The sequence below is a fragment of the Dreissena polymorpha genome, chromosome 10 (assembly GCF_020536995.1).
Source record: "Dreissena polymorpha isolate Duluth1 chromosome 10, UMN_Dpol_1.0, whole genome shotgun sequence".
NCBI lineage: Eukaryota > Metazoa > Mollusca > Bivalvia > Myida > Dreissenidae > Dreissena > Dreissena polymorpha.
The window spans coordinates 83,875,693-83,947,781 of record NC_068364.1 but is presented as its reverse complement, the minus strand read 5'-3'; the positions used below and the strand labels follow the sequence as shown (position 1 = coordinate 83,947,781).

Sequence of the window (72,089 nt, the reverse complement as noted above, 5' to 3'; positions counted from 1 at the left end):
GTTGTCCATACCGGCTACAAATTGAGCACATTCTTCATACAGAACTGTTTGAGAATTGCAGAAACCAGTAAACATGATTCCGAATTACCTCCCTTGATTTACGAACAGTATTGGTCATACAATAGTGTTATGGGCAAACACTCTGTTAAAAAACAAAACCTTAGGAATATATAATTAAGCAAAAGCATGTTTCATGGGTGTTTGATCATTTTGGAAATTTGTCGTTTTACCTTAATTAAGGGCAAGCAAAGTCTTAGAACTGCAAAATATGGACTTGTTTTCTTGAAATTTGGACAAAAACAAGCAAATATAATACATTTTTGACCAAGTCTGAAGGCTTGTTTGTTATTTATAAAGCGTTTAATCCGACCCCTGTTTTCCCTTTTTTTTCTATGCCATTTTCAGGGTCATTGTAGAAGTCATGGTAGTGAAAAGCTACCTCACAGAAACATATTGCAACAATTAAATGAAGTCTTAATCACATTGAGATGACAAATGGTAGTGCAGGTGACTTGGTCAGCCTTTAAATCATAACTTTATCAAAGAAGCAACACAAAAACACGCAGTTTTGGGCCAATAAATACTTGGCATTGCTTAGATTTTACAGCTCTCACAACAAATGCACATGTTTTTGCTTAAAGTAATAAAAATATAAATAAATTGCATGCTTAGCATGATCTTGAAAGGCAAGTTAAGCATTTGTACCTTTAATCTGTTGTAAAAACACACCATTTAAGGCCCCTGTGAAGTAATCCCTTAAACAGGCCCATGCAAGGGAGACAACCCAATCATAGCATAAATAATTGGGGCTGACATATTGAGGAAATACCCCTGATATGACACTAATGATTGCCTAAAAATTGACATCTGAGATAAATATTAACCCATATTTCTTGGAAACAGAAAAAGTAAAACTTCTAGTAAGCTCAGATCATTGTTAAAAGGCATACAACAATGTGAGGCACTTGCAAGAGTCACTTCTTCACAATAACTTTTTATTTGCTTATATATATCATCAGTTGAATTGCGCACAATGGCGAAAAGTAAGTTGTGGCGCAGTTATAGATTAAACAAAGCACGCAGGACATTTCGGTATAGACCAGGAAACACATTCCGACAAACATGCCAACATTTACCTAGCCCACTGAAGATGTCGTTTTACCTTCAGTAACTGCAACGGAGTGTCTTTCCGCTGACAAGGCTGTTGACGTATTTTAGTTCTTCTCCAGGGACTATCTTGCCTTACAAGCAAACGACTAAAACCTGAAATAAATGACATTCCACACTGATTTCAATGCGAAAGCATGCACAATGTTAACATGGAAACAATGTTAACAAGATTGTTACCAGGCGATAGGTCCTTAACCGTACTAAATTCTGCCCAAACGGCCATTTTGAATCATTGCTTTGATTGGATTCTTATATTGTTTGCTATAATTTTTGACATTATATGAATATAAAGCCCTTCTTCACCACAGAGTAGTAAGTTGTCCATACCGGCTACAAATTGAGCACATTCTTCATACAGAACTGTTTGAGAATTGCAGAAACCAGTAAACATGATTCCGAATTACCTCCCTTGATTTACGAACAGTATTGGTCATACAATAGTGTTATGGGCAAACACTCTGTTAAAAAACAAAACCTTAGGAATATATAATTAAGCAAAAGCATGTTTCATGGGTGTTTGATCATTTTGGAAATTTGTCGTTTTACCTTAATTAAGGGCAAGCAAAGTCTTAGAACTGCAAAATATGGACTTGTTTTCTTGAAATTTGGACAAAAACAAGCAAATATAATACATTTTTGACCAAGTCTGAAGGCTTGTTTGTTATTTATAAAGCGTTTAATCCGACCCCTGTTTTCCCTTTTTTTTCTATGCCATTTTCAGGGTCATTGTAGAAGTCATGGTAGTGAAAAGCTACCTCACAGAAACATATTGCAACAATTAAATGAAGTCTTAATCACATTGAGATGACAAATGGTAGTGCAGGTGACTTGGTCAGCCTTTAAATCATAACTTTATCAAAGAAGCAACACAAAAACACGCAGTTTTGGGCCAATAAATACTTGGCATTGCTTAGATTTTTACAGCTCTCACAACAAATGCACATGTTTTTGCTTAAAGTAATAAAAATATAAATAAATTGCATGCTTAGCATGATCTTGAAAGGCAAGTTAAGCATTTGTACCTTTAATCTGTTGTAAAAACACACCATTTAAGGCCCCTGTGAAGTAATCCCTTAAACAGGCCCATGCAAGGGAGACAACCCAATCATAGCATAAATAATTGGGGCTGACATATTGAGGAAATACCCCTGATATGACACTAATGATTGCCTAAAAATTGACATCTGAGATAAATATTAACCCATATTTCTTGGAAACAGAAAAAGTAAAACTTCTAGTAAGCTCAGATCATTGTTAAAAGGCATACAACAATGTGAGGCACTTGCAAGAGTCACTTCTTCACAATAACTTTTTATTTGCTTATATATATCATCAGTTGAATTGCGCACAATGGCGAAAAGTAAGTTGTGGCGCAGTTATAGATTAAACAAAGCACGCAGGACATTTCGGTATAGACCAGGAAACACATTCCGACAAACATGCCAACATTTACCTAGCCCACTGAAGATGTCGTTTTACCTTCAGTAACTGCAACGGAGTGTCTTTCCGCTGACAAGGCTGTTGACGTATTTTAGTTCTTCTCCAGGGACTATCTTGCCTTACAAGCAAACGACTAAAACCTGAAATAAATGACATTCCACACTGATTTCAATGCGAAAGCATGCACAATGTTAACATGGAAACAATGTTAACAAGATTGTTACCAGGCGATAGGTCCTTAACCGTACTAAATTCTGCCCAAACGGCCATTTTGAATCATTGCTTTGATTGGATTCTTATATTGTTTGCTATAATTTTTGACATTATATGAATATAAAGCCCTTCTTCACCACAGAGTAGTAAGTTGTCCATACCGGCTACAAATTGAGCACATTCTTCATACAGAACTGTTTGAGAATTGCAGAAACCAGTAAACATGATTCCGAATTACCTCCCTTGATTTACGAACAGTATTGGTCATACAATAGTGTTATGGGCAAACACTCTGTTAAAAAACAAAACCTTAGGAATATATAATTAAGCAAAAGCATGTTCATGGGTGTTTGATCATTTTGGAAATTTGTCGTTTTACCTTAATTAAGACACTGTTTTTTTAAATCGCGTACACAAGCAGGAGCGAACCAATGTCTGGAAACTGGTCACCTCGCAAATCTGAAAATAAACCAAGCACATTGCCAGAATGGTTGAGGCTGTGCCTTCTGAAAAATCAGCAAAAGAGTTGGGGCAAAATGTTTTACAAATGTTATGTGTGTTTCAGCCTTTTAAGCCAGTTTCAACAACAAACTGCCACTTTCCTGCAGAAGCAAAAACCATGTTTTTACATTGGTAACTTACCAAGTACTAAACAGCAATGGAGAAAATTGCAAAGCAATGTCCGTACGCCCTTTCAAATTTCCACAGAAATCCTGTTTTCGAATTGCATTAATTCTGCAGCTATAGTTAAAATACCAATGTTTTGGTAACTTACAAACATCCAAGAAAAATCACCACAACTCAAACCTGACATTCATTATTATTAAGACAATCAAAATGGTGCTTACTTGAGCAATGTTCTCTTTATTTAGAAATTTGACGGGGCCAAAGGGCAAGCAAAGTCTTAGAACTGCAAAATATGGACTTGTTTTCTTGAAATTTGGACAAAAACAAGCAAATATAATACATTTTTGACCAAGTCTGAAGGCTTGTTTGTTATTTATAAAGCGTTTAATCCGACCCCTGTTTTCCCTTTTTTTTCTATGCCATTTTCAGGGTCATTGTAGAAGTCATGGTAGTGAAAAGCTACCTCACAGAAACATATTGCAACAATTAAATGAAGTCTTAATCACATTGAGATGACAAATGGTAGTGCAGGTGACTTGGTCAGCCTTTAAATCATAACTTTATCAAAGAAGCAACACAAAAACACGCAGTTTTGGGCCAATAAATACTTGGCATTGCTTAGATTTTTACAGCTCTCACAACAAATGCACATGTTTTTGCTTAAAGTAATAAAAATATAAATAAATTGCATGCTTAGCATGATCTTGAAAGGCAAGTTAAGCATTTGTACCTTTAATCTGTTGTAAAAACACACCATTTAAGGCCCCTGTGAAGTAATCCCTTAAACAGGCCCATGCAAGGGAGACAACCCAATCATAGCATAAATAATTGGGGCTGACATATTGAGGAAATACCCCTGATATGACACTAATGATTGCCTAAAAATTGACATCTGAGATAAATATTAACCCATATTTCTTGGAAACAGAAAAAGTAAAACTTCTAGTAAGCTCAGATCATTGTTAAAAGGCATACAACAATGTGAGGCACTTGCAAGAGTCACTTCTTCACAATAACTTTTTATTTGCTTATATATATCATCAGTTGAATTGCGCACAATGGCGAAAAGTAAGTTGTGGCGCAGTTATAGATTAAACAAAGCACGCAGGACATTTCGGTATAGACCAGGAAACACATTCCGACAAACATGCCAACATTTACCTAGCCCACTGAAGATGTCGTTTTACCTTCAGTAACTGCAACGGAGTGTCTTTCCGCTGACAAGGCTGTTGACGTATTTTAGTTCTTCTCCAGGGACTATCTTGCCTTACAAGCAAACGACTAAAACCTGAAATAAATGACATTCCACACTGATTTCAATGCGAAAGCATGCACAATGTTAACATGGAAACAATGTTAACAAGATTGTTACCAGGCGATAGGTCCTTAACCGTACTAAATTCTGCCCAAACGGCCATTTTGAATCATTGCTTTGATTGGATTCTTATATTGTTTGCTATAATTTTTGACATTATATGAATATAAAGCCCTTCTTCACCACAGAGTAGTAAGTTGTCCATACCGGCTACAAATTGAGCACATTCTTCATACAGAACTGTTTGAGAATTGCAGAAACCAGTAAACATGATTCCGAATTACCTCCCTTGATTTACGAACAGTATTGGTCATACAATAGTGTTATGGGCAAACACTCTGTTAAAAAACAAAACCTTAGGAATATATAATTAAGCAAAAGCATGTTTCATGGGTGTTTGATCATTTTGGAAATTTGTCGTTTTACCTTAATTAAGGGCAAGCAAAGTCTTAGAACTGCAAAATATGGACTTGTTTTCTTGAAATTTGGACAAAAACAAGCAAATATAATACATTTTTGACCAAGTCTGAAGGCTTGTTTGTTATTTATAAAGCGTTTAATCCGACCCCTGTTTTCCCTTTTTTTTCTATGCCATTTTCAGGGTCATTGTAGAAGTCATGGTAGTGAAAAGCTACCTCACAGAAACATATTGCAACAATTAAATGAAGTCTTAATCACATTGAGATGACAAATGGTAGTGCAGGTGACTTGGTCAGCCTTTAAATCATAACTTTATCAAAGAAGCAACACAAAAACACGCAGTTTTGGGCCAATAAATACTTGGCATTGCTTAGATTTTTACAGCTCTCACAACAAATGCACATGTTTTTGCTTAAAGTAATAAAAATATAAATAAATTGCATGCTTAGCATGATCTTGAAAGGCAAGTTAAGCATTTGTACCTTTAATCTGTTGTAAAAACACACCATTTAAGGCCCCTGTGAAGTAATCCCTTAAACAGGCCCATGCAAGGGAGACAACCCAATCATAGCATAAATAATTGGGGCTGACATATTGAGGAAATACCCCTGATATGACACTAATGATTGCCTAAAAATTGACATCTGAGATAAATATTAACCCATATTTCTTGGAAACAGAAAAAGTAAAACTTCTAGTAAGCTCAGATCATTGTTAAAAGGCATACAACAATGTGAGGCACTTGCAAGAGTCACTTCTTCACAATAACTTTTTATTTGCTTATATATATCATCAGTTGAATTGCGCACAATGGCGAAAAGTAAGTTGTGGCGCAGTTATAGATTAAACAAAGCACGCAGGACATTTCGGTATAGACCAGGAAACACATTCCGACAAACATGCCAACATTTACCTAGCCCACTGAAGATGTCGTTTTACCTTCAGTAACTGCAACGGAGTGTCTTTCCGCTGACAAGGCTGTTGACGTATTTTAGTTCTTCTCCAGGGACTATCTTGCCTTACAAGCAAACGACTAAAACCTGAAATAAATGACATTCCACACTGATTTCAATGCGAAAGCATGCACAATGTTAACATGGAAACAATGTTAACAAGATTGTTACCAGGCGATAGGTCCTTAACCGTACTAAATTCTGCCCAAACGGCCATTTTGAATCATTGCTTTGATTGGATTCTTATATTGTTTGCTATAATTTTTGACATTATATGAATATAAAGCCCTTCTTCACCACAGAGTAGTAAGTTGTCCATACCGGCTACAAATTGAGCACATTCTTCATACAGAACTGTTTGAGAATTGCAGAAACCAGTAAACATGATTCCGAATTACCTCCCTTGATTTACGAACAGTATTGGTCATACAATAGTGTTATGGGCAAACACTCTGTTAAAAAACAAAACCTTAGGAATATATAATTAAGCAAAAGCATGTTTCATGGGTGTTTGATCATTTTGGAAATTTGTCGTTTTACCTTAATTAAGGGCAAGCAAAGTCTTAGAACTGCAAAATATGGACTTGTTTTCTTGAAATTTGGACAAAAACAAGCAAATATAATACATTTTTGACCAAGTCTGAAGGCTTGTTTGTTATTTATAAAGCGTTTAATCCGACCCCTGTTTTCCCTTTTTTTTCTATGCCATTTTCAGGGTCATTGTAGAAGTCATGGTAGTGAAAAGCTACCTCACAGAAACATATTGCAACAATTAAATGAAGTCTTAATCACATTGAGATGACAAATGGTAGTGCAGGTGACTTGGTCAGCCTTTAAATCATAACTTTATCAAAGAAGCAACACAAAAACACGCAGTTTTGGGCCAATAAATACTTGGCATTGCTTAGATTTTTACAGCTCTCACAACAAATGCACATGTTTTTGCTTAAAGTAATAAAAATATAAATAAATTGCATGCTTAGCATGATCTTGAAAGGCAAGTTAAGCATTTGTACCTTTAATCTGTTGTAAAAACACACCATTTAAGGCCCCTGTGAAGTAATCCCTTAAACAGGCCCATGCAAGGGAGACAACCCAATCATAGCATAAATAATTGGGGCTGACATATTGAGGAAATACCCCTGATATGACACTAATGATTGCCTAAAAATTGACATCTGAGATAAATATTAACCCATATTTCTTGGAAACAGAAAAAGTAAAACTTCTAGTAAGCTCAGATCATTGTTAAAAGGCATACAACAATGTGAGGCACTTGCAAGAGTCACTTCTTCACAATAACTTTTTATTTGCTTATATATATCATCAGTTGAATTGCGCACAATGGCGAAAAGTAAGTTGTGGCGCAGTTATAGATTAAACAAAGCACGCAGGACATTTCGGTATAGACCAGGAAACACATTCCGACAAACATGCCAACATTTACCTAGCCCACTGAAGATGTCGTTTTACCTTCAGTAACTGCAACGGAGTGTCTTTCCGCTGACAAGGCTGTTGACGTATTTTAGTTCTTCTCCAGGGACTATCTTGCCTTACAAGCAAACGACTAAAACCTGAAATAAATGACATTCCACACTGATTTCAATGCGAAAGCATGCACAATGTTAACATGGAAACAATGTTAACAAGATTGTTACCAGGCGATAGGTCCTTAACCGTACTAAATTCTGCCCAAACGGCCATTTTGAATCATTGCTTTGATTGGATTCTTATATTGTTTGCTATAATTTTTGACATTATATGAATATAAAGCCCTTCTTCACCACAGAGTAGTAAGTTGTCCATACCGGCTACAAATTGAGCACATTCTTCATACAGAACTGTTTGAGAATTGCAGAAACCAGTAAACATGATTCCGAATTACCTCCCTTGATTTACGAACAGTATTGGTCATACAATAGTGTTATGGGCAAACACTCTGTTAAAAAACAAAACCTTAGGAATATATAATTAAGCAAAAGCATGTTTCATGGGTGTTTGATCATTTTGGAAATTTGTCGTTTTTACCTTAATTAAGGGCAAGCAAAGTCTTAGAACTGCAAAATATGGACTTGTTTTCTTGAAATTTGGACAAAAACAAGCAAATATAATACATTTTTGACCAAGTCTGAAGGCTTGTTTGTTATTTATAAAGCGTTTAATCCGACCCCTGTTTTCCCTTTTTTTTCTATGCCATTTTCAGGGTCATTGTAGAAGTCATGGTAGTGAAAAGCTACCTCACAGAAACATATTGCAACAATTAAATGAAGTCTTAATCACATTGAGATGACAAATGGTAGTGCAGGTGACTTGGTCAGCCTTTAAATCATAACTTTATCAAAGAAGCAACACAAAAACACGCAGTTTTGGGCCAATAAATACTTGGCATTGCTTAGATTTTTACAGCTCTCACAACAAATGCACATGTTTTTGCTTAAAGTAATAAAAATATAAATAAATTGCATGCTTAGCATGATCTTGAAAGGCAAGTTAAGCATTTGTACCTTTAATCTGTTGTAAAAACACACCATTTAAGGCCCCTGTGAAGTAATCCCTTAAACAGGCCCATGCAAGGGAGACAACCCAATCATAGCATAAATAATTGGGGCTGACATATTGAGGAAATACCCCTGATATGACACTAATGATTGCCTAAAAATTGACATCTGAGATAAATATTAACCCATATTTCTTGGAAACAGAAAAAGTAAAACTTCTAGTAAGCTCAGATCATTGTTAAAAGGCATACAACAATGTGAGGCACTTGCAAGAGTCACTTCTTCACAATAACTTTTTATTTGCTTATATATATCATCAGTTGAATTGCGCACAATGGCGAAAAGTAAGTTGTGGCGCAGTTATAGATTAAACAAAGCACGCAGGACATTTCGGTATAGACCAGGAAACACATTCCGACAAACATGCCAACATTTACCTAGCCCACTGAAGATGTCGTTTTACCTTCAGTAACTGCAACGGAGTGTCTTTCCGCTGACAAGGCTGTTGACGTATTTTAGTTCTTCTCCAGGGACTATCTTGCCTTACAAGCAAACGACTAAAACCTGAAATAAATGACATTCCACACTGATTTCAATGCGAAAGCATGCACAATGTTAACATGGAAACAATGTTAACAAGATTGTTACCAGGCGATAGGTCCTTAACCGTACTAAATTCTGCCCAAACGGCCATTTTGAATCATTGCTTTGATTGGATTCTTATATTGTTTGCTATAATTTTTGACATTATATGAATATAAAGCCCTTCTTCACCACAGAGTAGTAAGTTGTCCATACCGGCTACAAATTGAGCACATTCTTCATACAGAACTGTTTGAGAATTGCAGAAACCAGTAAACATGATTCCGAATTACCTCCCTTGATTTACGAACAGTATTGGTCATACAATAGTGTTATGGGCAAACACTCTGTTAAAAAACAAAACCTTAGGAATATATAATTAAGCAAAAGCATGTTTCATGGGTGTTTGATCATTTTGGAAATTTGTCGTTTTACCTTAATTAAGGGCAAGCAAAGTCTTAGAACTGCAAAATATGGACTTGTTTTCTTGAAATTTGGACAAAAACAAGCAAATATAATACATTTTTGACCAAGTCTGAAGGCTTGTTTGTTATTTATAAAGCGTTTAATCCGACCCCTGTTTTCCCTTTTTTTTCTATGCCATTTTCAGGGTCATTGTAGAAGTCATGGTAGTGAAAAGCTACCTCACAGAAACATATTGCAACAATTAAATGAAGTCTTAATCACATTGAGATGACAAATGGTAGTGCAGGTGACTTGGTCAGCCTTTAAATCATAACTTTATCAAAGAAGCAACACAAAAACACGCAGTTTTGGGCCAATAAATACTTGGCATTGCTTAGATTTTTACAGCTCTCACAACAAATGCACATGTTTTTGCTTAAAGTAATAAAAATATAAATAAATTGCATGCTTAGCATGATCTTGAAAGGCAAGTTAAGCATTTGTACCTTTAATCTGTTGTAAAAACACACCATTTAAGGCCCCTGTGAAGTAATCCCTTAAACAGGCCCATGCAAGGGAGACAACCCAATCATAGCATAAATAATTGGGGCTGACATATTGAGGAAATACCCCTGATATGACACTAATGATTGCCTAAAAATTGACATCTGAGATAAATATTAACCCATATTTCTTGGAAACAGAAAAAGTAAAACTTCTAGTAAGCTCAGATCATTGTTAAAAGGCATACAACAATGTGAGGCACTTGCAAGAGTCACTTCTTCACAATAACTTTTTATTTGCTTATATATATCATCAGTTGAATTGCGCACAATGGCGAAAAGTAAGTTGTGGCGCAGTTATAGATTAAACAAAGCACGCAGGACATTTCGGTATAGACCAGGAAACACATTCCGACAAACATGCCAACATTTACCTAGCCCACTGAAGATGTCGTTTTACCTTCAGTAACTGCAACGGAGTGTCTTTCCGCTGACAAGGCTGTTGACGTATTTTAGTTCTTCTCCAGGGACTATCTTGCCTTACAAGCAAACGACTAAAACCTGAAATAAATGACATTCCACACTGATTTCAATGCGAAAGCATGCACAATGTTAACATGGAAACAATGTTAACAAGATTGTTACCAGGCGATAGGTCCTTAACCGTACTAAATTCTGCCCAAACGGCCATTTTGAATCATTGCTTTGATTGGATTCTTATATTGTTTGCTATAATTTTTGACATTATATGAATATAAAGCCCTTCTTCACCACAGAGTAGTAAGTTGTCCATACCGGCTACAAATTGAGCACATTCTTCATACAGAACTGTTTGAGAATTGCAGAAACCAGTAAACATGATTCCGAATTACCTCCCTTGATTTACGAACAGTATTGGTCATACAATAGTGTTATGGGCAAACACTCTGTTAAAAAACAAAACCTTAGGAATATATAATTAAGCAAAAGCATGTTTCATGGGTGTTTGATCATTTTGGAAATTTGTCGTTTTACCTTAATTAAGGTGGCACACTACAGTTTTTTTAGTCTCGGCCAATCGCGTACACAAGCAGGAGCGAACCAATGTCTGGAAACTGGTCACCTCGCAAATCTGAAAATAAACCAAGCACATTGCCAGAATGGTTGAGGCTGTGCCTTCTGAAAAATCAGTAACATTCAAATCAAATGAGTTGGGGCAAAATGTTTTAGTATTGATTATTTCAAATCAAAACATCAGAATTATGTGTGTTTCCGAGCCTTTTTAAGCCAGTTTCAACAACAAACTGCCACTTTCCTGCAGAAGCAAGGTGCCTGGAAACCATGTTTTTACATTGGTAACTTACCAAGTACTAAACAGCAATGGAGAAAATTGGGGGTCAAAGGATTAGATTTTTTGTAATAGTTCAATGTCCGTACGCCCTTTCAAATTTCCAACAGAAATACTGACCGGAGCCAGCATTACACCTGTTTTCGAATTGCATTAATTCTACTTCCTGTATGCAGCTATAGTTAAAATACCAATGTTTTGGTAACTTACAAACATCCAAGAAAAATCACCACAACTCAAACCTGACATTCATTATTATTAAGACACTCAAAATGGTGCTTACTTGAGCAATGTTCTCTTTATTTAGAAATTTGACCGAGGCCAATTCGCATTGGTGGCTAAAAAGTGTGGTGTGCAGCCATAGCGGCGATCTTTTGTATTTACGGGTGCTAGCAACGCAATAGTAGAAGCTTAGTAGAAGGGTTAGCTTGTTTATATTCACAGTTCTCAATACATTGACAGTTGGATATGAGTTCATCAATTACTCAGGCATACTATAGGCAACCTCGAAAATGCTTTATAATCGCTAAAACCGAAAACAACTAAATATATTATATAAAATATATTTATAACAATACATGTCTTTTAAAAATGTAGTCGGCGTATACGCCGACTTTGAAATAAAGTTAGCAATTTACTTTTCTAAATAATTGAATACAATTAAACAAAAGTTAAACTATTGTGTTGTGTTTTTCACTTGTAAGCTGCATATTCACCGCATGAAATGTGTGTTAGCATTGTCAAACCACACATTAGTGTGAGTAAATAAAAAATATACTACGGGAGAGCACTTCATATGTGTCCTCATATGCCTTGTTATGAGTATCTTTCTTCATTATCGAAATATATCGTATATTTATATTTGATTTAAACGCAGTTTTCTTTCGTCACATTTAAATCACACGTCAATAGCGCCGTCATGCGAAAATGGGTCTTATGCGTTTCGGCAAGCGTTTGTTAAACCCAACAAGTGCTCTTGCGCAGTCAGGCCATAGGCGACGCTGTTCGCTTTAAAATCACTCAATATGTTATGTTTCTCCTTACCAGAAGGAGGGATAGCTGAGTGGGCTATTTATATGAAGGGCGCATATGGAATAAGACCCATTTTCGCATGACAAGGGTCATTACAAATCTCATTGCGAATTGAAAATCCCACATTTAAAAACAATGCTTTTTGATACAAAATTGAATTCAAAATAGCAAACTTGTTAATAATGGCAGCCTATCGACGCATTAAGGAATGATTTCCAGACGTGCTGACCAAGTACGGCAAACATTGTGGTATGATAATTAAACGATTTTCTCTTATCGTGACACTATACTATTTCGCTAATGATTGTTTTCTCATCTTGGAGGCGAAATTGAAATTCTGCGAGATGGATTGTAACGCGTAATTGTAACAGGGCCACAATTTGTGTCGTTTGAGCATACAGAGAGTAGTCCGGAATTTCTTACACTGAACAGTGCTACATCCTTTGAATTGAGCACATACGCAGTGATGTAGCAAAAATTCAGAGGTTGTATCTCGAATCAGCTTATTAAATATTAGAAAATATTCATGCGTGTCTGTTGGCGTTATGTTAAAGTCACTAAGATGAAAACTGAAACAGCTTCGCCTAAAAGCGCATTAGTGCTCTATACCTATGTTTATGTTAGCGTTGTTGACACCGTGTGAACTGCTCGGGTAACAAGTAAAGCATAAACAGCAATGTTTATATACTTTTATTCCTCCATATACAAGATACGAAGATTATTGTATATTTTGAATTTGTATATGGTGTCAAAAATAAAAAGTTTTGTACACGGAACTTTCATTATGAATTTATATTCTTGGTGAGATAGTCATTTGATATTAGAAAAAATATTCCTTTAATATGATGGTGACTGCAAATTTTCTTTATATTAAGTTCTCATTACCATTTTCATCATACTTTCTTTGCTTTCAGAACTTCCAAAAAAGCATGCTGTTTTTATTTTGTCTTAGTTATTTCTATGAAATAATAAGGATGATAAAAAGTGCACACAAAACTCGACCCGTGCGCTATGACACACACTTTTTTAAGTTGAATGGCGTGTGTTCATTTCAAACTTGCGATTGATTTTGAAAAATGAATTGCGTGTTAAATTATGCAATAGAGAACATCTTCAGTGCCTTCAGCGCTTTGATTTTACAAGCAAACAACCAACGGTACGTAATTACGAGCACCAACGAATACAACACTGTCGCTCTAACGTGTTGACTAGTTGGGATGTCGGCATCACGACACCACACAAAAACGATAAATATACCCGATAATACGACAAAGTATGGTTCTTTTGACGCCCTTGTATAGCCCTCTCGGGTATATTTGTCGTTTTCTCGTGTCGGCGGGTTGAAAAGTCGCTCACACGACAAAACGCCAGAACGACAAATATGCCCCCTACAACGACCAAACGGGCGACACGTGTAGTGATTGTTGTATTGGTCCCCTTTTTGCAGCTCTGTCGAGTATAATTCTTTTTGTACCGAGATGGAGACCATCTTCCGAACAGCCACGATGCCACAACGATATGGCATAAATCAGTCAAGATATATCTGCTACGGATGTTTTCTTCAAATACATATACATATTTGGCTTGATAGTTTCTGACTCGAAATCGTTCGGTTTCTTATATGCCCAAAGTCGCATCGTTGCAAGCTGTGCGCGTGTTCAAACACTCGAGAACTTGGATCGGCTGACCTCGACCGTGGGAAGCGCACTCAGCGGGGACAAACAATAGGTAAACTACTGATAAGCCGGGAATTTTAAGTGGCCCCGCGCTTTGCGAAATTAGTCACTTAATAGCCAGGTAGGGGCGATGATGGTGTTTAGGAAAGTTGTTGAAAGTTCAATATGATAATAACTGAAAAGAAGCGTCTTTCAGCTTAAATGGACTTGTTCGCAAATGTTTGTATTTCTGAAAAAGTAACCAAAACAATTTATTTACAAAACAATGATGTTTGAAATATTATACAGTCATAATAGTAGTATTAATACAATAAAATAATCGGATTGAGTTGATTGTCTTTACTTGAAAAATATTATAACCAAACACTATTAATTTGGACAGATAACGTGGATAATATAATTTCAACTACATCTATTTATTATAATTGCCAATACAATATAAACTGAGACAACCTAGAGTCCATTTTCAAAGTAGAACCAGTGCTGAAGTCATGAAAGTAAAAGAGGTAAAGAACAATTACGTCCGCACGAACAACAACATATAATGCTGACGTCTGTATGTGATGAGACCCCATTCATTCACAACATATAATGTTGACGACTGTATATGATGCGACCCCATTCATTGACAACATATAATGCTGACGACTGTATGCGATGAGACCCCATTCATTGACAACATATAATGCTGACGACTGTATGAGATGAGACCCCATTCATTCACAACATATAATGCTGACGACTGTATGTGATGAGACCCCATTCATTCACAACATATAATGCTGACGACTGTATGTGATGAGACCACATTCATTCACAACATATAATGCTGACGACTGTATGTGATGAGACCCCATTCATTCACAACATATAATGCTAACGTCTGTATGTGATGAGACCACATTCATTCACAACATATAATGCTAACGTCTGTATGTGATGAGACCACATTCATTCACAACATATAATGCTGACGACTGTATGTGATGAGACCCCATTCATTCACAACATATAATGCTGACAGATTTCAGATTCCAACAGATTTCAACCAGTTCGTTTTTTCGCGGACACGGATACACGGACACGGAACGCGGACGCGGAGACATGGAAACCCGGCCTAAAGCGCCGTCTGAATTAGAATATTCTAAATCAAAATGTATTCGCTTATATGTAATTGTTCATGACAATTCAGTAGTTTTAAAAATAATAATTAAACTAATAATTGATGTACTTTTTGAGGGATGTAAATCTCATCATAAATTTGTAACGCAACGTTGATGACTTACTTCGACAAAATATAGTTGACTTCATGCGGTCGAAATTTTATTTCATCAACAAACTATGTGCATCCTTTCATAACTTTATAATACATAATGTGTGGTATATATGTTAAGCGTATCTCTTATTATAAAACAACATGCTTCAACGTGTTCGGGCTGGAAAAACACGACTGCATCTTTCATAAATCAAGAGAAGACATAAACCATGCACATGCTTTTACATTAAGGTTGCTATTTATAAAGGTAATGTTTTCGTGTGCGAATTATGCGCGGTCTAGTTTTAATAATTCAATAAACGAACAGGCGACGCGCCCACTGCGCATGATGCTCAAAGAATGCCGGAAAGATTGTCTGTCTATCACATCTTTACCGCCATGCTAGTTAATTAGAGCTTCCGATGGTTTGACTCTTGATAGCTCTTCCATAGATGTATTGTGTAATTGGTTCCCGGTGATTCTCCGATTAACGCTGTCCTCCACGCCGCGCGTGATTATAGTCGGGGAACCAGTCGTACTGATCACCTGACCTAAAACCCCTCCCGCCCCTGCCCCACCCTCCCGCAACCGTCAGCGACCGGAACTACCGTCAACGGAACATTTCTTGTTCAGTAAAACATCGCACGTGGAACAATGTATAACGTGAAAATTTGCTAAGAATAATATTTAAAATATTTACAAAAGTTATATTTTAATATCTGTAGACATGACTCTGTATATAAGTAACCTCGATTTCCAATACATCATCTGTTCCCGCCAGGCGGGACGGGAACGCGATCATGAACGAGTAAAAAAACATAACGCCCCTTAAACGTCTCGACCAAACGGCGGCATTATCATTTAAAATCCAGTTAACAAACGGGTAAATCGCTTCACGCTGATAAATTTGACAATTTTGATAAAATATATTGGACAGTGGCTAAAGTTAACTTCGATAAAAAATAAATTACATAAATACGTATAATGACGAAAACGCTGTATAAGGCAACAAATTTATAACATCGACATTTGTTATGTTGTCTTGCAAGTAATTACTGTAATCACTAATCAGTCTGTATATGATTTGACTGAGCTTTAATTTCAAGTGCTTGCTGTCAAAACCACGATGTGTAATTTCCTTGTCAGGACCTTGAATTCAAGGCATTGACTGTATTTTAATATTGACATGACGGGCTACGTTTTACCCCAAATCCCAATGAAAAAGTCTTAAAACCATCGCTCTGATGGTCATAAATTGCCGCTGCAATCGATTCAAATATTCTAAATATATAGAGGTAAACCTTGTTGTGAGAAAACGGGGCTTAAGACATGTGTTCAAAGTGACGTCACCGATTAACTTCTGCAGTCCGCACAGGCAAATCAGGGAGAAAACTTTCCGCCTAAGCTAGACTGTCGCTAAGAAGAGACTTCGATTAAACGAAAAGTTACATAACAGTGGATAATCGCCCTGCATTACGCCCCATTTTCCCAGAGCGAGGCCCACGTGGACATTGGTCGCCGAGGGCATTATTCTATAATATAGCTTTACTCGCCCGTTTTTAAGCGGACTTAAAAAACTACACATCAAACATTAAACATTTAAATTAGCGACATAAAACGTGTATTAAAACTGATTAAAACTGATTAAAACTGATGTTATTTACAAGATATTTGATTAATAAAGCTTTCAAAACTATCCAAATGTATCATTTGAGTCATGAAATGATGTACACAAAACATCTAAAACGCTATAAGACCCGAAAACAGATTGCACAAAGCAGTATATTTAAAATCAAACGCCATCTGGTACTTAATTACGAGCACAACCAATACACCACTGTCGTGCTCATGTGCTGACGAGTTGGAATGGCGAAGTCACGACAACACGCAAGAACGATAAATATACCCGCTAATACGACAAAATACGACTGTCATAAGGTTCGTATGACGCCCTTTTGTCGCCCTCTCGGGTACATGTATCGTTCTCTTGTGTCAGCGGGTTGAAAAGTCGCTCACACGACAAAACGCCAGAACGAAAAATATGCCCTCTACAACAACAAAAAGGGCGACACGCGTAGTGATTGTTGTATTGGTTCACTTTTTGTCGTTCTGGTGGGTTTTTGCCGAGTTTGAGACCATCTTCCGAACCGCCACGATGTCACAACGATATGGCAGAAATCAGTCAGGATATATCTGCTATGGATGCTTTCTTGAAATACATACATAATTATTTGGCATTAAAATTTCTAACACGAAATCGTTCGGTTTCTTATCTGCCCAAAACTCGCTTCGTTTCAAGCTGTGCGCGTGTTCAAACACTCGAGAACTTGGATCGGCTGACCTCGACCGTGGGAAGCGCACTCAGCGGGGACATACAATAGGTAAACTACTGATAAGCCGGGAATTTTAAGTGGCCCCGCGCTTGACGAAATTAGTCACTTAATGGCCAGGTACGGGCGATGATGGTGTTTAGGAAAGCTGTTGAAAGTTCAATATGATAATATCTGAAAAGAAGCGTCTTTAACCTTAAATGGACTTGTTCGCAAATTTTTGTATTTTTGAAAAAGTAACCAAAACGATTTATTTACAATACCATGATGTTTGAAATATAATATACAATAAATTTAATTAATTTTACCGGAAATTGAATGCTGGACCTTAGTTATTCAAATGGTTTAGGATTCTTTAAATATATGACGTCTAAAAATGTTTAAAGGTAGTAACAAGAAATGTGCTTTAGTAAAACGTCAATCTATAAACCGATCCATTAAATTTTCCAAAATACTTCACGTGACAAACAAGGAAGAATCAACTAAGAAATAACATTTTATTCATTGTCATAGAAATAAATATATTAACATAGTTCATGATAACATTTACAACGTTCATATATAAAACACAACAAGTCAACAAATCGATTTTATCGAATCTGTACCACGCCCTGGCATATGACATGAATCAAACATCATTAAATACCCCACCCGCTCAAGTCTGTCTTATTTCGAAAGTGATTAAAAAAAAAATCATTTGCATAGCATTCATATTGCGTTGCATTCCATAAAAGTTTTGTACTAAATTAATATAATTAGAAATGTATTTACCCAAACAACTACTACAAGTAGGTAAATAATCTGATTGAGTTGATTGTCTTTACTTTGAAAATATTACAACCAAACACTATTAATTTGGACTGATAACGTCGTGAAGATAATTACAAGTTACAACTACATTTATTTATTATAATTGCCACTACAATATAAACTGAGACAACTTCGAGTCCATTTTCAGGGTAGAGCCAGTGCTGAGGTCATGAAAGTAAAACAGGAAAAGAACAATTAGAAAAAGAAACGAATTAATTGATTTATCAAAATAACAACTCTTCAATGAATTAAGGATTTGGGAAGGAAACACATAGCGACAAAAATATAAACCTGTCATTTTTAAATATAAATAGTAAATTTATAGTTCGCATTTTCACAACAAGTGTATGTCTTTTTACGCTATTAATTAGAGCAATGAGTCGAACATTGTTCCACCGTCTCGAGCAAGTATATGGAGTGGGACCGGGGTATGTAACACACGAGCATAAAGACTAGAAAGCAGAGACGTCCGTGCGCACGTCCGCACGAACAACAACAACATACATTTGTATAATGCTGACGACTGTATGTGATGAGAAATTGTGGTCAGTACATATCAAGGTTTGGATCAAGTATTTAAAAACATCTTAGCTATTGTTAGAAAAATGTTCAAGTCTCAAGTCATTTGTGTTAGTGACGAATTTTCTTGATGATTTAATAATAAGTCATGTTTATGAACATAAAATTACACTGAATAAACAATGAATAATAATGCATTGCCGTTTTCAAAATGAAATATTGAAAGTTTTGACAAAGACAATTCTATCTGATGTTTTTGAATATGGGTCCACGTTCCTATCTCAACTTCAGTTCTGCATAGTAAATATGCTAGTACCAACATCACAATTATATAATTACAAAATGTTCACAAAGATGACATATACATATGAGTCGCGCTCTGTGAAAAGGGGGTTTAACGCATGTCGTAATTTGTGGTCCCCGGGACGACACTTTCCGCCTAAACTGGATTTTTGTCAGAAGAGTCTTCATTTAAACAAAAATGACAATACACGCGGAAAGTGTCGTCCCTGATTAGCCAGTGCTTACTGCAAAGGTTTATCTGGGACGACACTTTACGCACGTGCATTAAACCCCATTTTCTCAGAGCGCATCTCATATAATAACACATCGTGAGATGAAGATAGAACAATCGTATACATGTGCTTTTGTTCACATAATGAAGGTATCAACACGATTCAACTCGAGTTTAAAAACGAACACATTTCAAACGACCACACTATGCCCGACTCGAATGTTCACATACTCAAAGTGTAACTGTTTTTAGAGTGGCGACAACCACTTGCGAAACAAAGAAATGTGCAAAGGATATTTTTGGGAATACAAGATTCTGTCCTCCCATCAGCAATAAATACGGCTGTCGACACTATCCAAATCACGTGTTTTCTTAGTATGCACCATTTCGATTGCGACCTTTAAAGTTTCCACATGAACACAACTATCTTAATTTCGAGCACCCTACTCCACCCATGTCCGCTTCGTTTGACTTGCCGAACATTATCACGGAAGAATACGGAGAAGTCCGAATATCTCCGGAGTTTTGTTCGCACGGACTCGTGTCGATACTGGGCGACACAATCTGTTCATACGTATGCCCGTCTTTAAGCGTTGTTTAAGCTGCATTGTTTATAATGTTGATGACTATGGTCTCTATGATGATGATGATGACTTCGATGGCTTTTTGATGTCGTCTGCGAGGAATGGCTATGAGTTTCTTCTCGTTTGGCACTGCTGTGACTATGAACCGCGGCGGTCCGAGCGTTCCCTTGACCGTCACTGACCGCGTGCCCATTGGTCAGTTTAGAGTTAGTATCACATGGGGGTTGCTATCACACCGAACATCCGGGGTCGTTTCTTACTAGTGTTTCTCTTTTTCTCGATCGATAAAATGATCCGCGACGTAAAGCTGCGCTTTGTTGAGACTCCGCTCCCGCCGGATCTGGATCAGCCGCTTGTGTTGCCGGGAGTCGGTTCTGAGCATGCGCACTGCGAGAAGTACCAGCAGGATGAGGATGAAGCCGCCGGCAATAGGGACGGCAATCACGGCAGCCTTGAACCAGAGATCGTTGGGTGTCTTACTTCCGGTCTCCGTTCGCCGCGATGAGACGCTACTTCCTCCTGGAAATGAATGAATATACTAATAGTCCAAAGTTAGAAAAAAACATATAATTATGTTATGTTACTTTTTACTTTATATAATAAACAAAACAGAACGTCAAAAGCTCACTAAGGAGGATGATTAAAAACATAAAACAATTGCCTAAATTAACTGATCAACAAGTGACGCCGCGCTGTCGACATCTGCGTGCGACATCACCACATTTATTGACGCGTTTCCATCGGGCGCTAGTTCGTTTTTTACCTCATAACCGATGCAGCGAGACCAAATAATGATGACGGCGCACAATTAGCCTGCATTTGACAGTTTTTGTTATCATCAAACAACATTAGCAGGTCCCGGGGAAAATGATTGCAAATTAAGAATTCACAGTAATATAACATTAACATTTTAGATCATTTGCGTTCTGAGAAAACTGGGATTAATGCATGTTCGTTAAGTGTCATCCCAGATAAGCCTGTGCAGTCCGCACAGGCTAATCAGGGATGACACTTTCCGCTTTAATGGTATTTTTCGTTTAAAGGAAGTCCTCGTTTACCGAAAATCTAGTTTAAGTGGAAAGTGTCGTCCCTGATTAGCCTGTGTGGACTGCACAAGCTAATCTGGGATGACACTTTACGCACATGCATTAAGCCCAGTTTTCTCAGAACACGAATGATTTTAATCCAGAATCGTTAACAATCACGACTAAATGTACCTCGTAGCTGACTGATGATTAATTATAAAAAGCCTCGCTATGGGAAATCCGGGCTTAATGCAAAACAATGTCACTCCAGATTAGCCTGTGCGGACTACACCTTTCGACAAAATCTGGTTTGTCGCTAAGAAGAGATTATGATGATTAATTATAATAAGCGATGCTCTTTCCAATTTTTTTTAATTGTGTGTTTAAAGGATCAATCGAGGTAAGGAGAGATGTGTCCTCTCTGAAAAGCCTGTGCAAACTTCACAGGCAAATTAGGAACGGCACTTTACGCACATGCATTAAACCCCGTTTTCCCAGAGCGAGGCTAAATTGATTATTTGGAGCTCTTAGCATTAATCCCTGTTTATAAACAAATGGACACGAGGGCGAACACTGAACTGAGGAAACTTATTGTTGATTGATTATGAAAAAAGGAAAGTTCTCACTGCTGTCGACAAAACAAATATATATTTCATTAATTTTAATGGTCTGGTCCGACAGCTGCAAAAGTTGGACTTCATTATATATGCAAGTTAATGTCAGACGTAAACTTGCTTTTAAATATTCATTCACAACTGTTTTACTCTACGACAAAACTAACAGCATTCCCTTTAATTTTAACCCATTTATGCCTAGCGTGTAGAAAAAAAGGCCTTGGCAAACAGCGTAGACCCATATGAGACGCCGCATGATGCGGCGTCTCATCAGGGTCTGCGCTGTTTGCTTAAAGGAATTTCTGTCAGAAATAGTCTTAATAAAAAAATAAATATACTAGAAATCCCTAATTTTGGAAATTAATTGATTCAATTGAGAAGGATGGAATAGACCACTAGGCATAAATGGGTTAATTTTAATAGATGGTCCGATTAAGGCGGAAACCTTGATAGGTCCGATGTAGCGATAGAGCGCGGGGTCCGATGTAGCGATAGAGCGCGGGTTGTGTTTTCCCATTTCCCCCACCGCGCCAGCCCATTCTAACCATCACAGCGGTGCTTTATCTACCATCATCTCGTAGCCGCAGATTGCCGTCAGCTAATTTAAAACCCATTATTGCAAGAGAAGTCATTTAATGAAAGGCTGCGCGAGACAGTGATAAATGCAGACTTTATTCAAGTAAATATGAAAGATATCGTTCCGATGACATTTCGTTGACATTCCAAACAACTTACTGGAGAAAATTGTATCATGTATTTTATTTTGTAATTTCGAAAACTGTACCATTATTATTAAAACCAGTGAAGCGAACTTTCAGGTGACTCGATGTGAAAAGTTTAATTGTCATACTATCAAACTGAGTCTATTGTACGCCTGCGTTTATACTGTTTTATGTACTTTCGACAAAGTGGAAAGGTTATGAGAGTACGGCAAATGATAGGATTGTAAGTACTGCACAGGCAGATCTGGGTGACACTTAACGCATATGCATTAAGCCCGGTTTTCCCAGAGCGAGGCTCGATATTCGGGACTCTTGCCGAATGTCGAGTTCAGAGCTGGCTCGACATTCGTCCCAGCTCGATATTCGGGACTTTTGCCGAATGTCGATTTGAGAGCTGGCTCGACGTTCGCCCCAGCTGGATATTCGGGACTAGTGCTGAATGTCGATGTCAGAGCTGGCTCGACATTCGTCCCAGCTCGATATTCGGGACTTTTGCCGAATGTCGATGTCAGAGCTGGATCGACATTCGCCCTAGCTGGATATTCGGGACTAGTGCCGAATGTCGATGTCACAGCTGGCTCGACATTCGTCTTAGCTCGATAGTCGGGACTTTTGCCGAATGCCGATGTCAGGGCTGGATCGACATTCGCCCCAGCTCGATATTCGGGACTAGTGCAGAATGTCGATTTCAGAGCTGACTCGACATTCGTCCCAGCTCGATATTCGGGACTAGTGTCGAATGTCGATGTCAGGGCTGGATCGACATTCGCCCCAGCTCGATATTCGGGACAAGTGCAGAATGTCGATTTCAGAGCTGATTCGACATTCGTCCCAGCTCGATATTCGGGACAAGTGTTAGAGATGGCTCGACATTCGCTCCAGCTCGATATTCGTGACTAGTTACCAGCTTGATATTCGAATGTCGAATGTCGATGTCAGAGATGGCTCGACATTCGCCCTAGCTCGATATTCGGGACAAGTGCAGAATGTCGATTTCAGAGCTGACTCGACATTCGTCCCAGCTCGATATTCGGGACAAGTGTCAGAGATGGCTCGACATTCGCTCCAGCTCGATATTCTTGACTAGTTACCAGCTTGATATTCGAATGTCGAATGTCGATGTCAGAGATGGCTCGACATTCGCTCCAGCTCGATATTCGTGACTAGTGACCAGCTTGATATTCGAATTTCGATGTCAGTGCCAACTTCACGCACCTACGATCGGATCACATATCGGTAAAATCACACACATAATTATTCCGCTAGTTTTATGGAATCGCCAAAATGTATACGTAACAGATATACCATGTGAATATGACAGACAAATATACTATGGTTATTTGAAAGACAGATATTACATGGGTATGTGACACAAAGATATACTTTGGGTTTATGACAGCAAGATATACTAGTACTATGGTTATGTGACAGACTGATATACTATGGGTGTCTGACAGACAAATATAACATGGGTATGTGACAGACAGATATACTATGGGTATGTGACAAACAAATACACTATGGGTATGTGACAGACAGATATACTATGGGTATGTGACAGACAGATATATTATGGGTATGTTACAGACATATATACTATGGGTATGTGACAGACTAATATACTATGGGTATATGACAGACATATATACTATAGGTATGTGACAGACAGATATACTATGGGTATGTGACAGACAGATATACTATGGGTATGTGACAGACAGATATATTATGGGTATGTTACAGACATATATACTATGGGTATGTGACAGACATATATACTATGGGTATGTGACAGACAGATATACTATGGGTATGTGACAGTCATATATAATATGGGTATGAGACAGACATATATACTATGGGTATGAGACAGACAGATATACTATGGGTATGAGACAGACATTTATACTATGGGTATGTTACAGACATATATACTATGGGTATGTGACAGACAGATATACCATGGGTATGTGACAGATATATATACTATGGTTATGTGACAGACATATATACTATGGGTATGAGACAGACAGATATACTATGGGTATGAGACAGACATATATACTATGGGTATGTTACAGACATATATACTATGGGTATGTGACAGACAGATATACCATGGGTATGTGACAGATATATATACTATGGGTATGTGACAGACATATATACTATGGGTATGTGACAGACAGATATACTATGGGTATGAGACAGACAGATATACTATGGGTATGTGACAGACAGATATACTATGGGTATGAGACAGACAGATATACTATGGGTATGTAACAGACAAATATACTATGGGTATGTGACAGGCATATATACTATGGGTATGTGACAGACAGATATACTATGGGTATGTGACAGACGGAAATATTATGGGTATGTGACAGACTGATATACTATGGGTATGTGACAGACATATATACTATGGGTATGTGACAGACAAATATACTATGGGTATGTAACAGACATATATACTATAGGTATGTAACAGACAATATACTATGGGTATATGACAAACATATATACTATGGGTATGTGACAGACAGATATGCTATGGATATATGACAGACATATATACTATGGGTATGTGACAGACAAATATACTATGGGTGTGTGACAGATAGATATACTATGGGTATGTGACAGACAGAAATATTATGGGTATGTGACAGACATATATACTATGGGTATATGACAAACATATATACTATGGGTATGTGACAGACAAATATACTATGGGTATGTGACAGACATATATACTACTGGTATGTGACAGACAGATATACTATGGGTATGTGACAGTCATATATACTATGGGTATGTGACAGACAGATATACTATGGGTATATGACAGACAGATATACTATGGGTATATGACAGACATATATTCTATGGGTATGTGACAGACAGATATACTATGGATATATGACAGACATATATACTATGGGTACGTGACAGACAGATATACTATGGGTATGAGGCAGACAGATATACTATGGGTATGTGACAGAGAGATATACTATGGGTATGTGACAGACAGATATACTACGGGTATTTGACAGACAGATATATACTATGTGTATATGACAGACAGATATACCATGGGTATGTGACAGACAGATATACAATGAGTATGTGACAGACATATATACTATGGATATGTAACAGACAGATATACAATGGGAATGTAACAGACAGGTATACTTTGGATATGTAACATACATATATATTATGGTTATGTAACAGACAGATATACAATGGGTATGTTACAGACAGGTATACTATGGGTATGTAACAGACAGATATACAATGGGTATGTAACAGACAGGTATACTATGGATATGTAACATACATATATAATATGGGTATGTAACAGACATATATACTATGGGTATATGACAGAAAAATATACTATGGGTATGTGATAGAAAATTATACTATATGTATGAGGCAGACAGATATACTATGGGTATGAGACAGACAGATTAGTATGGGTATGAGACAGACAGATATACCATGGGTATGTGACAGACATATATACTATTGGTATGTGACAGACAGATATACTATGGGTATGTGACAGACATATATACTATGGGTATGTGACAGACAGATATACTATGGGTATGAGACAGACATATATACTATGGGTATGTGACAGACATATATACTATGGGTATGAGACAGACAGATATACTATGGGTATGAGACAGACATATATACTATGGGTATGTTACAGACATATATACTATGGGTATGAGACAGACAGATATACTATGGGTATGTGACAGACAGATATACTATGGGTATGTGACAGACATATATACTATGGGTATGTGACAGACAGATATACTATGGGTATGAGACAGACATATATACTATGGTTATGTGACAGACATATATACTATGGGTATGAGACAGACAGATATACTATGGGTATGAGACAGACATATATACTATGGGTATGTTACAGACATATATACTATGGGTATGAGACAGACAGATATACTATGGGTATGTGACAGACAGATATACTATGGGTATGTGACAGACATATATACTATGGGTATGTGACAGACAGATATACTATGGGTATGAGACAGACATATATACTATGGGTATGTTACAGACATATATACTATGGGTATGAGACAGACATATATACTATGGGTATGTGACAGACAGATATACTATGGGTATGTGACAGACATATATACTATGGGTATGAGACAGACATATATACCATGGGTATGTGACAGACATATTCTATGGGTATGAGACAGACAGATATACTATGGGTATGTGACAGACAGCTTTACTATGGGTATGTGACAGACAGATATACTATGGGTATATGACAGACAGATATACTATGGGTATGAGACAGACAGATATACTATGGGTATGTGACAGACAGCTATACTATAGGTATGAGACAGACAGATAGTATATGGGTATATGACAGACATATATACTATGCGTATGTGACAGAGAGATATATTATGTGTATGTGACAGAACAGATATAATATGGGTTTGTGACAAACAAAAAGATTTTTGGCATAATAAATTCTACAAACTAATTTCAAACATATGCACATACTTAATCATTCTTTCATTCTTTGGCAAAAATATTCAATTTTTTATGGGAGAATAAATGCGCCGATAATGCATTTTTTTGAGCACCCAGTCAGTTTGTCTGCGACAAATCGCATGAAAATATCATTAACCAATACGACTGTACAAAGATTGCATAGCCTGGTCATACTGTGCAAAGAAACTTATCGTAAAATGGCGTCTACCGTTTGAAGGTTGTTTATAAATACCTAATCAGGCTGGATTTAGATATTTACTTAATTAATCCCGGCAGTTGAATGTTATCATCTCGAGACCAGTTTTAAAATACAACGGCCTTTCATTTTTCAAATGGGAAAGCAATTACCGCTCCATTTACACGGGCACGATGAGAGGTCTATTGAGCCTCGCGGCCATAAATCTCCACCGGAGCTTACACGCGCCACTCAGAGATTTTTGCCGTCTGTCTCTGTACGCAGCTATAGGTTACATTATACTAAATAATCAAGTCATGTAGGGCTGTACTCTCTAAAACAAGTACCTTAGTTTACTTGAAGGCATGTTTTACACTTTAGACTATTGTTCAGGTTTTATCTTTAGGAGATATTGATAGGGCATACATAGGTGTTCACTAGTAAAATCCCTGAAATATGAGGTGAAAGACTATATGAAAAAGTGAAATGAAAAGGTAACATTCCACTACAAAACAGTCGGAAATAATAGGTTTATACACAGTCGATTTTGATTTGTGTGTCAAGTTCTTTCTTGCTTTGTACAAGACATATCTTTTTTATTGCTTACATCGATTCAGCTTAGAATGCCTTTTAAGAAAAAGTATGGTATGGCGGTTTCTATGTGCAAAATGTTGCGTCTATTTTCGCTAAAAATTGTCACTTTTACATTTTATTATATAATGAAATTATTTAGTTTATTGTAACCTATACGCGAAAGCATCGCGCCGTAAGAGCTCTTTTTGAAAATGTGAAGCGTATTGAGATAAACGAAGTACTACCCAGTAAATCATCTTAACCCATTTATGCCCAGTGGACTCACCCATCCTTGTTTTTGGATGAATTTATTTCCAAAATTAGGGATGTCTAGTATATTTTTTCTATATTTAGAATATTACTTACTACAATTCCTTTAAGCAAACATCGTAGACCCAGATGAGACGCCGCATCATGCGGCGTCTCATCTGGGTCTACGCTGTTTGCAATGTCCTTTTTTCAGGACGCTAGGCATAAATGGGTTAAATAATTATTAAGGCTTCAGTTGTAGGGAAAGTAACAGACGTTTACGGGGAGACTACAGGTTCACTCCCCGTCAATCATGTCTAGCTGAGGTCCGTCAGTCCGTCCGTCTATTCGTGTGGCAGTCCGCTCATCTGTCCGTCTGTATGTGCGGCAATCCATCCGATCCGAAATTAGATCCTTCGATTAAAAGGTATGAAAGATACGTGCCTGAAACTCTTTCAAAATTTCAAATCTGCAAGACCTTAACTTAAAGTGTAGATTAAAGTAAAGTAGATAATTTTGAATGCGACCGGTTTTGACTGAACTGTGGGATTTTGTTCTTTTTCACAATAGAAAATATAAGCCCCAAAAGTTTCAGTACTGAACTCCGTTGTCGATGCATAGCGAAGTCAGCTGAAACTTTCACAGCAGAATAATGTTTAGGTGATCGTAACTGCAATACATTTTTTAATTATGGACTTTTCGTTATTTTTTGCTGTTTAAGTTACATGGGTAAGATCCCCAGGCGTTGCTTTTTTGTGCGTTTCCTACCAAAATGTGTGACTTTCTTATATAAGATTGTAGCAATAGCATAAACACAAAAACAAGCTTTGTGTAGCACAAAGTGTAAATGTACAGCGAGGAATTTCTCATTTTGTCTGCATCACTTCATTATTCAAACTTCTGGCTTTATTGCCAGATATCTAGTAACTAACAGTTTATTGATTGCTGTTGGTTGATACAAAACAACAACATCATAGTTAACTTGTTTTAGTTGTGATAAATGTTATTTAAAAGTGCACGCATTCACAGCTGTCATTTTGTAAATTCTTTTTAACAGTTATGTTATAGATAAATTTAGTCGCGTTCTGAGAAAACTGGACTTTAAGCGTGTGCGTAAAGTGTCATTCCAGATTAGCCTGTGCAGTCCTTGCAGGCTAAACAGGGACGACGCTTTCCGCTTTTATGGCATTTTTCGTTTCAAGGAAGTCCCACCTTACCGAAAATCAAGTTTAGGCGGAAAGTGTCGTCCCTGATTAGTCTGTGAAGACTGCACAGGCTAATCTATGACGACACTATACCCTCATGCATTATGCCCAGTTTTCTCAGATCGCGACTCAATGGATAACAATTAATTTCGTGTTTTGTGTTGAAATCATATTATTCACTATGCGGCCGTTTCAGCGACACCTCGCATGTCAAACGCGAACAGATGGTATCTTCCTTCTGGCTTCAAAAAGCCTGTCACCGCGGAACAGTCTGATTCTCAACTACTATATCGGCGAACTGGTATAATACTCTAATTATCGAAGCCGCCAATGCGAATTAATCTAGCTATGAAATGGGAGCCAATTAATTTTTATTCCCGGACGTTTAGACGGCGCCCGTTTGGCTCGAAACCCAATGCCATCCGTTCAATACCGGGACCATAATGGTCCGTAATTGGCCTATTATGGAAATTCCGCATAATTTACATCGATTCCATTGAACGTCAGAATCGGTGCCGAGAGTAGAGCGGCTTTTACTTGGACGAGGTCATTTTAGTCGGCTCGGATTGTTTAAAGGGGCATGTTTCTATGTTTGACAAAATGGCAATTTTTTGAAATAAGTCCCCAATCGAACCAATGGTCAGTAAGCTGTAGATTCGATTGCTCAAAAGCTGGTAAGACTTTCACGTGTGAGCAAGTCACTGAAGGCTGTCCGGTTAGTGCTGCGGTTGGTTCGCTCATTTCTCACCACAGCGACATGATTCATCCACGATCCTGAAAAATGTGATTGGTGGTCCGGGCAGATGGGTTTTTCTCCCGGCACTCAGGCTTGCTACCCCCCACCCCACCCCAACACACACAACACTTGAGTCAAAGAAGGAAATTGTAACTATGATCTAAAATATGCCCCGACTTTCCTGAATCCAGTAAGTAATAAGGTAAGAGTGTCGGAGCATCCCCGGGCCTCAATACAATGCAACTAAAGCGAGAAAGGACCTTATACACTTTGAAATACTCAACAAAAATGAAGCAGTGTGTTATTGTAGTTTGCTTGAAATAGAGCGGATGTCGCCTAGTATATTGGTTGTATAAACGTCGCGCTTTACTTTCAAAAACATCTGCACCATGTATTATTGTTTTTCGCTATTTATTTTCAAGTATTAAATTTACAAGATTCGAACATATGAATAGTGGAAGATCGCCTTGTGTATTAACTATTAAATACAGAAGGAATTTTAACACGGCCAAACGTTTCACTGTTCAGTAAGCTTCACTTACGTCGTTAGAAAACTAATGCCCCCCGAAAACAAAGCGGTCTCCCAACCTCGTATTGTATCAAATGTCGCGAACAAACTATTCAATCGACGGTATTGAATTAGTAATATAATACCCAGCCACTGTCATTTCAGCATAATCAGTCGTGGAGCCATTTCGCTTCAAGCTTTTACTAATCACCGCTGCGATCTCGACCGAACACGAGAATGTCTTTAGGAGTAAATATTTCTCCACTGCGATATTTTATATACTATCTCTCGCTGTACAGACCGCACGGCGCCCGTTAACTACACCTGACTGCAAAGTGACTACTCGACTAAACTTCTCGCCGGACGTGACTCGTAGGTTTCACCCGTCGGACGACCGCCGTGACTCGTAGGTTTCACCCGTCGGACGACCGCTATGGGACGACCGCTATGGGACGACCGCTATGCGTTTTCAGTTAGAAGAGACTTCGTATAAACTAAAAACACCATACAAGCGGGAAGTGTCGTCCATGACGAGCCTGTACGGACTACACGGGCTTATTTGGGACGACACTTTACGCAAAAGCCTCAAATACCAATTACCTTGAGCGCGGCGCATGATTCGACTGCTTAACGTACAGTTTGAAAGCACAATCAATCGAGCGATCTTTAGGTTACATTTTAATGAACAAATTAAACAATGAAGATCTTTAAAACAGATATTCGGCGTATATCATGACTTTGAAAAGAAGGTAGAAATATTCTTTTCTCAGAAATTTAATTTAGAAAAGAGAGGTTTAAATAGTGTTGTGTTCCTTTTTCACTTAAAAGACGCAAATACATCGCATGAAATGTTTGTTATGAAGTGCACGTATATTAAACCACATTCTAGTGTTCGTAGATTCAAATTTTACATGTACTACGGAAGATAACCCCATATATGTCCTCACATAGTTTATTATGAATTTATTTCTTCTTCATCGTACCATATAGTACGTTGATTTTTTATTAAGATGCAGTTTTCCGTCCACTCATTCAGATAACACTGTTACATCCGCGTCATGCGAAAATTGGTCTTATGACATATGCACCAGCGCAGTCTGTTTAGGGACTACGCTTTCCGCTATAAAAAAGCAGGTTAGGTTTTGTGGTATCTCCTGCGTATCCTCCTCAGTATGCATATCCTGACATAACTGCGCGGTGGCTGGGTCTACGCTGGCAGCATATTGCATAAGACCCATATAAGCGGAACGCGGGTCTTTTCAAATCCTATTGCTTCTTGTAAATGGAACATCAAATACCGATACTTTGCGATAGAAAATTGAATTTACACTGTGTTATTCATAGAAAATTGGTAAATGTCGGTAACCTGTTCTGGCTTGCATACGTCACACGTGTGTGATTAGATAATTAAACTACTACCATATTATCATGGACACTATACTATTTCGGTAGTTATGTCTCACAATACACGACACTTGGCATTTGCCGATATGTTTTTTGGTCATTTCTTTCTCGAAAATTCGTGTTATTTGATAAATTGAATAAATTGATAAATTGAAAGCAAAAACTGTATTATCAACACAAGGCGTTTATTGATAGTACATCCCGTGATCCCCTTACGATTTACTGACCCAGCTTTGACCCTGAAAGTCTTGGGAATGGAATTCACCGGTAATGCGTAATTGTAAAATGGGCCAAAATGTGTCCGCATCTCCCTTCACTGAACAGTTCTACATACTGTACTTCAAAGACGCTGTGATGTTGCCAATGCTCAAATCAACCAATGAAACAAATGAAATGTATTCATTCGGGTCTGTTGGCGTTTTGTAAAAGGTCATTTAAGGTGAAAAGCTGGGTTAAACATCTACGCCGAAAAAATGCACTAAATAGAAGTGCTGACAGTTTTGTTAAAAATAATTATAACATTAAAACAAACCTTAAGTTGCATAACATATCCACTCCCGAGCTTTATCAATTTTCATGTTCGATTTTATTCACACATTATTTTTAAATAGTTGGGTTTCATCCATAAATGAACTAAAAATGCCAAAATTAATAGATTTAACCTAGATATGCTTTATTTAAATTTTCTCAACGTCATTTCAATGTCATTAAACCACCTTTTCACACAGCACAGCTCAAAAGTAACATTAATGTGAATTAAATTCAATTAACTCCTGAAAAAGTAAAGCCATCGTAAACGTGTACAAAATGTACTGGATCACTAGGATATAATTATTTTGGAAGGGTTTGGATGGAAATTGTATGCAAAATGAATAAGGGTTTGCAGGATCGCTTCTTCTTGGAAATATACCGCCATGCCCATCGACCTCTCCGTATTATGGCAATCTCAATATTTCATCATTTATATGTTCATTAATTATGTCAGTAATATGTGTCAAGCGCAGATTTCTTTCACGTAATACAATCGCAACAATGTATTTACATGTATGTGTCAACAGCACTTTTATTAAATAAACATAATGCGAATATAAAATAAATCAAAGTTATAGTGAACTATTTTTTATTAGATTGTGTAAAAAATGCTATTACGTATGCCGTAATATTTCAATAATATCAAGTTTGCAATTTTTCTCGGAAAGAACATGGCTACCGTATCGTGTTGGTGGTTATTTGTTCGAACTCATGATGACGCTGATAATGATGATACAAAGGAAAAGATATAGGAACATAATAATGTACAACTGTAACGTATTTAACTGTAATAATAATGCTTAACTATTGCTGGTGCATTTTATAACACCAAACATAGAACATTTTTAAGTGTTCAATACGAAAGTTAGAGGCACCAATTAAAGTGCGTTCCTTGGTTAACGCATTTTTTAGTTCAAAGCAATAACACAAAAGTTGGGTTGAAACCAACGTGCGGTACAACAAAGTCATATACAAAAAAGTATTTTACTAGACTGAGACCGACAATTGCATGAAATGAGACCGTCAATGCATGGACTGAGACCGATAATTGCATGGACTGAGCACGATCATTTCGTGGACTAATGCCGATAATTGCATGGACTAAGACCGATAATTGCAAGGACTGAGAACGATAATTGCATGGACTGAGACCGACATTTTCATGGACTGAGTCCGATAATTGCATGGACTTAGACCGATAATTGCATGGACTGAGACCGATAATTGCATGGACTAAGACCGATAATTGGATGGACTGAGACCGATAATTGCATGGACTGAGACCGATAATTGCACGGACTAAGACCGATAATTGCATAATTGTTTGTTTTCACGTTGAACGCTTACACAGAGGTCCAGCGTAGGACTTAATTTGGGGCGACTTTGGTCAATGTCAATATCACTGTTTCTAAAAATAGAACAAACGGTTTCTCTTCAATAGCTTTCTATTACTTTGAGTATTTGTTTTGAAATTGTGTTTGCCACCATAGATTTCGTTTTTGCAATTAATAAAAATAAAGTTAATTAATAAGTAAAGAGTTGAACACTTGGTTTACGTTAGGTTGCCAGGGTCTTTTTTCTTTGACATAATCTAATATCTAATATGTAAAAACCTGAGGAGTCTTCACCAGGAACTTGTTTGCCTTATATTTTACAGCCTGTGCCTTTTGAATAAGTAAAAAAGCGCGATAAACCATGAAATTGGGAAAAAATAAACGTTTTTAATATATTTTTATACAAAACTTTTTGAACAGGATTCCTATTGTTTGTAAGTGCATGTTTGACTTCATTGTAAAATTCATATTATCAAGTACTATTGACTTATATAGCTGTATAATAAACTTAAAAAAAAACAACATGTTTTGTCTATCTGAACAGTTTGGTATCTTTTAGGGAAATTTTGATGTTTTTTTTGCGGGGGAGATGTTACTTTTGGCATTGGGAAACAGCCTGTAACATGCTGTAATTTTGGGCCAAAAAAAATAATGTTCATGACACAGATTTCTGACTGTCTCTTAAACACGACTGATGCTGTTCTTTTATGTTTTGTATTTTATGATGTTATCCACATACGATGTACTAAAAAGTCTTTTTCTATTTCAAACACTTGTATGTTAATAAATACCCCCATAATTTTTCTCTTGATGTAAATTCTACGATGTGCCGTTTGCATTCAATGTATTTTGTACATAAAGTAGAATACTATAATTATTGATTTAAAAAAAAATCCACTATAAGAAAGAGTTAAGGGGACAATAGACAGCCTAACGAAAGTTCAATTATAAATCCAGGTATTGTTTGAGATGTGCGTCTTCAATAAAAATGTCTGCCATGCTATTGAAACAAAGTTCTTCAAGCTATTGTAAAAACATCATTTATATGTGCCAGCGTGATAACTTAAATGGCAGACAGACGTTACAATAGATTAAATGCGATTAGAAACTCAGAGACATTGTAATTAACAATTATGCACGATCGATTTATCGGACGCTTACTTCATCGATAAGAATGTCTGGCGAGTAGTCGAAGTTCCGCCTCGTCACGCCTACTTCATAAATCTGACCAATCAACGTCGAGCTGTTACCTTTCACTGAAGACGGTATCTGCCCGCTATATGTATAGTAGCTGAAGTTAATATGTGACTTGTTGTACGCTCGTGGGAAATTAGTGTCGCCTTAATATCTGCAATTGTGTATTTATTTCTGTCAATATCTGTCAACCAGCTATCTATCTCGTGTAGTTACGGCTAGTGTTTCATCGTTTTAAAGAAATCATAGCTGAATGTTATGATAGAAGAAGCAGTGGTTCGGAGTGTTCAATACTACATACCAGTGCAGTGTAGTAAACACGTTATCTGTGTACAGTGCAACAATTTCAACGTTTTCATTGACGTTTTTACAAGTGAATGTTATTGTCTTAATTCATAAAACACCGATTTGGATTCAAAATCGGAATACTTTATGTGTTACTCAAGGATATACCCAGGGTTGTTCTAAACACCGTCCAGAGGTCCCAGGTTCGTGACTGACCATGGCCGGGCGGCCCCGAGGTCCGCTTGGGAGAATCCTCACCCTTGTACTGCTCGGCATTTCCTGTGTATATGGTAAGGTCCAGACTTCTAGTTTACTCACAGATTTCGACGTGTTTATTAATATTTGTTGATATCTGATTAAGTATGTTATGAATGGTCATGAATGTAATTATGTGTAGTTATTAGGAGGGGTTATTATATGTCAAACTCAATTTGAATATGATCGTATATTTTGAGTCGTTTTGCTCGATATAGAAACCATACTATAACATAAAAAATGCTGTTGAAGAATGGGGACACACATACAACCACATGTTTTTTTCTAGTAAGATAGGTGAACTAATGGAACTCCTATCTGTTGACCCCGGGTCGCTCTAAGCTGTACGTATGTACTCATACAAGCACAGAGCATTCAAGAAAAACTTAATGGTAAGAGCACTATTTATTCCCTGCAAGGACATTGTACGTTATACTACAATATTGGCAGTATATTTTAGCAGTATATTTGATAGTGTTTATATTAAATACTATTATAAACGAAATTGCCATAAATGTATATTCTACCCTGTCCAAACTATATCGTTGGATAGTTATAAATGATCTTAAATGTTTGTTACACTGTTTAAGAGGTATTCTTTAATGTTATCATGTACAATTATAAACACATAATTTATTAAATGAGTATATTAATTATTTAAAATAGTAATGTATAAAAATTGCAAACATTCACAACTGAATGTGGCGATATACAAGGGTTATATGTTTACATGGCAAGCCAAGTATATCTAAATCTTATCTTTATTACTTATTTATGTAAAACCTGGATCTAAAAAACGTAATACTTCAAATCTCTGGTATTAATGGCAAATATCGCAGCAGTTATTCTTTGTGCATCTCAATATTTTTAAGTATGATAATTTCATGAAAACAGATCAATTTCAAAGACAGTCAGTTATTATTTGTAAGAAGGAGAAATTAAATATTATTGGCGGAGTTAAAGATAATTTCCTTGCAAACTTGGTGGTTACAAATTCGAACTGGTGATCAGACGATTGAGACATGTTGGTAATGATTTGAGTCGCGTTCTCAGAAAACTGGGCATAATGCATGTGCGTAAAGTGTCGTTCCAGATTAGCCTATGCAGTCCGCACAGGCTCAACAGGGACGACACTTTCCGCTTTTATGGTATTTTGCATTTCAATGAAGACTCTTCTACACGAAAATCCAGTTAAGACAGAAAGTGTCGTCCCTGATTAGCCTGTGTCGTCCCTGATTAGCCTGTGTCGTCCCTGATTAGCCTGTGTCGTCCCTGATTAGCCTGTGTCGTCCCTGATTAGCCTGTGTCGTCCCTGATTAGCCTGTGTCGTCCCTGATTAGCCTGTGTCGTCCCTGATTAGCCTGTGTCGTCCCTGATTAGCCTGTGTCGTCCCTGATTAGCCTGTGTCGTCCCTGATTAGCCTGTGTCGTCCCTGATTAGCCTGTGTCGTCCCTGATTAGCCTGTGTCGTCCCTGATTAGCCTGTGTCGTCCCTGATTAGCCTGTGTCGCCACTTTACGCACACGCATTCAACCCAGTTTTCTCAGAAAGCGACTGATTTAAGATAATACTGCTATTGTACTCGTAGTTATTTAAATCTAATGACCTGGTAAATTTTGACAACATAACGCGACATACAAACACAATCAATTAGCGGAAATTCATCTTAATAGTGATGTGAAGGCATTCTTTTATTTCGTTTTGTTCTTGATTTACAATGGACTATTTCTCCCAAATTTAACCCATTTATGTCTTGTGGACTCTTCACATCCTTCTAAATTGGATAATTTTTTTTCCCAAAATTAGGGATGTCTAGTATATTTTTTTTTATATTTAGAATATTTCTTACAGAAATTCCTTAAAGCAAATAGCGCAGACCCTAAAGAGACGCCGCATCATGCGGCGTCTCATTTCGGTCTACGCTGTTTGCCAAGGCCTTTTTCTAGACACTAGGCATAAATGGGTTAAAAAATACGGAATAGTTATATAGTATTCTAAATTTTTCGAAAAGTATTAATAATTTATTTACGTATTCACAATGTCACTCTTCTAGATAGTTATGTCTTCGTTAAATTTCGTTAAGTTTCGTGCTTATCTTTTGAGTTATTTTCCTCGGACAGATTGTTGCACATGTATATGTTGTTCTGTTACGATGTAGGAAACATAATCTCCTTCCAATCTCTATTCACTAACAACGAATGTGCTCGTTCCGAGCGACAACGGACTGTATCGTATCCATACATCTCTGTACCGTCCCCACCCCCCGGGGCCAATATACGTTACCAGACACATTGTCTCCTGTGGCGTAATCAAAACCGACGCATCATGCATAATATTATACAATTATCATGTTAGGTGATTAAAGCTATTCCTGTTAAAATGTATTAAGATAATAACATAAATTATCAATGGCGACGCCTTGTTTAGGTCGGGACGACGGATCATGCGTAATATTACGCATTTTACTTGCAGGTTATGCAATAAAACAACACTATTTTAGTTAAAACTTGAAATGATAAAATCTTCAATTTACAAACATCATACAATGTGTAAGATTTTTATGGCCGTGCTTTGCTATACATGATTTAGTGTACACTGAATGTAGAATCAATTTAAATTGTTTTCTGGAAAGTCGTATGTTTCCACTGCGTATTATCATGAATCTCATATCAATAGTATTTATATAGTATATAGTGTTTATATTTTTCTTTTATTGAACATTCGGTAGCTTGGGTTAAACTTAACCCATTTATGCCTAGCGTCTAGAAAAAAGGCCTTGGCAAACAGCGTAGACCCAGATGAGACGCCGCATGATGCAGGCATTTTTGCATGATGCATAATGCATGATGAAGGAATTTTTATAAGAAATATTCTAAAAATAGTAATAAATATACTTGACATCCTTAATTTTGGAAATAAATCTATCAAATTAAAAAGAATGGGAGAGTCCACTTGGCATAAATGGGTTAATATATCGTGTTATTTCGTGTGTGAGTGAGAACGTTGAGCAGTGTTAGAGATTGATCTAACAGCCTGTGTGAGTGAGAACGTTGAGCAGTGTTAGAGATTGATCTAACAGCCTATGACCCTCTAGGAGCCTTGAATGACATATTTATTCATCTGGAGCATGGGAACCAATAATGGATCAATATCCACAAACTGTCCGTACTCAGAAATCGCTATGCTGTATCGATGTTTTCTAGAAAGCATTCTGCAATTTCACAAATACCGAAATGAAATGAGTCGCGTTTTGATAAAACTGGGCATAATGCATGTGCGTGAAGTGTCGTCGCACAGGCTAATCAAGGACGACACTTTCCGCCTTAATTGAATTTTTGCTTCAAAGAGACTTAATTTGAACGAAAAATGTAATAAAAGCGGAAAGTGTCGTCCCTGATTAGCCTGTGCGAATTGCACAGGCTAATCTGGGACGATACTTTACGCACATGCATTAAGCCAAGTTTTCTTAGAACGCGTCTCATATTTGCTATAAACGTTCTCCAATTTCACGAATCCCGAAATGAAATGAATTTTTAATATAGGTAACTATGAAAAGGTTGCTTTTAAACAAAGCGTTTCGTTTGAAGCATGCTGTCTCGGTAAATAAGGCGCAGCACCGCGTGTTATGTATTTGGCTTTTGTGTCAGTTCTTTCACTTCTCTGGGACGGATTGTTGTTCAAAACCCGGCCATCTGGTTTGTCATGACTTTTAAACAAACTGTGAAAGCAAATGTCTGCTGTTGTTAGCGGGACGTTTCGTGCCCATCTGCTTTCTGGTGACAACAACATAATGGTTTTCTGCCAGCACTGCTTGATTGACTTGGACCGCCTTTTGTCTGCGCTCGATTTTGCAATCCTTCCTTAATCGATTACTCCATTATGTTATCTCTAACCTTCGATTGATTAATCAACTCTGTTGATTGTTGCGAAAACAAACGTAAAATCGGATCAAATGCTTGATTACACACAGCGATGGACGCTTTTTAAACAGATCATCAAAATCACTCGACATTTCTTCAGTTTCCATTAGCGCTGTGTGCTTAATGCCAAAGTTTATTTTTGTACATTTGAGCGCTTTGTACACACTAAAAACCGTCTTCAAAAATTGGCTTGACAAAATGTGTCTTGTTCTGAGAAAACTGGTCTTAATGCATGTTCGTTACGTGTCGTCCCAGATAAGCCTGAGCAGACCGCACAGGCTAATCAGGGACGACACTTTCAGCTTTTCTGACATTTTACGTTTAACTGAAGTCTCGTCTTAGCAAAAATTCAATTTAGGCGGAAAGTGTCGTCCCTGATTAGCCTGTGCGGACTTCACAGGCTAATCTGGGACGACACTTTACGCATATTCGTTATGATCAGTTTTCTCAGAACACCACACAAATGAACTTAAATGTTATATACAACTGTGAAATCTTAATTTGCATGTAAAACAGTTGTCGATCTTGTATTTTTTCTGCCTATACTATGGCTTTAAAATATTAGTTTCGTCAGTTCATAAACAACGATGGTAAATGTAAACCTTAACAAAGAAACGCATTTAAGTTTCGAATAAGCACCCGTAATTCTTTAATCGCGACATTTCCGACAAAATAATCAATGAAAATTACGGATAATTGACATCAAATTTATACCGAATTCTGAAAGTAAAAGGTCGAAATCAATCCAGATGAACACGCGCTTTTTGCGTACAATTATCTTTACCTCGGGGCAATTTTCATTTTCTTCTCTCTTTGCGGCGACATCAAAAACATTGAAATCACTTAACTTCGAGCCAGCCATATTTTATCATATTTATCAACAATACGTAAAAGCATTTCAGTTTTTATGGGATTTAAGTTTAATTATTTTGCAGTAAACTACCGTCCCATTGCCCGTATACCACAACGCGCTCTTTACGTTTGAAAACGCACTCATTTTTTTAGAATTAACCAAAATGACTTGAATAATACATAGTCGCGTTCTGAGAAAACGGGGCTTAACGTATGTGCGTAAAGTTTCATCCCAGATCAGCCTGTGCAGTCCACACTGGCTAATCAGGGACGACACTTTCCGCTTTTATGGTATTTTTCTTTTAAAGGAAGTGTCTTCTACACGAAAATCCAGTTAAGGCGGAAACTGTCGTCCCTAATTAGCATGTGCGGACTGCATAGGCTAATTTGGGACGACACTTTACGCACATGCATTAAACCCAGTTTTCTTAGAACGCGTCTCATATCACGAGCATTGCTCTAGGGAAAACGGGGCTTAATGCTTAAAGTGTCGTCCCAGATAAGCCTGTTTTATGGCAAAATTTCGGTTGTATGCGAAAACTGTCGTCCATGACAAGCCTGTGCGAACTGCACAGGCTAATATAGGACGCCATTGTACACACGTGCATTTAGGCCCGTTTTCCCAGTACGTGGCTCAATATTTACTGAACTCTTTGTTAATTTTACGTATGTGTCGTTAATATGATTTAAAGCACTGCAAAACAACGAACTGTTCCCGTAATTTGGTCTAATATGACATTCGCGCCGTCAATCTGTAATATTCCTTTTTTATAGCAAAATCTAAGCATGTCTGATTTGATTCATGTAATCACTTTTATACGACCGGAATATAAACTAGTATGAAGCGCCTAAGCTCTATCCTTTTATCATTATCATCACCAGCTCAGCGGGGTAAAGCGGGATAAACTGTCATTATGGCATATTTATACGGCACGGGCCTTATTGTATTGAAGTCGGCTGCAAAAGACGCTCAGGGGCGCCCTTTCAGTCCCTCGGTCGGGGTCCCACGGGCGCTCGTCACGGCCCGTCAGCGTCAAGCAGCGAGCGCCGCTCTAGCTGTTGAGCGGTCTTATGTAGTTATGAATGTGATAACAAAATTAGGCTGCACATAAACTTATTTGTAAATTTACTTTAATGTGATATATTTTAAGATAATGTAACACTACGATGATAATATTGATGATGATTCTAATAATGAAAACGAGTGGACGATTATTATTGTTATACTATTACTACTACTACTACTACTACTACTACTACTACTACTACTACTACTACTACTACTACTACTACTACTACTACCTACTACTACTACTACTACTACTACTACTACTACTACTACTACTACTACTACTACTACTACTACTACTACTACTACTACTACTACTACTACTACTACTACTACCTACTACTACTACTACTACTACTACTACTACTACTGCTAATAATAATAATAATAATTATTATTATTATTATTATTATTATTATTATTATTATTATTATTATTATTCATGCGTTATATGATAACCTTTTAATAACAACACAAAAAACATGTACATGATTAAACGGATATATTTTGAGCAATCGCTTTGCGGTAAAACAAAACGTCGCCAAGGAGCCGTTGAAATGAAACCGGCGGCAATTAATGTTCATACATCGACAGTCGAGATAAACTTAACCTGGTCCGACCATGTAACTTCAGTTGAGAGCCCATTAGGGACGCATGATCGAGTTGTGTCGGGGATATTTATTCGCTCATTTTAATTGTTCGACTTGTTTATTACTTATATGATTAATAAGCGAGCGTCTGTTTTACGTGCTGCCCTTTATGTTTGCAATGCAGTTCGCTGTAATACAGAACACGAGTCATGTACATCAAACGACTTCTTCCGACTCAATTGCGGGGGGGGGGGGGGGGGGGGGTGGGGGTAAAACACGAGGGAACGTTGCGTACCTGACTGATGACGTCGCAGTCTGGAGCCTGGAGCGCCTTGGTGCGCCGACCCGATGTCTGGTGTACCGAGACGGCGGTACAGTCGCGGCTGATCTTGATACGCCCTATAGTTTTTAAAATAAAACTTTATTCATTAGCGTGCATTATTTCTTTATTACTCATTTAAGTGTTAAGTGGTAATATAGTTTTCGCTTTTATTTGAATGCTTTACTTACTGGTATGATGTGATCGGGACTAAGACGTTATTTCCTTTGACATCTCACAAAAAGGCGAGGTAGGTCGGCCAAACGTGTCTTCATTACCCTTGTTTTACAACTAGTTTGTATGTTTACAATAATTACATTAGATAAAATGGCAAAAGAAATTGCCGAACCCCTTACGAAACTTTCCGACCCTCAAAATAAAAGCTTTTACGACTTTTATTGAATCTTAATTATTCTGTTACATTATGCTGGTCGTCCACGTTGTTCCAGTCAGATCAGAAGAATATAAAATATTAACCATTAACAGACGTGCAGGGAGTGCTTTATTACATGTTTTTGTCACAAGATTCTCTAAGTTGGAGCCAGGCAAGTGGCAAGCTTGCCAACATATAACTATTGGGAGCGTATAAACTTTCTCAAAATTGTCCATCATTGTAAAAAACTGATCAAAATGGTGTAAAGTAATCAATAGTATTGATGAATTCTTCGAAAATTGTAATATACATTTTAATTTCACGATTTTTTTAAAAACTTCTATATACAAAATTAATGATGAACAGTTTCCAATTCCAAACTCAAAGGCCACGATGTTTAAACCCTTTCTTTATAATGTTCAGGCTCTAAGTACATATCCGTACATATCCGCATGATCTATTCAGCATGTAGTTCCTTTCCGGACTGTGTAATTATACAAACTTAAAAGTAATTAATAGGCCCACTTAAGACAGCAAGAATACCGTCTCTGTTTTGAAGAGAACTCGCGTTGTGTAGTCTTAAACGAGAAAACAATTAGAGAAAACAGTTTTATGACGTTGCGAACAAAACGCTATTCTGCGTAGGAAACCCGATCCATTCGGTCTTTGTCGCCCAATGCATATTGAGAAATGGCCGGGAACCACTGGGCCGGAACCAGCAGTTAGTTCCCCGGTCCTGTCGTCACCCGTCTTGAAACAAACCGACCCCCGGCTGCCGTTATTGCATATCTCGATGATCAAGTTTCAGTGTTTTAGAATCAGTTTTATTCGTATGAACACATGCTTGAAAACAATTGGTCTGGAGTTAAGTTACAAACACTCTGTGTGTCTGCTTGCTAAGTATTTTTCTCAAGTAGTTATTGAGTATTTGTCAGTAACGGCTCTGTTACTAGTGTATTTTTGTTTCTTCCTAATTGTTTCTAAACGTTTTAAGTGTTTAAAACAAGACGCGCGCTCTGATGTATACATGTTTGCACGTATGTAAATGTCGAGTCGTTAAAAAGTTGAGAACGTCGCCGGTTTTCGTTGAACGTAATAAATCACGCCCCTGACGTCTGAATCGAGCCCCAGGCGGAAAACGTTTTGCGATGAACCAGACGTTACGGCAGCGGTGTTCGCGTTTTACAACCGTAACGGAGACGTTTGTCTCCAACTGCAGTCGGTGATCACTACTGACGCCTACGTTGAGCACATGTTGGTCTTTTCACCGCTTCTGTATATAAAACAATAATTATTACTCATGTATTTTATCTGCTTGATCTAGCCAATATGTATAAAACGGTCTGGGAAAACGGGGCTTAATGCATATGCGTAAAGGCTAGTCCGAAGTCCGCACAGGCTTACTATAGACGACATTTCTGCCTTAATTAGCTGTTTCTTAGACTTATTTTTGAAACATATATAAAAGTTGCAATGATATTTGTAGAAGAAATATGTAATGTCAATTTTGTGTCAGAGTTGAACATATATCGGCGTGTATTATACATGCACTTGTTAAAAAGATTTACTATCCCTCTCAAATACAGTATGTTGCAAAGGTTTCACTCGTTATCTAGATCTGGTCAAGTTTAAAACATGGCGACCGTTTAATTGTAATATTTACGAACAATTGTAACGATGCTCTGCTCTGTTGATGCCCGTGCTATATTGCGCACTTTTATGCTGATGTTTACATTGATAACACTGGGTCCCCGCCCTACTCATTTTTACTGCTCACTCATCCAGCCGGTCACACGCCCCCCCCCCCCCATCACTCCCGGACTATATGAACATGTACTTAAGACTTAACCTCCCACTTGATTGATATCCACTCAGCGTTTATTCTTTCTAAGTGACTAGACGATATTAACAGAGTGGTTTCCGTGTACGGCTCGGCGCGATGGCGCCTATACAAGTGTTTAAATGTCCGATCTCCTCTCAATCGCCAGCACGTTCACTGACTGCAACCACAGATACGTTGACATGTGTGAATGCTCGCTATTTCCCGGAAGTGTCCTATGACAATGACCACAGAAAATAGCTATCACGATGTGCAATAACTATATATTTCTTGTTCTTTAAAATGACTTTTTAGTCCCCTACCGGTTTCACCGGAGGGGACTTATGGTTTTGTCTCCGTCCGTCCGTCACACTTTTCTGGATCCTGCGATAACTTTAAAAGTTCTTAATATTTTTTCATGAAACTTGGAACATGGGTAGATGGCAATAGGACATTATGCACGTCATTCATTTCGTTCCTACGTCAAAAATTCTGGTTGCTATGGCAACAAATAGACTAGAAATACTGCTGAAAATGGTGGTTTTTCTGGATCCTGCGATAACTTTTAAAGTTCTTAATATTTGTTCATGAAACTTTAAACATGGATAGATGGCAATATGGACATTATGCACGTCATTTCATTTCGTTCCGACGTAAAAATTATGGCTGCTATGGCAACAAATAGACTAGACATACTGCTGAAAATGGATGTTTTCTGGATCCTGCGATAACTTTTAAAGTTCTTCATATTTTTTCATGTAACTTAAAACATGGATAGATGGCAATATGGACATTATACACGTCATTTCATTTCGTTCATACGTTAAAAACTCTGGTTGCTATGGCAACAAATAAACTAGAAATACTGCTGAAAATAGTTGTTTTTCTGGTTCCTGCGATAACTTTTAAAGTTCTTAATGTTTTTTCATGAAACTTGAAACATTGATAGATGGCAATATGGACATTATGCACGTCATTTCATTTCGTTCCGACGTAAACAAATCTGGTTGCTATGGAAACAAATAGACTAGACATACTGCTGAAAATGGTGGTTTTCTGAATCCCGCGATAACTTTTAAAGTTCTTAATATTTTTTCATGAAACTTGAAACATATATAGATGGCAATATGGACATTATGCACGTCATTTCATTTTGTTCCTAAATAAAAAAATTTGGTTGCTATTTCTGACAATGGTGGAGCCGGTAGGGGACTTACATTGCTTGACAATAGTCTTGTTTTTACTGTCAAGATTTTTTCCTGCTTTTCATTCAAATCGCATGGATTTGTAAACGCAGGTTTGAGGTCTTCGTATAAGAGCCTCGTTCTGGGAAAACTGGGCTTAATGCATGTGCGTAATGTGTTGTGCGAAACAAGCCATCGCAATTGACACAGGCTTAAAGAGACGACAATTTCAACATAAACTTTATTGTGTTTCTTAAGATATTTTTCAAACGAAAACTTCCATATAACCGGAACGTGTCGTCCCTGATTAGCCAGTGTGGACTACACACGCTAATTTGCGGCGACAATTTACGCACATGCATAAAGTCCAGTTTTGTCAGTGATATTTTTGGGGACGTTATGACCATTAATGTAACATACTGTTTTTTGATCTGAACGAAAAGTGAGAATTTCTTATTTATCTTGCAGTGTAAATGTAATTACAATGTATGCGGATAAAAACGCTATTTACATGTAGGTAGGAAATCTTTGGTACAAAGGCTGTTCTTAAAGAAAGAATGTAATGTGACCAATTTGACGGGCCGTAAAGACGATAAGATCTATCAGGAAGCGGATTGGACTAAACCATGCGGCGGTGATTGTCTCTAACATAAATACGAGTGGCCAGCGCTAGAGGCCGCGAGGCGGCGCCACAAGATGCCTGCGGGTGGGGATTAGCGGAACTTGTTTAGCTCTACATAAGTAGATACAGATCAAGAGACTTACGGTGAAATCAAGAGGGGATTATTTTAAAGGAAGATTAGATTTTGTTCACTTATTGTCGTTCGGTCGATTTATACGGATGACCTGATCAAGTCGCCAAATCGTCGCGACAGTATTTAACGCCGGTATTTTTGTTGTTATGATATAAGTTGCTGTAAATTCAAAGCGCGATGACCCTACAGCGTGTCCGGATTGGACAATCAGTGTACGACATCGCCCCCACCGCTGCACAGCTGTTTGACTGGGGGCTGGGGGACGTAGCTAAAAACGTCATAACTAAAATGCATGTATGTTCGTGTTTACACACTAGTAATTATAGTGTTTATATATTGCGGCCTGTTATTGTTTAACCACGTTTAATAATAATTCCGCTATTTAAAATCATCACAACATAAAATCATCACAACAGACGCGGCACGATTCCGCTCAAGAGCTCAAGGAAGTAACGAGATGTGGCTGTTGTAAAAGGCAATTTGCGACTGTAAGCCATTTCACGGGAATTTTCACTTTCCACCGAACTTCGACAAAAGGCGCGCCGGTAGCCGCTCCATTGATATTGTCGGCTGCGTGTTGCATTCCTAGACAAACAGATGGGTTCTCACCGGAGTCATTACAGTCGAACGAGAACTTGACTTTAATTCCGCGGTAATTTGACGGTAATTTGTATCTAACTCGAAACAAGTGCTCTGTTTGCATCACGTTGCTTACATAACCCGGGGAAACGCTTTCCCATCATTGGGGTTGATATAGAGCGAAATGTTATCACTTGTAAGACTTGCTTTCATAATTATTATAATTTTCAACAATTTTACAACGGGTGCGTGGTTTCGTGTAACGCTCTGGCTTCCTAACCCAGCGGTCGCAGGTTTGACAGTCCGCTTTCACATAATATACTCCATCTGAGCCTCACTCTGGTAAAACAGGGCTTAATGCGTGTGCGTAAGGTGTCATCCCAGATTAGCCTGTGCAGTCCGCGATACTTTCCGCTTTTATTGTATTTTTATGTCCCCCACTATAGTAGTGGGGGACATAATTGTTTTTGCCCTCTCTGTTGGTCTGTTGGTCTGTTGGTCTGTCTGTTTGCGCCAACTTTAACATTTTGCAATAACTTTTGCTATATTGAAGATAGCAACTTCATATTTGGCATGCATGTGTATCTCATGAAGCTGCACATTTCGAGTGGTGAAAGGTCAAGGTCAAGGTCATCCTTCAAGGTCAGAGGTCAAATATATGTGGCCAAAATCGCTCATTTTATGAATACTTTTGCAATATTGAAGATAGCAACTTGATATTTGGCATGCATGTGTATCTCATGGAGCTGCACATTTTGAGTGGTGAAAGGTCAAGGTCAAGGTCATCCTTCAAGGTCAGAGGTCAATTATATGTGGCCAAAATCGCTCATTTTATGAATACTTTTGCAATATTAAAGATAGCAACTTGATATTTGGCATGCATGTGCATCTCATGGAGCTGCTCATTTTGAGTGGTGAAAGGTCAAGGTCAAGGTCATCCTTCAAGGTCAGAGGTCAAATATATGTGGCCCAAATCGGTTATTTTATGAATACTTTTGCAATATTGAAGATAGCAACTTGATATTTTGCATGCATGTGTATCTCATGGAGCTGCACATTTTGAGTGGTGAAAGGTCAAGGTCATCCTTCACAAGGTCAAGGTCATCCTACAATGTCAAACATCATATAGGGGGGACATTGTGTTTCACAAACACATCTTGTTCGTTTTAAGGAAGTCTCTTCTAAACGAAAATCCAGTTTTTGACTACACAGGCTAACCTGGGACGACATTTTACGCACATGCATAACGTCCAGTTTCTAAGTCAGATGGTCAGGCTCAACTCTGCTCTGAGGGCGATATTCATACATAGGAGAATTCAGAATTTTCACTCGATAAATTGTATACTATACACGCAAAACACTGCCTTGCGGACTGCCCCTTATTGGCAGGGACTGCTGATAGAAACAATGCAAATCTGTAACAGCCGGCGATTCGTAAATGTTAACATCTGTAAAATACAATTTATTGAGTTGCCTGTTCATTGACAGAAAAATGATCTCGATTTCCTCTGATAAATAATTCACTGCCCATGCAAAATTTAGCAGATTTTTTTCTTGTTGAAACTTACACCGTGTAATTGCGTCCCATTGAAAACACCGCAGTGCAGAACAATTATTGTGCGAATAGTATTTCTGACGGCGCACCGATGCTTCGGATTTTAAAATGGAAGGTGCTAAGCGGCAGTTGTAACGCTAGCTCGCCGGGGATTCCGCGTAATTTAAGCCTGATAGATGGCGCGTCCCGCGGCGCGGCGCCCGCCGTTAATCCGGCACGGATTTGATGTCGGCGGCTTCGTTTCGCAGTTTCACATTGCAATAAAAAACGTGTACATGTGGTGTCGTATGTTAACGAATGTCATCCCGGTAATTTCATATCATACGTGAACATTAAATACGTTTTTAGTGATGACATATAAAGTCATATTGAATTGGTCAATCTCGTTTTTTTAAATTCTATTGTGACCTATAGATAGTGATGTCTGCACGAAATCTCGACGCGAAACTTGTGCATTTTTCCGTTCTCAGGAATATAATTAGTCTTGAGGCCCAAACTTTCTATCATGACATCAGCATTGGAAATGTTGAGATCAGACAGGTTCTAGACTAATTGATCGAAATGGCACTTGACTCTGGGATACTGTAAATGGTCCAGACAATTTGACGACGACTTTCCCCATAGTGAATTGAGGATTTCTTTTCTAACGAGGGACAACCGTCATAAAAACTCACAATTATGGAAAATGTTTAGTTCTAAAATGATCATAAATGTAAATAAAATCACCCAATTTGATTCGACAGTTTGGATTTTATTTATTTTTGATCTACCATGATTTCGTTTGTTTAATGGTGATTTTTGTCTAAGGAGTCCCATTTATTTAACTGCCGTCTGGCGACTTCGTTGTCGTTTCTCGGTTAGCTGTCTTATAATGTCGGCTGTTCTTGATTCCCCGTAGATCCTGGCGTCAATTTTCACCCAGACCTCGCGGTACCGTGTGTGGTTCCGCGGCCACTCAATTAAAGCCGGCAGTTGGCGTTCTAAGAACCGCGTGTGTCGTTGATTGACCGTTAACGACCGCCCAGGCCGCTCCAAGCGTCTTAAGCCGCTGGACCGGGCAGTCTGAGAGAGAGCGGAGATTATTTATAGGGCCCCGGAATTGCTGCAATAAATGATAAATCTGCCACTTGGGGAAACTAATGTACGAATAATGCGGAAGTCGGCGCCAAATAAAAATCCTTAGAATCGCCGTGGAGTCGTTATTGACGGCCGTTAGCCTATTTTATGGTGTAGGGCTAACAGACGCTCGGATATGGCAAAGGGCTAAAATCTCTAAGTGACACAATGCAAGCAGCATTCCAGAATAATAATATGTATGTATGGGCAAGTCTTTAATCGAACATGCAAAAATGTATCGATGTGGATTGAGAACGGTGTATTGTATTGCATATTATAGCATAAACAAAATGGGAGTACAACATACATCGAAAGGCTGATTTCGCTTAAGGCATTTACTGTTCTGTCAAAAGAATTGGGTCTCGCTTTAGAAAAACTGGGCTTAATGCATGTGCTCTAGGGTGTCGACCCAGATACGTTTCTTTAGCCCACAGAAGACCACCCCTTTAAACGAAAAGTTATTAAAGTGGAAAGTCCGTCCCTGATTAGCCTGTGCGGACTGCGGTCACTGATTAGCCTGTGCGGACTTCGGTATTGCTATCTTGGACAACATTTTTACGCCAATCCATTAAGCCTCCGTTTCTCAAAGCGCGGCACAATCATAGGACCACTAAGTGCTTTTGCACAATCATGGGACCACTAAGTGCTTTTGCACAATCATGGGACCACAAAGTGCTTTGGCACAATCACGGGACCACTACCACTAAGTGCTGACGAAAATTTCAGTTCAAAATGTTGGACATGGCGCTATCGCTGGTCAATATATTATCTAAACACCGGTTCGGGTATACGCTGTACACAAGCCTTGTTCGCAACGTTTTACAGCCATTAATTTCGCATCACACTGCGCGCACGAGATTCCGGGAAAATGGAGCCATTAAACCTATGTAATATTTGACTGAAAGCGAGACGGAATAAAAGATGAGACCGATAGACCTAGGCCGAGTCTTTCCTCGCTCGTAAATTATCGCAATGATTAAATAGCAGCACTGCGAGAAAGTTGGCCGCACGTTCAATAATATGAGCCGCGTTTTGAGACAACTGGGCTTAATGCATGTGCGTAAAGTGTCGTCCGAGATTAGCATGTGCAATCCGAACAGGCTAATCAGGGGCGACACTTTCCGCTTTTATGGTATTTTTAGATTCAAAGAAGTTTCTCATTACCAAAAATCAAGTTTAAGCGGAAAGTGTCGTCCCTGATTAGCCTGTGCAGACTAAATAGGCTTATCTGGGACGACACTTTACGCACATGCATTAAGCCGAGTTTTCTCAGAAAAAGTGTCATATAAGCCGCATTGAGAGAAAACTGGGCTTAAAGCATGTGCGTTATTTGTCGGCACTTAACGCATGAACATTAAGCCCTGTGTTTGCATAACGAGGCAAGGGCAACAGTTTGTCGTTCGTGATGTCTCCATTTTGATTTCAGGGACTGTATTAAGTCTCCGTGTTTTTCTGTCCTTGTTACAAATGACCCCTTACAATTTCGTTGCAAGTTTGCATCAACTGTTTTTATGGAATAATATGTCAACAGCCACTTCTATAAAATTGTTGAGATTAAAGTATCCGTGGAAAATTATCATTATATTAAAATATCCAGTGACTTAGCTAAATATATGGGCAGTACTGCGATAAAATTTATAATAGTGGTAATACATAATTACGATATAATATGACAGTGGTATTATTTCAAGGAAACTTTCAATACTTTCATTAAAACCCATCTATGCCTAGCGTCTAGAAAAAGGCCTTGGCAAAAAGCGTAGACCCAGATGAGACGCCGCATTATATTTAGAAATTGTCTAAATGTAGAAATAAATATACTAGACATCCCTAATTTTGGAAATAAATTGATCCAATTTAGAAGGATGGGAGAGTCCAACAGGCATAAATGGGTTAACAAAAGTTAGTGCTACATCGACTTTGCGGAGAGGCATATGGCATCTCGTGCACGATGAATTGACTAGAGACTTATTATCGAGAAATCCTGTTAATTATGGATGTCAAATATAATTGTGCTGCTCAATGTTCCGCGCAGTGTCTGCGCCCCGCTCCCGGTTGTTGAACAGACCGATGGCGACCGTCGATAATTTTCTCCCGATGTCGGTCCGCAGGCAGAGTTCACTCGCAGCGCCGCCCTAGAAAATTAGGAAATTGTCAATTACCATTCGGTCGGCGGCTTTCACCGTACATATTAGATTAACTCTCCCGACTTGGTGTACCGCGTGAGACAATGAAATAATGAAATAATCATAAAGCGCCGTGTTGTCGTTAAGTTTAAGCGGTAGAAGAACAATCGTCTGGTGATTATGTAAATCAGAGACAACAGACGCTTGGTGAGGCCATTCTGACGAAATATTGATGAGCGTCTGTTTTTAGATAGCTCGGCGTCACAAGATGTCCAGTCGGGAACGGGTGATTGTTGTTGACAGTTGTCCTGCGAGACCGGGTGATTGTTGTTGACAGAAGCGGTCATATTTCTACTTGAAAAAAAACCCATAGATATTTCAGTTCAATACTGCGCTGACTACGACGTTACTGTCTGTGATGTACTAGATATTTCAGTTCAATACTGCGCTGACTACGACGTTACTGTCTGTGATGTACTAGATATTTCAGTTCAATACTGCGCTGACTACGAAGTTACTGTCTATGATGTACTAGATATTTCAGTTCAATACTGCGCTGACTACGACGTTACTGTCTGTGATGTACTAGATATTTAAGTTCAATACTGCGCTGACTACGGATACACATATTTCAATTGAATACTGCGCTGACTACGACGTTACTGTCTCTGATGTACTAATACTGCGCTGACTACGACGTTACTGTCTCTGATGTACTAATACTGCGCTGACTACGACGTTACTGTCTCTGATGTACTAATACTGCGCTGACTACGACGTTACTGTCTCTGATATACCAATACTGCGCTGACTACGACGTTACTGTCTGTGATGTTCTACTACTGCGCTGACTACGACGTTACTGTCTGTGATGTACCAATACTGCGCTGACTACGACGTTACTGTCTGTTATGTACTACTACTGCGCTGACTACGACGTTACTGTCTGTGATGTACTACGGATACAGGTTCTGGGAAAACTGAATGTAATGCATGTGCGTATACATGTATCAGTGCTCCAGCTAGAATTTGAAAAGGGCAGGGTGGCTTTTTTGTCAAAAGGGCACTTTCGACGCGCAGTATTTTGTGAAAAGGGCACTTTCGACGCGCAGTATTTTGTGAAAAGGGCACGTTCGAGCGCGCGGGTGTTTCTGGAATGCTTTTATTTGCATGTTAATTTATATGTTATAAATAATTGTATTATTCCCATTATTATTAAACCATTCCAATATAATGTCTACAATGAGGATTAAACTAATTACAATGTAATAAGAGATTTATGAATTATCATATGTAAAAAAAAAAAAAAACAACAATTTTTTTTTTTTTTTTTTTTTTTTTGAGGGGGGGGGGCAGGGCGGAGGTTCGGGAGGGCAGGGCGCGGCGCCCTTCGATTTAGGCCTAGCTGGAGCACTGCATGTATTGTCGTTTCATGTTTGCCTGTGCAGTCCGCACAGTCTTATCAGAGACGTCACTTTCCGCCTAGACTGGATTTGCTCTAAAAGGATACTCCCTTAACAAATCAATAGTAGGGAAATGCGTCCTACCTGATTAGCATGTACGGATTTAATTCTAGAATCAAACGCGTGCGACGTTTTCCGTTCTCAGAAATATAACTAATGGTCCAGTCACGGCATCAGTATTGGAAATTGTTGAGACCAGGCGGGTCGTAGACTAATTGACTCCGGGATAGTGTTAATGGTCCAGACAAATCGGCGACGACTTCCCCACATAGCGAATTCAATGTATAGTCGGATACAAGCTCATAATTAAAAAAATATGCAGTTTAACAAATTATATACATTTAAATAAAATGATGCATAATTAAAGGTATACTTTAAAACGGTTACTTGAAAAATTAAGGAACAATCTGTGTACAGTATTTTCTATAAGACACGACTTACACCGAATAGTTGTCCTTCCGACAGCGTGATAACTGCGCAGTACGGCAATGTTCTACCTAGGGTACCACAACGCATGACCTCAATCATCGAGGTTATAATTTAATTTTCATTAATACTGAGGTAACATAAAAGCCTTTATGACTATTAATGATCCCAATGGCGAACAAAAAAAAACAGTGAAATATTGTTTGTACGTCGGGATAAGTAGAGTTCCGAATACGGTCTATTAACAAACGCGCACATGAATATTACCGCCATCTTCGTCTTCTTTCAGGGGAGATTCGCTGTTACTGCAACGAAGGCAAATGCGTCACCTCCAGCTATATGTGCAAGTCCCAGCTGGGAATGTGCTTTACCCACACGAAGGTCAAAGACGGGGTAAAATCCATCGTTTCCGGTTGCGCCGATTCGCTTCAGGAGGAGCCGCGTATGAGGACGTGCGTTGGGAGCGGCATCGTGGAAGCGGCTGGAAATGAGACCCAAGGCGACGACGGGGGACCGGAAATCGAGCTTCACGACGCTGATAAAGTCGAGAGACAGGACGCCGTTTCCGGCGACACCGACGCGCAATCTGACGCGCCGGAAGTCGGTCTCACGTGCTGTACGCTTGACATGTGCAACTATCGAGACAGTAACGAGATCACGATAACAATAGGATCTAACCCGAACGACAAAGGTTAGTAATAAACAATTTATATTTTTTGTTTTCTATTACTATGTTTTGGGTTTTGAAGTTTGCGACTAAGCGACGCTGTCAATGACTTTGTAATTACTAATACTTATAAATAACGTGTGCTAATGAGCTGTAATATAAGCGCTTGTAAGTATGCGGTTTCCGCCGGCAGAAGTACATGTACTTCTAAGCGTTGAACAAGACGCCGAGACGGCGGGTCGCGTGGCGGTCCTTGTATATGAGACGTTTACAATCCTTCTAAACACGAAACAAATGTCGCCAATAATAAAACATGCAAGTGTACGACGATGTACACACACGTCTAGCGTAGCAACTGGTTTTTGCTCGTAAACATGATTTATTTCTCCGCCAATTTGTCTGTGAAGTCATGTTTTAGTGCGGGTCGCTCTTGATAAAGGCAGGTTTCGAAGAGGCTGTTTTCGCGCAGCGCCAATGCGCCGACGACTGATTCTCCGCTCTTGAAGATAGTGGAACCAGTCTGCCTCTGAGGCGACACTCCACTATGTTGCGACCTTGTGAATTAGCGATCACGGCTGGTCCTTTGAAGTTGATTATAAATCTATTATAACGAACTTATCACGGGACGAGTTGATTAATGAGCAGAGAGATGTTTGAGGGATGGGAAACAATCGAACCGAGCTATTTTGATTCAAGGCGGCGTACAAATCAGAAATATTTCCAAGAAAACGTATTCGTCATGAATTCTTAGCTTATGTCGCACTTTTTTATTTATTTGATAACATGTTTGTCATTTATTGCGTTTGTGTAACAATACTGTTTGTTTCAATGGCGCCTATATATTGGGGGGTAAATTTCGAGATGAATTTAAAAGGAAAATGTATAAGGAACGTAATGCTTAAATTGGGACATAATTGACCAACAAGATTGCATATGCTTAAAATGTTGTCCCAGATAAGCCTGTGCGGATTGCACAGACTTATCTGGGATGACTTTTAACTCAAAATCATTAGGCTCCGTTTTCCCATGGCCAGGTTCTAATATGTGATAAGCCCCTTCTTCAAAGATTCATTGAGTCGTGTTCTGATACAACTGGGCATAATGCATGTGCGTAAAGTGTCGTCTCAGATTAGCCTGTGCAGTCCACACAGGCTTATAAGGAACGACACTTTCCGCTTGTATGACATTTTTCGTTAAAAATTAAGTCTTTTCTACACGAAAATCCAGTTAAGGCGGAAAGTGTTGTCTCTGATTAGACTGATTAGCCTGTGCGGACTGCACAGGCTAATCTGGGACGACACTTTACGCACATGCATTATGCCCAGTTTTCTCAGAACACGACTCATATGTATTAAGCCCCTTTTTCAGAAAGATCCATTGATCGAGAGTGAACAACCAAGCCCAAAAAGTTTGCGACAAGTCCTACGTCAGAATTCATGCTTTTTATTACGATAATTATCTACTACACTACAATATCGCATTTACTCCCGTCAGATACAGCATCGCGAGCCCCAATTCTTTGACCTCGGGCGCTAGGGTGGCGCTTCTTACATTAGGTGGCCCCGCAAATGGGCGCAGCGTTCGGCGATGTTTACCTTTTGCCGTCAGACGCGAGTCGTCCCGGCGCAAACAAACCGGTAAACAAACTCGAGTCTTAATGGAGTGCTCAGGATCTGTTCCGTATTCAAGCCGACGTTAAGGCCTTTCTGTTTTATTGTTTGGTTCATTGGGAAATTAACTTTTAAAAATTTGACAACAATTAAAAAGTATTACGATTCAATAAAAATAACATCATTTGCTCACCAAAGGATATTTAACATCAAGTCTAAGACAAAGTCAATAAAGACAAGCGAGTCAACAACAACAAAAAATCCATCAATAACGTTATTTGAACATCTTTAAATGTGCAAATTAAAAACCATATGTCTTGTCGTTTTATATTCACAACTTTGCTCTAAATTGAGCCGCGTTTTAAGAAAACTGTCTTAATGCATGTGCCTAAAGTGTCATCCCAGATTAGCCTGTGCTGTTCGCACAGGCTAATCAGGGACGACGCTTTCCGCTATGTTGGTATTTTTAGTTTCATGGGAGTCGCTTCTTACCGAAAATCAAGTTAGGTGGAAAGTGTCCTCCCTGCAGACTACACAGGCTAATTTGGGATGGCACTCTACGCACATGCATTAAGCCCAGTTTTCTCAGAACAACGCTCAATTATATTCAAAGTCGGCGAGAAATTTTAAATTAAGTTCCCAACAGTTTTTTCACTTTCATTTATTTTGTTCAAACATTATGCGGTAAGGATTCCCGTAAAACCAAGAGCAAAAACGGTCGGCCTTAATGTATATCCATTAAAACAGAGCGGCTCTAAGGACAGTCTCTGTTTGATTTATAAGTCTGTAACGGACGAATTTATCTTCCATACCGTCTTTGCACAATTTAGAAAGTCCTCGAGTGTTTACACACTCCATTCCCCGCTCATCATTTGGCTATAAAGTAAATTTGTGACTCAATTTTTGCTTTGACACGATGGAATGCGCAGATAAGATCGTTTATTCGGGGATTAGCGGGTCAAGGGAACTAATTCGATGCCATTTAACTTCGCGGTGATGACGGTCGATTACTCGTGTGCGTGTCCAACAGACGAGCCTCGCTCTGGGAAAACCAGGCTTAATGCATATGCGTTAAGTGTCGCCCCAGATCAGCCTGTGCAGTACGAACAATCCTATCCTTTGCTGTACTCTCAGAACCTTTCCATTATGTCGACATTACGTAAAACAGTATAAACACAGGCGTACAATAGTCGCAGTTTCATAGTATGACAATTAAACTTTTCACATCGAGTCACTTGAAAGTTCGCTTCACTGGTTTTAATAATAATGGTACAGTTTTCGAAATTACAGAATAAAATACATGATACAATTTTCTCCAGTAAGTTGTTTGGAATGTCAACGAAATGTCATCGGAACGATATCTTTCATATTTACTTGAATAAAGTCTGCATTTATCACTGTCTCGCGCGGTCTTTCATTAAATGACTTCTCTTTCAATAATGGGTTTTAAATGAGCTGACGGCAATCTGCGGCTACGAGATGGTGGAAGATAAAGCACCTCTGTGATGGTTAGAATGGGCTGGCGCGGTGGGGGAAATGGGAAAACACAACCCGCGCTTTATCTCTACATCGGACCTATCAAGGTTTCCGCGTTAATCGGACCATCTATTAAAATTAAAGGGAATGCTGTTAGTTTTGTCGTAAAGAGTAAAACATTTGTGATTGAATATTAATTTTAAAAAAGCAAGTTTACCTTTGACATTGCAACTTGCATATATAATGAAGTCCAAATTTTGCAGCTGTCGGACCCGACCACTAAAATTAATGAAGTATATATTTGTTTAAGTCGTCAAAACTCCGAAATTTTCTTTGTTCATAAACAATCACCAATACGTAACCTCATTTCAGTGTTCTCCCTCGTGTCCATCTGTTGATACAAGGGGTTAATGCTAAGAGCTCCATATTCTCATTTGAGTCTCGCTCTGGGAAAACGGGGTTTAATGCATTTGCGTAAAGTGTCGCCCTAGATTTGCCTGTGTAGTTTGCACAGGCTTTTCAGAGAGGACACATGTCACGTTAACTTGATTGTCAACTTGATTGACAGTTAAACTTGATTTAACTGTGTGCGAACTACACAGGCTAATCTGGGATAACACTTTACGAACATGCATTAAGCCCAGTTTTCTCAGAACGCAAATGATCTAAAATGTTATATGACTGTGAATTCTTAATTTGCAATCATTTTTTCCTCGGGACCTGCTAATGTTGTTTGATTATAACAAAAACTGTGAAATGCAAGCTAATTGTGCGCCGTCATCGTTACTTGGTCCCGCTGCATCGGTTATGAGGTAAAAAACGAACTAGCATCCGAAGGTAACGCGTCAATTAATGTGGCGATGTCGCACGCAGATGTCGACACCGCGGCGTCACTTGTTTATCAGTTGATTTAGGCAATTGTTTTATGTTTTTTAATCATCTTCTTTTATGAGCTTTTGACGTTCTGTTTTGTTATTATAAAAAGTAAAAAATAACATAACATATATGTTTTTTCTAACTTTGGACTATTAGTATATTCATTCATTTCCAGGAGGAGGTAGCGTCTCATCGCGGCGAACGGAGACCGGAAGTAAGACACCCAAGGATCTCTGGTTCAAGGCTGCCGTGATTGCCGTCCCTATTGCCGGTGGCTTCATCCTGATCCTGCTGGTGCTTCTCGCAGTGCGCATGCTCAGAACCGACTCCCGGCAACACAAGCGGCTGATCCAAATCCGGCGGGAGCGGAGTCTCAACAAAGCGCAGCTTTACGTCGCGGATCATTTTATCGATCGAGAAAAAGAGAAACACCTGTTAGAATCGGCCCCGGATGTTCGGTGTGATAGCAACCCCCCATGTGATACTAACTCTAAACTGACCAATGGGCACGCGGTCAGTGACGGTCAAGGGAACGCTCGGACCGCCGCGGTTCATAGTCACAGCAGTGCCAAACGAGAACAAACTCATAGCCATTCCTCGCAGACGACATCGAAAAGCCATCGAAGTCATCATCATCATCATAGAGACCATAGTCATCAACATTATAAACAATGCAGCCCGAAGTTAACAACGCATAAAGACGGGTATACGTATGAACAGATTGTGTCGCCCAGTATCGACACGAGTCCGAGCGAACAAAATTCCGGAGATATTCGGACTTCTCCGTGTTCTTCCGTGATAATGTTCGGCAAGTCAAACGAAGCCGACATGGGTGGAGTAGGGTGCTCGAAATTAGGATAGTTGTGTACATGTGGAAACTTTAAAGGTCGCAATCGAAATGGTGCATATTATTTGAAAAAAAGATTGAAAAAAGAAAACACGTGATTTGGATACTAGTAGTGTCGACTGCCGTATTTACTGCTGATTGGAGGACAGAATCTTATATTCCCCAAAATAACCTTTGCACATTTCTTTGTTTCGCAAGTGGTTGTCGCCACTCTAAAAACAGTTACACTTTGAGTATGTGAACATTCGAGTCGGGCATAGTGTGGTCGTTTGAAATGTTGTTCGTTTTTAAACTCGAGTTGAATCGTGTTGATACCTTCATTATGTGAACAAAAGCGCAGGCATACGATTGTTCTATCTTCATCTCACGATGTGTTACAATACGAGATGCGCTCTGAGAAAATGGGGTTTAATGCACGTGCGTAAAGTGTCGTCCCAGATAAACCTTTGCAGTAATCACTGGCTAATCAGGGACGACACTTTCCGCGTGTATTGTCATTTTTGTTTAAATGAAGACTCTTCTGACAAAAATCCAGTTTAGGCGGAAAGTGTCGTCCCGGGGACCACACATTACGACATGCGTTAAACCCCCTTTTCACAGAGCGCGACTCATATGTATATGTCATCTTTGTGAACATTTTGTAATTATATAATTGTGATGTTGGTACTAGCATATTTACTATGCAGAACTGAAGTTGAGATAGGAACGTGGACCCGTATTCAAAAACATCAGATAGAATGGTCTTTGTCAAAACTTTCAATATTTCATTTTGAAAACGGCAATGCATTATTATTCATTGTTTATTCAATGTAATTTTATGTTCATAAACATGACTTATTATTAAATCATCAAGAAAATTCGTCACTAACACAAATGACTTGAGACTTGAACATTTTTCTAACAATAGCTAAGATGTTTTTAAATACTTGATCCAAACCTTGATATGTACTGACCACAATTTCTCATCACATACAGTCGTCAGCATTATACAAATGTATGTTGTTGTTGTTCGTGCGGACGTGCGCACGGACGTCTCTGCTTTCTAGTCTTTATGCTCGTGTGTTACATACCCCGGTCCCACTCCATATACTTGCTCGAGACGGTGGAACAATGTTCGACTCATTGCTCTAATTAATAGCGTAAAAAGACATACACTAGTTGTGAAAATGCGAACTATAAATTTACTATTTATATTTAAAAATGACAGGTTTATATTTTTGTCGCTATGTGTTTCCTTCCCAAATCCTTAATTCATTGAAGAGTTGTTATTTTGATAAATCAATTAATTCGTTTCTTTTTCTAATTGTTCTTTTCCTGTTTTACTTTCATGACCTCAGCACTGGCTCTACCCTGAAAATGGACTCGAAGTTGTCTCAGTTTATATTGTAGTGGCAATTATAATAAATAAATGTAGTTGTAATTATCTTCACGACGTTATCAGTCCAAATTAATAGTGTTTGGTTGTAATATTTTCAAAGTAAAGACAATCAACTCAATCAGATTATTTACCTACTTGTAGTAGTTGTTTGGGTAAATACATTTCTAATTATATTAATTTAGTACAAAACTTTTATGGAATGCAACGCAATATGAATGCTATGCAAATGATTTTTTTTAAATCACTTTCGAAATAAGACAGACTTGAGCGGGTGGGGTATTTAATGATGTTTGATTCATGTCATATGCCAGGGCGTGGTACAGATTCGATAAAATCGATTTGTTGACTTGTTGTGTTTTATATATGAACGTTGTAAATGTTATCATGAACTATGTTAATATATTTATTTCTATGACAATGAATAAAATGTTATTTCTTAGTTGATTCTTCCTTGTTTGTCACGTGAAGTATTTTGGAAAATTTAATGGATCGGTTTATAGATTGACGTTTTACTAAAGCACATTTCTTGTTACTACCTTTAAACATTTTTAGACGTCATGAATTTAAAGAATCCTAAACCATTTGAATAACTAAGGTCCAGCATTCAATTTCCGGTAATATTAATTAAATTTATTGTATATTATATTTCAAACATCATGGTATTGTAAATAAATCGTTTTGGTTACTTTTTCAAAAATACAAAAATTTGCGAACAAGTCCATTTAAGGTTAAAGACGCTTCTTTTCAGATATTATCATATTGAACTTTCAACAGCTTTCCTAAACACCATCATCGCCCGTACCTGGCCATTAAGTGACTAATTTCGTCAAGCGCGGGGCCACTTAAAATTCCTGGCTTATCAGTAGTTTACCTATTGTTTGTCCCCGCTAAGTGCGCTTCCCACGGTCGAGGTCAGCCGATCCAAGTTCTCGAGTGTTTGAACACGCGCACAGCTTGAAACGAAGAGACTTTTGGGCAGATAAGAGACTGAACGATTTTGCGTTAGAAACTTTAAAGCCAAATATGTATATGCATTTGAAGACAGCATCCATAGCAGATATATCTTGACTGATTTCTGCCATATAAATCTGGTATCGTGGCGGTTCGGAAGATGGTCTCCAACTCGGTAAAAAAACACGAACAAATATACCCATCAGAACGACAAATAGCGGACCAATACAACAATCACTGCACGTGTCGCCCTTTTTGTCGTTGTAGAGGGCATATTTGTAGTTCTGGCGTTTTGTCGTGTGAGCGACTTTTCAACCCGCCGACACAATAAAACAATACATATTCCCGAATGGGCGTCATACGAACCTTACGACAGTCGTACTTTGTCGTATTAGCGGGTATATTTATCGTTCTTGTGTGGTATCGTGATGTCGACATTCCAACTCATCAACACTTTAGCACGTCAGTGTTGTATAAAAATTTGGTCGGTGCTCATAATTACGTACCGGCGGTTGTTTGCTTGTAAAAATACCTAGTCAACACGTTAGAGCGACAGTGTTGTATTCGTTGGTGCACGTAATTACGTACCGTTGGTTGTTTGCTTGTAAAAAAACCTGTTTCACGCAATCTGTTAACTGGTCTCATAACGTTTTAGAAGTTTTGTTTAAATAATGTAATGGCTCAAATTGTAAATATTGATAGCCATGAAAGCTATATCAATCAAATATATTGTAAACAACATCAGTTTTAATCAGTTTAAATACACGTTTTATCTCGCTCATTTTAATGTTTAATGTGTAGTTTTTAAGTCCGCTTAAAAACGGGCGAGTAAAGCTTTATTATAGAATAATGCACTCGGCGACCAATATCCACGTGGGCATCGCTCTGGGAAAATGGGGCTTAATGCAGGCGATTATCCATTGTTATGTAACTTTTCGTTTAATCGAAGTCTCTTCTTAGCGACAGTCTAGCTTAGGCGGAAAGTTTCCTCCCTGATTTGCCTGTGCGGACTGCAGAAGTTAATCTGTGACGTCACTTTGAACACATGTCTTAAGTCCCGTTTTCTCACAACGAGGTTTACCTCTTTATATTTAGAATATTTGTATCGATTGCAGCGGCAATTTATGACCATCGGACGGAGCGATGGTTTTAAGACTTGTTCGTTGGGTTTTGGGGGAAAACGTAGCAATATTATAATACAGTCAATGCCTTGAATACAAGGTCTTGACAAGGAAATTACGCATCGTGTTTTTGACAGCAAGCACTTGAAATTAAAGCTCAGTCAAATCATATACAGACTGATCAGTGATTACAGTAATTACTTGCAAGACAACATAACAAATGTCGATGTTATCAATTTGTTGCCTTATACAGCGTTTTCGTCATTATACGTATTTATGTAATTTCTTTTTTTTCGCAGTTAATTGCAGCCACTGTTCAATGTATTTTATCATTATTGTTAAATTTATCAGCGTGTAGCGATTTACCAGTTTGTTTACTGGATTTTAAAGGATAATTCCACCGTTTGGTCGAGACGTTTAAGGGACGTTATGTTTCTTTACTCGTTCAGGATCGCGTTTCCCGTCCCGCCTGGCGGGAACAGAAGATGTATTGGGAATCGAGGTTAATTATATACAGAGTCATGTTTACAGATATCTAAAAATAAGATTTGTAAATATTTTAAATATCATTCTTAGCAAATTTTCACGTTATATAATGTTCACGTGCGATAGTTTACCTAACAAGAAATGTTCCGTTGACGGTAGTTCCGGTCGCTGACGGTTGCGGGAGGGTGGGGCAGGGGCGGGAGGGGGTTTAGGTCACGTGAACAGTACGACTGATTCTCCGACTATAATCACGCGCGGCGTGGAGGACTGCGTAAATCGGAGAATCACCGGGAACCAATTACATAATACATCTATGGAAGAGCTATCAAGAGTCAAACCATCGGAAGCTTTAATTAACTAGCATGGCGGTAATGATGTGATAGACAAACAATCTTTCCGGCATTCTTTGAGCATCATGCGCAGTGGGCGCGTCGCCTGTTCGTTTATTGAATTATTAAAACTAGACCGCGCATAATTCGCACACGAAAACATTACCTTTATAAATAGCAACCTTACTGTGAAAGCATGTGCATTGTTTATGTCTTCTCTTGATTTATGAAAGATGCAGTCATATTTCTGCAGCCCGAACACGTTGAAGCATGCTGTTTTATAATAAGAGATACGTTTAACATCTATACCACACATTATGTATTATAAAGTTATAAAAGGATGCACATAGTTTGTTGATGAAATTTTTTTTCGACCGCATGCAGTCAACCTGTTTTAAGAATGGCTCTTCATTGTCATCATACAATTATTTTTTTCCAACATCAATCAATTATTAAACGAATGTAATCTCAAAACGTGACAACTGTAAACTCACGCAACCATATGAATACAATGCGATAATTCAAGGGAAGTAAGTCATCAACGTTGCGTTACAATTTATGATGAGATTTACATCCCTCAAAACGTATATCAATTATTAGTTTAATTATAATTTTTTCAACTACTGAATTGTCATGAACAATTACATATAAGCGAATACATTCTGATTTAGAATATTCTCATTCAGCGGGCGCTTTATAATACAATGTATATCGGCTGTACATCATTGGTGCAAGTTCTTTTTAAAGATTCTTTAATAAAAGAGCCTTCCAAGATAGCGCTAACATAATGTTTAATTGTGTCTATTGAGCCTATTCGGTTATTTCTTACAATATAATAAAGTACATGTATCCCACTGTTGAGGGCATTTGGTCTATTTAGCTGCCTGGTTAGCCAGCTTTTTTTCATAAATTCATAATTAGCATATCAAATAATTTGGTTGAAACATACAGCCTCCTTAGCAAATGTAGGTTATTTGGAGGGCTATATAGTATATAAAGCCTGTTAAACAAGTTTATCAAAAAGGATAGAATACTAGTGAGCACATTCAGCTTAATTAGCAGTAAATTTAAGATATTTAGTCTATTCAGCATGTTTATTGCAGATGATGAGACAACCATTCGTTTTAGTATTTAAACTCTATTTAGCAGTCTATTTCGCATGTTTACCCTGTTAACCTCGGTTCTAATATAGGACGGCGAATTTAGTATATTGAGCAGAGGCGTCGGAGCTGGGGCGGCGGCCGCCGCCCAAATATTGGCGCCAAAAAATGAAATTTCGGCAAATATCTTTTTTATTTATTTCATTTCAATACCAGTATATTTGAAAATATCTTTACCACGAAGCAAGGTAATCACGCTTTCGCGGTTATTACACGAGTATTGTTGATTGTCATCATACGTACGTGTCAATTATGTTGTTAATTGATCGGTCTCTTTTATAACGATAATCCCTTTATTCTTCAGTAATTTAAGCTGGGAATCTTTAATTGTTGGTATGATCTAAGCCTTTGCTTTTTTAATATTATAAAGGAAAGTATTATATGATACAAATGTGCCGATATCCAATAGTCCTTAATTATCACAAAATTAAAGATACCTCAAGATACCTGAATTAATTGTAATAACTCAAAGTAAATCTACAATTCTAACAAAATATTGTATATGTTTAACAATTCTTGTGTGTCATTTTAATATGTCTACTCCAAACCAACCAACGAATTTCAAATTTTCAAAACGGAATCAGAAAATGCCTGCAATAGACTTGTATAAGGTCAGGCATCAGGCATAAAAACGCACCAGGGTGCGCTATTTGACGCTAAAATTAAAAAAAAACATTCTGGGGAACCCCGGACCCCACCAACGGGAGGGGGTACCCCCTCCCATACCCACCCCATCCGTCGCCAAAATGTAAATTTGCTTCCGACGCCCCGGTTGAGTACATTTATCTATATTGTTGCCTTGTGCGTTATGTCCAATAATGTAGAATGCAACTTTAACTTTCTTACAAACAATAGTTATTCACCGGAAGCTACAGTGTGCACGTGAACCAATTTATGTAAAATTGTAAATGTAAGTGCAATGTACCGTTAAACACTATTTACCCGTACACACATGCCCGCCTGCTGGCTCCCGGATTCGTGTGTTCTATAAACTTCGCCGCCCATGATCGCCTGGCATCTAACAAAAAATGTTTAGGTTATAATATATATTTTCGCCACTATATTCACCTTAATAAATAGAGAATCAGATTATTTAGGTCATGATTCCTTATTTGTTCGCAAATCATCATCAGATTGTTATTTATGCAATTAAAACGCTAACATAATGATTGACAAATATCGTTAAAATGAAATCACATTTCGTTTATTTCCATTATTTCTCTAATTCATAAAAATACTACAATATTGTGAATTATTATTTCTACTTTAATCTTATTGACTATGCAATTTGAATTGAATAGGTTACTAGATTACTTTCGCTGCGTTTAATGATCGTCATTGTCATATTACCAAAATCTATTTGTTTACATATAGTTTATTTTCATGTATTTTATCAACGCCCAAAACAATACAATTGAAAACAATATTTACAAAGCGGCTAAAAACATTTATTTGAAGGATTAAAAGATTTGTTTTTCTTATAAAGGTATCATAACATGTATGTATTTTTTATTTGTTTTTTTTTTTAATTTTCAGGCTGATGTTGCGTCTGATCGCGGCCGACGGAGGGCGGAAGTAAGACACCCAATGATCTCTGGTTCAAGGCTGCCGTAATTGCCGTCCCTATCGCCGGCGGCTTCATCCTCATCCTCCTGGTGCTTCTCGCAGTGCGCATGCTCAAAACCGACTCCCGGCAACACGAACGGATGATAAAGATCCGACGGGAGCGGAGTCTCAATAAAGCGCAGCTTTACGTCGCGGATCATTTTATCGCTCGAGATAAAAAGAAACATATTTCAGAATCGGCCCCGGGTGTTCAGTGGGATAGCAACCCGTCATGTTAAACTAACTCTTAACTGACCAATGGTCACGTGGTCAGTGACGGTCAAGGGAACGCTCGTACCGCCGCTGTTCATAGTCACAGCAGTGCCAATCGAGAACAAGCTCATAGCCATTCCTCGCAGACGAAATCGAAATGCCATCGAAGTCATCATCGTCATAGAGACCACATTCATCAACATTAAAAACACTGCATCCCGAAGATAACAACGCATAAAGACGTGCATACGTATGCACATATTATCTGGCCCAGTAATGACACGAGTCGTGCGAAAAAACCTCCGACTATATTCGGACTTCTCCGTGTTCTTCCGTGATTATGTTCGTCAAGTCTAACGAAGCCAACACGGATGGAGAAGGGGCCTCGAAATTAGGATAGTTGTGTTCATGTGGATACCTTAAAGGTCGCAATCGAAATGGTGCATAGTATTTGAAAAACAAAAGATTGAATAAAGAAACCACGTGATTTGGTTAGTGTCGACTGTCGTATATATTGCTGTTTGGAGGACAGAATGTTAAATTTCCCAAAATGAACTTTGCACATTTTTTTGTTTCGCAAGTGGTTTTCGCCACTCTAAAAACAGTAACACTTTGATCATGTTAACATTCGAGTCGGGAATACTCTGGTCGTTTGAAATTTTGATGCGTTTGAAAATTGTGTTCGTTTTTAAACTCGAGTTGAATCGTGTTGATACCTTCATTATGTGAACAAAAGCACATGTATACGATTGTTCTATCTTCATCGCACGATGTGTTATAAAACGAGATGCGCTCTGCGAAAATGGGGTTTAATGAATGTGCGTAAAGTGTCGTCCCAGATTAGCCTTTGCAGTCAGCACAGGCTAATCAGGGACGACAATTTCCGTGTTTAGTGTCATTTATGATTAAATAAAGACTATACTGACAAAAATCTAGTTTAAGCGGAAAGTGTTCACCCTGGGACCACACATTACTACGCATATGCATAAAAGTTGATTAAACCCTTTGCATTTAACCCCCTTTTTACTGTTCGCGACTCACATGTATATGCCATCTTTGTGAACATTTTGTAATTATAGAATTGTGCTATTGATACCCACACATTTATTTTGCAAAACTGAAGTTTAGATAGGAACGTGGACCAATATACAAAAACATCAGTCCGAAATGAATATATAAATTAGAATAGAAAAGATGGCATTGTCTTTGAGAAAACTTCCCATATTGCATTTTGAAAACGGAAATTCGTAATAAGTCATTGTTGATAATATGTAACTAAACGTTAGTAAAAGTGATTTATTATTAAATCATGAAATGAATAAGTCACTAGCACAAATGGCTCGAGACTTGAACATTTTTGCAACCATAACTAAGATTAAAGTGTTTAAATACTTGATCCAAACCTTGTACAGACCAAAATTCTCATCACACACAGTCGGCAGCATTATACAAATGTATGCTGTTGTTGTTCGTGCGGACGTGCGCACGGACGTCTCTGCTTTCTAGTCTTTATGCTCGTGTGTTACATACCCCGGTCCCACTCCATGTACGTGCCCGAGACGGTGGAACAATTTTCGACTCATTGCTCTAATTAACAGCGTTTAAAAGACATGCAATAGTTGTGACAATGCGAACTATAAATTTACTATTTACATTTAAAAATGACAGGTTTATATTTTTTACGTAATGCGTTTACTGCCCAAATCCTTAATTCATTGAAGAATTGGTATTTTGATAAATCAATTAATTTGTTTCTTTTTCTTATTGTTCCTTCCTGTTTAACTTTCATGAACTCAAAACTGGCTCTACTCTGAAAATGGACTCGAAGTCGTCTCAGTTTATTTTGTATTGGCAATTATAATAAATAAATGTAGTTGTAATTATCTTAACGACGTTATCCGTCCAAATTAAAAGTGTTTGGTTGTAATATTTTCAAAGTAAAGACAATCAACTCAATCAGATTATTTACCTACTTGTAGTAGTTGTTTGGGTTAATACATTTCTAATTATATTAATTACGTACAGATCTTTTTTAAAGTGCAACACTATATGAATGTTTTCCAAATGTTAAAAATGTTTTAATTACTTTCGAACTGAGAGAAACTTGCGCGGGTAGGGTATTTAATGATGTTTGATTCATGTCATATGCAAGGGCGTTGTACATATTCGATCAAATCGATTTGTTGACATATGTGTTTTATAAATGAACGTTGTAAATTTAATCATGTAATATGTTAAGATATTTATTTCTATTAATAAAATGTTATTTCTTAGTTGATTCTCCCTTGTTTGTCACGCTAAGTGTTTAGGCAAATTAAATAGATCGGTTTATAGATTGACGTATATATTTTATGATTCTGCATTTAAAATATTTTTAGGAAAAATGAATTTAAAGAATCCCTAATCATACGATTAACTAAGGTCCAGCATTCAATTTCCGTTAAAATTAAATTGTCAATCCATTTGTTGTATTAATATTAGTATTATGACTGTATTATATTGCAAATATAATGGTTTTGTTAATATATTTGTTTCAATTACTTTTTTTCAAAAATACAAAAATATGCGAACAAGTCCATTTAAGCTGAAAGACGCTTCTTTTCAGCAGAGACGTAGATAACAGAAATAAGCAGGTCGGTTCTTAGAGCATATCGCGCACTGGCGAGTTCTCACACGTTACGAGATTTCGCGAGACTTGCAGAAAAATATGGACGACGCCATTTTGATTGCGAAGCGGTTAAAAGCTACAAACTTAAGAGAGAATTTAGAGCGAGTACCATGTTGACATTGCCTGAATATGTTATATTTTGATTGCTGTGTAATGTTTTCACCAGACCAATTCAGAAAACAATCGACATCATTGGAGGTTACGGTAAGAATCGTTACAAACGTTGCGGCATTTTTACGCTATTCTCGGAAAACTCGCGTTTACTGCACAATGCCAGTAATCTTGTGACAAATTTAACTAAAAAATATGTTCTGGATACTATTAAATTTGACATTTTTATTAAAGTACTGATTTGGTTTAATGACTGCCCACTTTTTTATAGTGATATTCTGATAGATAATAACATTACACCAGATTTTATTAACCTCATTTTGCCGATGCATTTGATTTTCAATTAAAACTCTTCATAGTTTTGGCGACTAAAACTTCGAATATAAACTGTGGATCACATCATATGTGGTATCATTTTAAAGTGCAGATTGGGTTTTATGTCTGCCCATATTTTCATTGTGATATTCGATAAAATAATGAAGTTGTGCAAGTTTTAATGTTACCGTATTTTTCACATACTTGCTTTCGGCCAGTTTGGTTTTTTATAAAAACATGCATATTTCCAGTGGCATAGGCTAACAAAGTGTGCATTGCATCATATCATAACTGATATTTTTCTAAAGTGCTAATTGTAATTGATTAAATTTCATATTTTCATTATGATATTCCTTTGCATAAGAAATTTACACCAGATTTTATTTTGACCATTTTGGGGGTGCACGCTTTAAGCCAAAATTTGTTTCTATCAAAACTCTTCAGAGTTCTAGCGATTAAAACTGACAACATGTACTATGGATCATGTCATCAATGGTGTCATTTTAAAGTGTAGGCTGAGTTTTAAGGCTGCCCTTCTTTTCATTTTGATATTCCTTTACATAATGAAATTATCCAAGTTTTAATTTGTTCTGTTTTTCAGGTATTTGCATTCAGTCGTTTTGATTTTCCGCAAAAAACTTGCATATTTTGAGTGGCCAAAGTTAAAAAAGGGCGCATTGCATTATATCATAACATATATTTTTTTAAGTGCTAATTGTAATTTATTAAGTCCCATATTTTCATTGTGATATTCCTTTGCATAAGAAATTTAAACCAGATTTTATTTTCCCATTTTCGGGGTGCACGCTTTAAGCCAAAAGTTGTTTCTATCCAAACTCTTCAGAGTTCTAGCGACTAAAACTGACAACGTGCACTATGGATCATATCATCAATGGTATCATTTTAAAGTGCAGACTGAGTTTCAATGCTTCCCTTATTTTCATTTTGATATTCCTTTAAATTATGAAATTATTCAAGTTTTCGTTTGTCCTGTTTTTCAGGTATTTGTATTCAGTCGATTTGATTTTCCGCAAAAACCTTGCATATTTTGAATGGCAAAATCTAAAAAAGGGTGCATTGCATAATATCATAACTTATATTTTTAAAGAGTGCTTATTGTAAATTATATAGTCCCACATTTAGAGTCTTTACAGTTTAATGATATTTCATCAAAACTTCATATTTCATGAACACATATCAATTCACATGGCATAACAAAAATTAAGCAATTTATCAAACATAACACATATTAAGCAAGTTGTTGATATTACAAATAACATAGAATAGCCGCGTATGTAAAAAACGAGCTGTTAAAAGATGGCTTTATTTCACAAATATGTCATAGCTATCAGGATTGTATTGTTCTGTATATCAAAAGTTCTATTTATGTCTCTTTAAAAGATATCATATTATATAAAGCCTATGTATCACCAGAAGGTTCACCAATTTATGAAAGAATGAATGAGATTAATGGTATCATTATTATTGACTCCAATATTTCTTCTTTAAGAGTACTTTATGCTGATGCAGGAGATTTAAACGCACGCACAAAAATTTATTAGATTATATACCTGATGATAATGTGGATAACATTTTTAACATAGAGGTTGATTATAACACGGATCCTTTTGATCGCGCACGTAATAATAAAGACTCTGAACGATATAACTATTTTTGGGAAACACTCGTTGAACTTTGTTGTACGCAAGGTATGCATATTTTAAATGGGCGTAGCAACGATGATTTTTTTTTAGGAAATTTTACATGTCTTACATATAATGGCGCTAGTGTTGTTGATAACCGTGTTATATCCACTGAGCTATTTTCTCATATAACTTATTTTTGCGTGGAGATGAGGGACGAGTCTGATCATATGCCTATTAGTTCAAAAATAGTTTTAGCCAAAAAGAAAATTATTCGTGCTAACTTCGTCAATCAATTTTACTTAAATAACGGCATGGAAGACTATCCAAAAATAGAAAAGTATAACTGGAAAGACGCGCACAATCAAGATTTCCTGAGAGTATTTGAAAACAGTTTTAACATTCAACATTCGCAAATATTGGAAGCAATCGCGTGCACGGATATTGACGAAGCGATCGATAAAATATTCAATTTATTCAAATACGCTGCATCCGATATATAGGTTAATTATAAAACAAACTATCTTAATGAAAAGGCCACTTCAGTAAATCAACCGTGGTGGGATAGAGAATGTAATGTGGCTAAACAAACGAAGTACGCAGCATTAAGAAGATTCCGGTTAAGTAATTATATATCGGACTTTCAATACTATATATCACTCCGTAGAGGGTTTAAAAATATGTGCTCTGCCAAAAAACAAGCGTATCAAACGATGAAACGGAACGAATTGGTTTTACCGCGTACTAAACCAGAGTTGTTCTGGAAAATAATAAAAGGTAGTAATAAGACGAACAACACAGTTGCTTGCAATATAGCTCCATTAGATGGTACGATTATTTTAAAAGCCTTCTTTGTAAAGACAATCAACCAAGTCTAAATGATATAAACCTAGAGGTTAACGAAAC

At 37.8% G+C, this 72,089-nt stretch overlaps 1 protein-coding gene and 1 long non-coding RNA gene across 9 annotated transcripts in view; one reads left to right on the top strand and one right to left on the bottom strand.

The window, feature by feature from the left end:
- LOC127848424 (uncharacterized) overlaps positions 1-11,647 on the bottom strand; it is a 15,937-nt gene extending 4,290 nt beyond the window's left edge. For 2 of the 8 annotated variants that reach the window (XR_008034498.1, XR_008034497.1), the window contains exon 1: positions 1-1,144. This exon is cut by the window's left edge and continues 324 nt beyond it. This is a non-coding gene — a long non-coding RNA (uncharacterized LOC127848424). The other 6 variants (XR_008034504.1, XR_008034503.1, XR_008034502.1 and 3 more) reach the window with 6 other exon arrangements.
- A 23,503-nt stretch (positions 11,648-35,150) lies between these two features.
- On the top strand, positions 35,151-61,020 carry LOC127848367 (uncharacterized). The gene is made up of 3 exons (XM_052380789.1): positions 35,151-35,617; positions 54,017-54,418; positions 58,532-61,020. The coding sequence occupies exons 1-3, from the start codon at positions 35,545-35,547 to the stop codon at positions 59,215-59,217; spliced, it is 1,161 nt and encodes a 386-aa protein (XP_052236749.1). The 5' UTR covers positions 35,151-35,544; the 3' UTR covers positions 59,218-61,020.
- Positions 61,021-72,089: the final 11,069 nt, after the last annotated feature.

Coding starts and splice junctions, on each gene's coding strand:
- LOC127848367 (XM_052380789.1), top strand. CDS start 35,545: ATGGCCGGGCGGCCCCGAGGTCCGCTTGGGAGAATCCTCACCCTTGTA. Junction 35,618..54,016: donor CGGCATTTCCTGTGTATATG/GTAAGGTCCAGA, acceptor GTCTTCTTTCAG/GGGAGATTCGCTGTTACTGC. Junction 54,419..58,531: donor ATCTAACCCGAACGACAAAG/GTTAGTAATAAA, acceptor ATTCATTTCCAG/GAGGAGGTAGCGTCTCATCG.